The 67,454-nt window shown below is 42.1% G+C and overlaps 2 protein-coding genes and 1 long non-coding RNA gene across 9 annotated transcripts; 2 read left to right on the top strand and 1 right to left on the bottom strand.

The window, feature by feature from the left end:
* Positions 1-16,996: 16,996 nt before the first annotated feature.
* Positions 16,997-21,786, bottom strand: LOC131579654 (uncharacterized). Its single transcript, XR_009277748.1, has 3 exons — positions 21,484-21,786; positions 18,933-19,231; positions 16,997-18,746 (listed from the first exon to the last, which is right to left on the bottom strand). It is a non-coding gene; the product is annotated as an uncharacterized LOC131579654 (long non-coding RNA).
* Positions 21,787-21,884: 98 nt separating this feature from the next.
* MARCHF7 (membrane associated ring-CH-type finger 7) lies at positions 21,885-47,197 on the top strand. Of its 7 annotated transcripts, none has more exons than XM_058839355.1 (10): positions 21,885-22,024; positions 27,545-27,695; positions 31,806-31,964; positions 34,047-34,218; positions 35,779-35,946; positions 37,521-38,634; positions 38,896-39,065; positions 40,269-40,378; positions 41,752-41,865; positions 45,531-47,197. In XM_058839355.1, the coding sequence occupies exons 2-10, from the start codon at positions 27,555-27,557 to the stop codon at positions 45,777-45,779; spliced, it is 2,397 nt and encodes a 798-aa protein (XP_058695338.1). In that variant the 5' UTR covers positions 21,885-22,024; positions 27,545-27,554; the 3' UTR covers positions 45,780-47,197. The 7 variants fall into 7 exon arrangements, 5 of the variants coding, with proteins under 5 accessions (XP_058695338.1, XP_058695339.1, XP_058695336.1 ...); XM_058839356.1 differs by having other exon boundaries at positions 21,903-22,582; XM_058839353.1 differs by having other exon boundaries at positions 21,903-22,582; positions 27,530-27,695.
* Positions 47,198-47,347: 150 nt separating this feature from the next.
* LOC131579567 (inverted formin-2-like) lies at positions 47,348-56,645 on the top strand. Its single transcript, XM_058839719.1, has 4 exons — positions 47,348-47,378; positions 48,281-49,116; positions 54,963-55,038; positions 55,716-56,645. The coding sequence occupies exons 1-4, from the start codon at positions 47,348-47,350 to the stop codon at positions 55,760-55,762; spliced, it is 990 nt and encodes a 329-aa protein (XP_058695702.1). The 3' UTR covers positions 55,763-56,645.
* The last annotated feature ends 10,809 nt before the right edge of the window (positions 56,646-67,454 follow it).

Here is a 67,454-nt window from a genome sequence, read left to right as displayed (position 1 = left end):
AGTTTAACCTGAAATACTTCAGTGCACGTAGAAGGCAGAGACGAATTCTCATGCTGATGCTCGCAATTCTGATGCTCATGATGGCAAGAGGGAAGATCAAGTCTCCAAAAACTTGAAGAGGTAACTAAATAGTATCATTATAGTTCTTCAGTAAAGAGATCTAGATGATGTCAAGGAAACTGCTAGCAAAGAACTCCCGGAGTTATATTTTAAACCTACCATTAAGCAAGTCCTCAATAGTCTGTCTTTTCCTTCATGGGCATTTATTAAGAAGAGGTGTTTACTAAGGGTTCAATGAACTTGTGAACCCATTCTTACCAAGCATTAATTTTTTGTCATAGAAAGTACAAAAGCATATGCTTCTGCTGTTGGACCTTTAGCTATGCATTATTCTTTACTAATACTTTCCCATTCACTCTGTGAAGGAGTTCAGCTAAAAATAAGGGGGTTTTATCTTCCCCACTGTCAAATATATCAGTTCCATTCTCTGAGCCACCCTAACTTCCACCAATTTGTCACAAGCCAAACAAATTGACAAAAGTAATCTGAGTTTTGATTTCTTTGCCCTCCTTCTGCTGGCATAGTACTATTTTTATTGACTGATACTAGATCCTTTCATAAAAGGGTGAGTTCTGTAAGCACACTAGAGGTATTTGGTGTTAGCTATTAAGTTACTTCTTAGGGTTGTCTGAGACTTAATTTAATCACCTCTCTTGTGGTCACCAGCATCTATAGATTTCTTGGCTGGTTTCTATGTGCACTGAAATATATGGAACCAAAATAAGTTGGCGGGGGTGGGGGGAGCCTCTTACACAATTTGAGCAAGTTGAGAAATAAGACTTTTTGTTCTCAAGTCCAAGTTGTGTTCCACCTAGGACTGAGTTGGAAGCCCAGCACAGCTGGTGCACTAAGCAGCTTAGGTCTTGAAAGTTTGGCTTGATGCAGTCAGACCTGGAAATTAAATGTTCCACACCTGCCCATATGTTCTTAATGTGCATGGACATGAATAGGTGTTTATGAGATCCCCTTTAATCTGATCTGTTTGAACTGCCATCACATTCTGTAGTTTCAGTTATATGGAATCGTGGAGTGGTCTGAGTGAAAGATCATTTCATTCCGATGAATATTAAGATGTGTGCAGCCACTCAAAATTCCAGATATCCCTCTTTTGTGAATGTTTGAAAATCCACACCAGAGGACAGTACTGGTGTTGCTTATATGCACAAGAGCTTCATCAAAAAAAGACAACTACTATATTGATGCATATGTCTAATAACACTCTAGGGCAGTAGAGATTTGGATAGCCAGGAAAGAGGCATCTGGCTTCCTAAATTCTGTGTGGCAGCTATCTAACAAGAAAGAAAGAACAGACTTTTGGAGGGGAGCAAGGAAAATTGACAACTTTGATTTGTATTCTATCCGTTTAAATTTTTCAGAAAACAGAATGGACAAAAATCTAAGATTCATCTTTCTGGAAGCAACTACAAAGCTGACGGCTAATTAAATGTTAGTCATCCATGAAGCTGAGCAGGCCTAAGGACTGAAAATTAACATATTATAGAAATAATCCTGTACTAACTTATGGGCCTTACAATTTACTATTATAACAAAAAAATATTCTCAAAAACTGCACAGACAAGCTCTCTGAGGTAAGAATAAACAGGACTAAAACTCATGTGTGACATTGGTTTGGCCTCTTGTTCTCATGAGTTTATTATTCTAGTGTAGTTTGGTGGGGTATTAGGACAGTAGACAAAGGAGACAGTTGTCTATTCAATTCCTGAGCCACTTCCTGCAGAAGTTGGACCACAGAATGAATGAAATACTGAGTTGTTGGTCTTTTAAGTTAAGGAAAATGAAAAGCACACAGGAAAGCAGGCTTTCTGTCTCAACCTCTGACATGAATTGTTTTTTATTAAACTGAGTGTTCAGTAATTAATCTTTATTGCCTAAATATGCAGTTTGACCACCTATTTTCTAAAATTATAGGGTATTTTCCAACTTCCATTCATAGAAATTTAGAGCTGTTTTCTAGCAAAGATCTTCACCACAGGTGCTTAACCTGAGCATCCGAAATAGTCAAGCAAAGTTGGCAAATACATATTTTAATGTGCCACATATGAAAATTGATAAAATCATTCCTAATACATATAACCTAGCATGTCAAATCAGGACTACTTATTGAAAGACCCCCGAGCTGTTCACCACTCTTCACAGAAGTAATTGTGAATGCCGTTTATTTCTATCTTTAGCACACCTTTTATAGGGTTCTACAGGGTCTGCAGGCAGAGCAAGCAACTATTGGCTAACACACACAGTTTACATTTTTTCTCTTACACACAGGGATATTGTTTTGCTTTACTCTCTCTTCTGCATGAAGGTTTCAAGGACTTTAGCCCTTAATATCACGACTTATTTCAAAGGCTGGTTTGTGCATACAGGCCTTTACTAATATATAAAATATAGCAACACTACTTATTCCAGAATCAACTGTCACATAAACATGGTCTCATATATGGCCTAATGACCATATTATAAAGAATTGTTTTAAATTAATGTCTGCTTTAATTAATCTGTTTAATTAATCTGTTCCAGATTAATTCTCACATGTAAAAAAATCATTACTTAGAGCCTGCTTCTTGTCTCTGAATTGATAAATTCCTCATGTGCCTTAACAGTGTGTATGTTACTACCGTAAAAGAAGAAGCTTGATGTCCTTCTTCATTTTGCACACACAAGCAACTATGATAATCTGGCTTTGTATTTTGACTTCAGTTGCTTTCCAACAGAACACTTGATTAACAGTCAATGCAATAACAAACACATGAAGATTTATTTAAAATATCTCCTTGCAATCTGATCTGTATTGACATTGCTACAATTACAGAGCAGCAGTTTGAGACCCATGACTAGATAGGTGTTTGTTTCGTTAAAGACTCCTGTTCTCAGAGTGCTGGCATTTTTGACAGAATGATTTTACTTATGCATCTCAATCCAAAGGTAATTTTCATTACTGTTGCTTTGTAAGCTTGGCAAATTAAATAAAAAATATTTTCTCTCAGTCCTCTTTCTGTGAAAAGGTAGTGAATCTATTTTATTTTGTCACTGATTGCTACATGACGGTCATGGGTGGGTAGACAGAAATCCACAACTCATGTCCTCTTGCTCATCAGATGAAACAACCTCGTTTATTGTTTGGAACTTACTTATATATCAGATTCAAAACTCCCAGGCTTTGATAGCTCATTGGCTGGGATCTCTCCGCCCAGATCTCTGGCCAGTGGTGTGCTTTTGAATGGGGACAGCTGAGGGTCCCCTGTAACTTATCTGGGGACTTGTTCTGGCATGAACTAGGCTAGCCAAATTGCATTTGTGTTTATGGTCATTTTTACCTTGTCCAGTCCAGGCCAGCCGTACTGTGACAACATTGTGACAACTTATTTCAGGAGTATTTTTGTGTCTGTAAATTAAACATTTGGTCTTTCATAAGCTTAGTTCTTATTTAATAAAATCCAACTTGTTGAAGGAAATTGAATTTAAAAAATAGATATTTTAGTCTAAAAACTATGTAATAACCCATGCATTGAGTCTATGTCCTATCTCCTATTAAACTTCTGTTAACTACAGCAAAAGCTGTAATGTGGCCTTCTGGATTGGTGCAAGAGCCTAGGCTTTGCTAGTTCCACTAGCCAAAGAGCTATTTTAATTTGTGTTTATTGATATCATTAAAAGAAATCTGAATATTTATGCTTGCACAAAATACAAGTTTTCAGTGAAAAGAACAATCAGGAAGGCATTATTTCCATGGGGCTTTGTCCTTTGACTCCTCTTTTATCACAGTGGTCCTGTTTATCCCATGATCCCTTTGCTATCCTTTCCAGGACTGGAAACAACATGTTACGCTAATGTAAGTAAATCCATGAGAGCTGGCTGGTCAGGAGGTTTGTTACAACCAGAATATACAGCGTACACATCCTGCATTCTTTTCTTCACTCAAGGTATTGATTCTTATTACTGTCCTTCATGCCTGGAAAGATACAGCCACCAAACAAGACCTCCAACAAGTTTACTTGCTGTTTGCTTTTACGGTTCACTCAGGATCTCCAGATTGCATCTCTGTTGCAACAAGCAACTTATCTTTCAGTCTGTTCAGGCTCAAGATCTAGTAGTCTCCACTCGGACACACCCTGGCTTCATCACTCAAATGACTACTATTATTTTGGCATTTACCTTTGCACAGTCACTGATTTTCAGGAAACTTGCAGGAACACAGATTTCTATCCATCTTCCAAAACTGGTTGAAATTGTTCAAGACAGTAAACAGTGTGACTGGCAGGGCATTTGTATGAGCCTCATTTCCTTGGGAATGCACAATTGAATTATGTCTCTCAACCATGCTGGTGCAAGTAATGTCACCTCTGCAGGGGTCAGTGCCTCCAGATACAGGGTAAGCAGAGATAAACAGTTGCCCCCTTTCAGAACATGCCTCCATCAAAGTCTGTCTGTCCATCAGAGATGGGCACACCCACTGCTAGGATTTTACAAGAAGTCTGTAACAAAACACTGGAATTTATGTGTGCTAACTGTTAAAATTAGACATGTAAGTGTGAAAGAAATAGTAATTGATGAATGGCTTACATAACGATTCTTGTGTTTTTCAAGTAAAAAAAAAAAAAGGTGACAACCAGGAATAGAAGAGGTTGCAAGCAAACCTTACTGGAAAGGCAGCAGGAGGCAGATGTGTGCACAGACAAAGGAACAAGGCATGCAAAACCACACATTTTAGAGAGCTATGAGTTTCTGATATCTGCAAAAGATGGTTCCCAATATAAACATGTTGTGGGGGAAAAAATTACTTAGGGCTATGAAAAGGAATATCTTACCAGAATTGGTTTCAAGTAATTTTAAAAAGATTTACTCTGATCTTCACTTGAAGTTCATTTCCTTGGCAGGAGCAGAAGCTCGTCAAGGTGTACTTTATCGCAGTGCACTCAAACTAACAGACATGCTTACTACTTTAAACTAAGCAGATTGACTTTATACAAGACTCAGGTGTAAAACTCTTTTAGCAATTGTCTAGACAAAGGAAACAATTGCCATGCTCCGTAAGTAGTTTCTGAAAGGTTTAATTTTAAGTAGGTAATTGGTAAGAAGGCTGCCAACTCCTGGCGTTTGCATGTTTCCCAGCAGCATGGTACTAACTGCTTTGCTGTCCTTAATGGATGCGTGCAGACAACTGCACGCTCCTCCAAAAATGTGTACATACTACTATTTTTTGTTGCAGATCATTTGACAAGATGCTGAGATAGATATCATTTTTTTATGCAATATTTTTAGTACAAATGGAGGTAATTTCCTCAAAATAATGAGACTCTTCTCCATTTTTTTGCATTATTCCTGTGCTTTCCTCCATTACCTTTGTTTACATGTGATAAAGACACAAATTTCTCATGTTTATTCTTTTTTACTTGGACAATTCTGATGGTTTCTCCAGAGTCTTGATTTGTTTGCTCTAACAGGATACTCCTTTTCCTCACTGTAAAGTACCAGTGGAAAGAAGCATTTATTTGGCAAAAGTAGGCAAAAAGTATACTAAACAGTTGGTCTAGGATGTAGTTAAACAAGCTACCCTAAAGCTACAAAAGAACTTATAGTTTTGATAGATAAGATACTAAATTATTTACCTAATGCCATGAATGTGCCTTAAATTATGAGAAATGATGAGTATTTTTTAGTATATTTGGTTTTTATTTCATGAACTGACAATAGCACAGAAGCTATACGTATTTCACCTTCCAAACAAAACACATTCGAAATTTAATTGTGCGAAGTGTAATCACAGGAATCTAAATGTATTAGTGTAAGAAATTTTAATTCTGCAGACTAAATGGAAGCAAGCTGAGCTATGTTATTAAAATGTAAGATATACACTTTCTTTCTGTGAGACCTTTATTTTGCTCTTCAGAGCTAGAGTCAAAATACAGGATTTTAACTTCACAGATAAGCAGTAATTCATAATTCAGTCCACTTTTCCTCAAATGTAAATATTTTTCTTACTGAATCTACATTATTTAAATTCAAGACAATATTACTTGTTCAGCAAAATGCTAAATTCTTACTATAGTCTGAGATTACAAGAAAGATGATCTTGAAGAAGAAGCAGGAGACAGTTAAAAAATTCTTAATTGATTGAGACTCAGAAGGCATAAAGTGACATCAGCCTTTATGACTGTAACTGAATAGAAAGTCTCTAATATTTTATGAAAATAATCTTTAACATTGATAATGACATATAAACAAGGTGAATCTGGTGGTTTTCAATCTGGTGAAATTACATTCATTTACATGGATATGAGCCTTATTAGCAAGGGATACAAAGAAAAGTAGTAAAATTGCTAGAAGATGCAGATGCCATGCATATTTTCAAAAATCAGAGGTTAACTTCTCCCCAGTATATACACTCAGCTGTTTCAGTGATGCAATAAGTGACCTTGTCCTTCTCATATAACTACCAAAAAGTATGCACAAATTACACAATAAAGCGGCATAATGGCTTGCAACAAAATAATTTCTCAAAGGGTATTTAAAAACAGTTTGAGAGTTTTAGGATTGGGGTAATAAAGTTTGTCTTGCAGTGTGGTCTTGCCTGTCTTTGCATATCACTGGGAATCAGTTACTCAATGCTATAGATGCATATTATATTGTTGGCTTTTCGCAAATATTAAAATGAATGTTATATGTATAAGGTTAGAAAACTTTGTTATATTAATATAGTTCCTTCTATTTCTGTTATTGATGAAACTTAGAAATAGTAGTATAATATACATATATGTTGAGCTATGACACAGTATTAAAACAAAATCTACTTTTGTTTTTATAACCCAAAGACTGAAAAAGATAGTTAGAGACCCCCTCCTCAATTCTTAGATTATCTTGTCCAGATGAGGACAGCAGTAACCAGAGCTCCAGGGGAGGAATTTATTGCATTTCTGTTATCAGGGAATGTAAAACTTGGTGGAGCCAAGAAAATTGATTTAAATTGATTTATTGAGAAGAGGGCGAGTCAAAAACTAAACAAAGAAACATCCAAAACTTAAGAAGAATGTTTGAATCATGTATGAGAATTTATGAATACGTAGTAGAATTCTTAAGGGACAATCCTTTGTTAGTAAGGTGTGCTCTCTTGGGTGAATGCAGAGACACCCGGCCATATCTGTATACTTTACTTTATTTTTATCTCCTAATTGTCTTTCTATTAAACTTTTAAATTCTATAAAAAATATGTGAACCTCATTTTTCGCACTCAATAATAATTCAGTTATGGAATTGCTTCAATGTTTAGCTTTCCAGAGCAAAATCTACTCCTGTGAACAGCTTTCCTCACAAGAGAATGGAGAAATAGTGTCATGGGATACATCAAAATTAGTTGTTACTGCAGCCCAAGGTGTTCGATTCTGATTTCACCTACTGTGTCAAGTGGTGCTAATAGACTGTTACAACAAGGGGAAAAGAAATCGTGCTGCATCTATGAGGAAAATGGGTACTGAGATAGAAAAAGGGGGAAAAAACCCACAAGATGTTATGGGATTACACAATGGAGGAATTGAGCCTGGAATATGTTTCAGAAACCTATTTCTACCTACACATGGGTATTTTAAAGTAAATAAAATATTGTGAAAGCCTTTTTTCTGTTTTGTTGGTGTACTATTGATTTTTTTAGTTTTTGTACATGACATCTTGGCAGTGTGTAGTTTCAGTGGTTAACTGATAAATGACACCACCACAGGATTGTTTCCAGCCCCACCTGCTGGTCTGAAACTCACCATTTCATCGAGTTGTGGAGTTGGCTCTGTATTTGGTTCTGCTAAATTCTTCTTCTTTTTAGGCTTGAAAATTCAGGTAAAGGTTAAATGCATTTTATTTAACCAGGCTTTTCAGGATTTCTATTAAAGCAGTAGATATTTTTAAGCTATTTAGCAATTTTCATTCTGAAGAGTCGAAATATTTTATAACTGCGAATCACCTCCAAGCATAACCCGAGTCTTGTACCGTATCACAGAATCACAGAATATTCTGAGTTGGAAGCGACCCGCAAGGATCATCGAACCGGTACACACTTGCGTCTCAACAATCCTTACATTGGTCTCCTGTGCCTAAGGATTAGAATTCAGCCTTTAAATACAAGATGGCCTTTTGCTGAGACCACTGTCCATCCAATGGAGAAATACGTCATTGTCTCCTCTGCTGTTTCCTCACTACTTTGCCTGATACTGGGGTTTAAGACCATCTTTGATTTTCCTTCTATATCAGAGCAGCAGTTATCTCAAATGTTATATCCAATGGGTCATTATGAGTGCTTCGTGCTACAGATAGTATGAAAGAAAGTATTATGAAGACAGTGGCTAAAATAAAATGGATCACATAGAAAGCATCAATAAGGCAAGAGAGATATATTCAACAAAAAACTGTATGTCTTAGGGAGAAAATATAATAGATCATCCAAAGAAAAGTGTGATTTCAAACAATTTTACTATCTGGATTTTGGATGAGGCCTTCATTTATGCTCATTAACATTCCAAATAGATCCTTAATTTTTAAATATCTTGGATGTGAAAATCTATATGTAAAAGGTACCTTTTCATCCAGAAGAATAATTTGTTTCTGTGAAAACAAAATAATTTTCCATGCATTAATATGTCTGATTATTAGTAGCAAAGGCAATGATGCTTTAAAAGAAATAATCCTATTTCCTGGGTTCATGAATATTGAATTATTTTTAACCTTTATCTAGGTAACAGCTTGCAATACAGGATCCACCCTCCTTATTTTCTCATATCTACAGTCTAGCCAATAGTGTAATGTAAGGAGGTTTCATAAAAGACAGAGTTTTCCTAGAAGGAGGCTGAAATTGATTTTTACCTCTCCTAGGCAAGGATCAATTGACCAGAAAGAGATGTGTTGTAGTGCATCTAAAAATCTTGGTACCTCCCAAGGGTAAAACTCACCTCTGGTTTGTGTAATGTTAGTTCCTACCTGAAAACCTTCTTTCCCTTCCCCCTTCCCATTGGCTGTGACCTCCCTGCATCCCCTAATCACCCCTGCCCCCTGGTATAAGAGATAAGACCCAGGGCATTTCGCTCTCTCTTGCCCCGGATGGACGACATAAACCCGGGATTATTCCAGCAAGTTTGAGCCTCCTGTGTCGAGATACTTTGAGTCCGTGTTGTATCCACTCCAGGACCCCTCCGCCGCCTGTGCCCTGAGACGAGCAGGCTCTCACCACGGGGGGTGGGACAGAGGGGTCCCCTCGGGGAGAAGGATTGCAACAGAGATGAGGTTCTTGTATTACATAGCAAATTCCTCTTACAGATCCAGTTATTTAAGAATGATCTGGCAGCCCTGTGTTTAGCCTAAATGATCTGTTTCCTGAGCTTCTGACAATTTGCATTCGTTTTCTTCGTTTACTTCTTGTATAGGAGCATCAATGACTTATGCTTGAAATTCCCAGGCCGGGGGTGCTGGTTGGCAGCAGCTCAGCAGGAGCCAGATGTTCACAAAGGGAGATGGTCCCTCTGTGCTCAGCATCTGTGTGGCCTCACCATGAGACTCATGTGCAGCACTGGGCCCCAGCACTGGAGAATGACAGGAAGGTCCTCAGGTGCCACTGGAGAAGACAGCCGAGCTGGTGAGGGGCTGAAAGGCACATCCAGGGAGGAGCAGCTGAGGGCTCTGGGCCTGTCTGGTTAGGAGAGAAGGCAGCTGAGGGGAGACCTCTGGGCTTTTTACCAGTCCCTGAGCAGTGGACATGGAGAGGCAAGTGCTGCGTTCTTCTCCCTAAGATCCAGGGACAGGAAGTATGGGAATAGTTCAAAGCTGTGCCAGAGGAGGTTCAGACTAGACATGAGGGAACATTTCTTTACCAGGAGGGTGGTCATATGCTGGAACAGGTCTCCTGGAGAGGGAGTTGATGTCCCAGGTATTGAAGAAACATTCAGGCAGTGACCTTAATAAAAAAACTTCAACTTTTGGTCAGTCCTTGAGAAGTCAGGCAGCTGTACTAGATGATTCTGGTAGGTTTTTTCCAACCAAAATAGTTGATTTTAATTGAAAACTTTTAGCTGAGTGCAATATCCTTGTTTTAAAATGTCTATCCATTCTTTTTGTATTTCATGAGTAAATTATGTGGTTATTAATTAGAACTAAGATTTGGTGCATTTATACAAAAACATTAGGACTATGTACATTTAAATAAAAAAAACTAAATTGCTTTCTAGTGTTGCACGGGTCTCACTGGGTGCAAGAAATGCAGCATACATTATACAAGCAACCTGACTGTAGACTTCTTAGTGTCGCTGTAGGACATGGAATGCCTCACACAGACACAGCTCTCATATGACAGGGAAAAACCTGGTTTTATTCTTACAACTTCAATATTTATAGATTTTCGGCAATGACCAGGGATCGGATAGTTAGGTTACCACCTTTCCAATCACACTGGTCGTGCGAGACATCCATCAAAAGATGTGTATTAGAAAGAATGTATGCTTACCTATGTTTACAGTCACTGTCTTGGGAAAGTTCTTAGAAATCATGCCAACAAGATTGAAAAGCTGAGTTTTCAGGGTGACACTTAGTATTTACAAAGTAAAAAAATTACTGTAGTTAGTTCAGAAGAGTGGCATATCTCAAGGTAATCAATGAGTAAAAACAAAGCTACATTTCCAAACCAGTGAAAACAGATATCCCCAAATTGTTTCCGGAGAAAACTGCACGTTTTCAATAAATTATAAAACATACATTTTAATATGTGTCACTGGTGCCCAAGCCCAAATTCCTATTGCAGACTTGGGAGCACAGTGGTGGTGCAGCCAGTATCTTCATGTCAATTTTATTTTTTGCTTCTTTTAACACCTTGTTTTACAATGATTTGTGAGTATGCTAACCATTATGGTTTGTGAGAAGATCCATAAGCCCTGCAGTATCTCAGGGCTGTTGCTTGATAATCAGTCTAGAGAGCTAAGAAAGAATGTCACAGGCTGTCTTACAGAGGATGTCAGTAATGTTTCTAAGTATAAATTTACATCCTCAAAGCTTATTTACTTGAGTAAAGTCTGCAGAACCACTTCTAAGAGATCAGTAATCACACTACTAGCAGATACTATATGCAATATTAGTTTTCACTGGAATCTGAAGAGATGTCAGTGTCTGCACAGGTGTCCTGGTTTAACATGGACAGTGTTAGTTTTCTTCATAGTAGCTGGTCCAGCGAGTGCTGTGTTTTGGTTTAAGTATGAGAATAATATTGATGTTGTGATGCTTTTGGTTGTTGCTCAGCAGTGCCCATCCTAAGTCAAGGACTTTTCCATTTCCTGTGCTCTGCCATCAGGGAGGTACACAAGAAGCTGGGGAGGAGCATGTCCAGGACAGTGGATCTGAACTGGCGAAGGGATACTCCAGATCACAGAGCGTGACATGCCATGTTAATATGTATGAACTACAGGTTCTGTAAATGCTTATAACTAAAAATTAAATTTACAGATTCTAAGTGTGAACTCCTATGAAAGTACTCCAGTGGCAAAGGGGCAACTTCCTAGAAAAAAAGTTACATTATATCCTTGCCCCATTAGCCAGCAGATGCAAGACAAATGCTTATTCTCAGTTCTTGATTGCGACAGTTGTCTGTGTCTGAATTTCAAATCCATCTGTAAGCCAGTCTTTGTTAGGCGCAGTAAATTCCTCTCTGTTGCCAAGAAAACCTTATTTTGCAGTGATTTGTCTACTTTCTTGCATTGCACATTCCTCCTGTACATAAAAGAAGTTGGAAATACTGCAAACAATTGTCCCCAGAGATCATGATCTCTGACCTTTATCTGCATTTAACAACTGCTTAGATTCCACATTTTGTTCAGCATAGGACTCACACAAAAGTCTTCTAACTAGGCTCTACCAGCTTCTATTCAGAGCTTCTCCCATTGAAAAAGTCTTTTCTTCTGCATTTCATTGTTTTAGAAGTAAAATGTTACTAGTTGTATTTTTAGAATTTTTTATCCTTTACATCTTTAATGAGAAGTGAGCATGCTAATAGTCTGCCATGCATTTTCTTTCTATGACTTTCTGCCAATCATCACTCAAAACAAGGTTTTTATGTTAATAATAATTTGAATAGTGGTTTGAAAAATGCAGTTATTTCACTAACATTTTAGTTCTCCATCTACTCAACAAACATACACAAAGAAAGCAGATACTTCTAGCTGTGATAATTTCTTGTTTTGACAGCTTGTGGCCAAATCTCCTTTGGCTGCTTTTGGAAGCAATAGATTTGTTAGTAGTCTCAAGCTCTAAGAATGAAAAGGTTAAGAAGTCCTACTTAACTATACTAAGAATCTGATTTAAAATGTAAGATTTAAGTTTTCTTATTCTACCTTATGAATGTGATGTTATATGTTTGTTATTTAGGCTGTACAGTTTGGATAAAACAAATTTATTATTTACTGAAGTCAAAAATTGCACAAAGCATCTAAATGAAAGCCTTTTCTATTGTATTTGATATTTAAAATGAAGAGAAGGAGAAAGTAAAACCAAACCAGAAATAAATGACTTGAAGCTGTGGAAGACAAAGCCATTCTTCTTTCCTTAAAACCCAAACTGACCTGAAGTTATAAAGTTAAAAAATATGTGAAATAGGAGAAGCCTGCATTTAATTATTCCTGAATCTTAGATCCTGATTTCTGTGATGAAGAGCAGAGCCTTCTGAATCACTGGGATATGACCTGTAAATGAAACACAAAAAAAGCAATAGGCCCTGTATTCTGTAAGGACTGTGTATTTCTCCTAAGTCTTTGATCAAAAAAACCCAAGCAAATGGTATCTGCAGGGTGGGAACATGCTATCTCACTTGCAACACTCACAACTCACAATCCCATTCTGGGTAACCAGTCACCCCAGGACACCCTCCCATCCTTTTCTCCTGTGCACAACTTCTCAGGCACTGGGTCAAGGCTTTTAGAACCTTTCTGGATCACACATCCATCCTGGCATGCTGGAGAGGAAAAGAAGTGATCTTTGAGACTGTAGATAAAAAGAAAGAAGTGAAAGTTATTAACAGTGGTCACTTCCTTTATGCATCTTGAAAAGATAGCTTCACTAGCTGGTACACAAAGTAACACAAAAATTCACCCTTTTCCAGATCAAGGTAATATGATCAAAAACTAATCCCTTTTTATGTAAAGCACTGTATATGACACAACCAATGGGTTTGGGCACAATATTGGAAAGGAAACAATATAATTAATTTGTTTCAGACTTCCCAAATTTCACACAAGCTTGCCTCAAATGAAAAAGCCATATGTCACCAACCAGACATTCAGATTTCAGGTTCAGTCCTTTCAGGCAGGAACATTTATGTGCATAACAGTAATGGAGCCACCTTCCCAGTAGAGCTATTAAACTCACACTTGTGAGAAAGGGAAAAGTTAGCAGTTGATGGAGATTTAGTTGGACACATTTCCTACTTATGGAATATTCAAGGAAAAAACAAACAAGTCTGCTTATACGAGATCAGAAAATGAGCATCCAAGACAGTGTTTTGTTTCCAACAGGGTCGGTGTGGTGGGTTGCCAGACAGCCACTGTCCCACTCCACCTCTTCAAGGGCTTAGGGGGAGAAAATAAGGTGAGAAATTATGTGGCTTGAGATGAAGGCAGACAGATCATTTATTAATTATCATCAGGGGCAAAACAGAACTGACTGGGGGAAGATTAATTTAAGGTATTGCCGATTTAAAATTGAGCAAGATGGTGAGAAACAAAATGAAAATCAATCTCCCACCCCTTCCCCTATTTCCTAGGCTCAACTTTACTGTTTTGTTTTGACTCTTCTACCTCCTCTCCCATGAGCAGCGCAGTAGGGATGGGGAATGGGGATTGCACTACACAGCAATAAAGCATTCCTGTTATCAACACTGCTTTCATCACAAATCCAAAACATAGGACTGTACAAGCTACTATGAAGAAAATTATGTCAGTGAACACCACCACACCTTCCTCTTCATGCTGTTTTTTCTTTCTCCAGCATGGGATCCCTCCCACAGCATACAGTCCTTCACAAACTGCTCGAGTATAGGTCATTCCCATGGGCTACAGTTATTTAAGAACTGCTCAGCACGGGCCCTTTCCATGGGGAGCAGTGCTTCAGGAAAAGACTGTTACACTGTGGGTCCCCCTCAGGCCACAGATGCTGTTAGAAATCCAGCTCCTGTCACCTCTCCCTGGACCACAGGGAGTTTCTGCCAGCAGACCGTCCTGGTGTGGAGTCCTCCATAGGCCACAGAGCCTCAACACACATCACCATGGTCTTCCTCATGGGCTGCAGGGGAACCTCTGCTCTGGTGTGTGGAGCACCTCCTCTCCCTCCTTCACTGACCCTGGTTGTCTGCAGGATTATTATACATTTTTCTCACTCGACCCAGTTGCTCCATAGTGTTTTGACACTTTCTTACATGTTATCACAGAGGCACCACCAACATTGCTGATGGGCTCAGCTTTGGGCAGTAGTGGGTCTGTCTTGGAGATGGCTGGAACTGACTCTATTGGACAAGGGGGAAACTCCAATGATTTTTCACAGAAGCCACTCCTGTAGCCGTCCCACTACAAAATCCTTGCATGTAAAACCAATACAAGCTAATAGAAGATGTCTAGTGAGAATATGGGAATAACACAAGGTACAATGAAGGCAGCTACTCTGGCTTGCTTTACAATCCAGGATACAGAGGAGACACTGTTCAACCCTCCTGCTGGGAAGCAGCATGAATTTCATTCCAGACTGAATCCTTAGGCATCTGTATTTCCCCATGGCCTGTAGTGATAAAAACCCCAAGTACAGTGTTACAAGTGCTTAGAAAGAGAATACAGTGCAAAAGTGAAGTCACCACTAAACCACTACTAGTCTGTGGTGTGCCTGCACCCTGAATAATGAGTTCAGTTACAGCTACTTCTGACAGAAATTATCTTGTAGAACCAGAAAACTAAAATAAAGAATGTTCAAAATGACAGAACTCATGGACTGAAAACGGACTAGAATCCTATAACTTAAAACTCAGTCAAAATTATAGGTATCTATAAAGTCAGAACTTGAAAAGGAAACAGTTATTTGTTCTTTTATTTCAGAAATTAGGAAGTATCAAATTAAATTATCAGATAGTGAGCTCTAAGCAAACAAGAAGATAATCCCTTTTTTGCACATTACAGAGCTAAATTCTGGAATTACTGCTATTGCTGTGTGTCTGTGAGGATAAAATAATCAGTCATCATAAAGATGTGTGTCACTACCTGTTTTGATCTATAGCTCTGAAATGCAAGTCTGGTATTTGCTGCCCCTTCCCACAAGCTCTGCGTATGTCCAGACTCACAGTTTGTGTAACACGGGCAGCACCTATCATAGCATCAGTAAAAGAATTAAGGTGACAAAAATGCTCCTGTTGTTTAATATCCCATGAAGTCAGTTTTCACTTCTTGATCTGTTTCCGGCATTGGCCTCTTGTTATTTCCAGTCCTCTCTGTATGAGACAAAGGTGATGATATGCTGTCTCAGCCACACGTGAGCCTCCTCGATAAAAACCTCCAAGAATACCTCATGCCAAATGTACTAGATGAGTGACCTTACCTACTTTCTTCTTCCTTCCCATCTCTGCCAACTGATGGTTCCCTGTCCTTGGTCAAAACAAAATCCTTTTTTTCCCCCTTCAATTTCTCTATCTTAAGCTGGTTTTAAATGGGTACAGTTGAGCAGATATAGGGCCTTTTTTGTGTAAATCACTTCTCAGGTAAATTCTAGCTAGGCTTTTGTTATATTTATGTACACACCCGTTAGTTTTAAATGAATGATTTTTTTTTTTTTTTAATGCACCACTGTATCTACCACATCTGCACTGTAAAGAAAAAGAAAAATATCAAGCAGATGGGGAGTCGAGCAGCTTTTCCACAGACGAAATACAGTTGTAGTACATAGAACAGCAGAAACAAGGTCTATATTCCTAATCCTACACAGGATTTATTAAGTCAAATCTACTTGATATTTATTTTTTCATTTGTGTAAGGCACAAGAGGAAGAGATTTACTCTGGTCCTATTAAGTACCCAGCAAAACACAGATGTCTATTTTCATTTTTTCCTACTGGAACCTTAAGAAACGGATATTAATCTGTTCAATCATAAAGAAAGAGCAATAAAGAGGTATAATTTCACCAACAGTTGCAAATGCTGTCTGGTTTTAATTATGTTTTAATCACAGTCATTTGTTCCTACCCATAAAAGTGTTTTACATAATAAAAATTAAGGTAAATATATAAATAAATAAATTTGAGACAACTTTTGAGACAACTCCACTGCCAATTACAGGAAAAGCAGAATGAACTCGTATGTACTGTAACTAATAATTCCTGATGTTTTGCTCCTCCCACTTCCTTCTCTGCTTTAACACAGAATTAGTCACCATGTGACAATAACAATAATTATGTTGTATCTGGATTCCAGTTCATTCTCATCAACACGGAAGTAAAACATTGCATTCCCCACCCTGCTTACATACTATCCTCAGTAGCAGAGCTCAGATGGACTTGAGTAAAATCTTACACTGCTATTATTCTTGTTCAAAAGCTCTTTTAATCCCGTATGTTAATGTATATATATATATATATGTGCATGTTGGTTTTGTGCAACTATTAGATTCTTATAATATGTACACAGAAAGATAGTTAAAGGCTATCCAAGTTTTTAGCAGCTAGAATTTCTTGCTAAAGGACCATAAGCAAGGATATTTTAATCTCCAGTGGAGCAATTGCCACTGCTCTAGCCTGGGTTGAAGACATCAGCCTGGACAGGAATATGAAAGAAAATACTGATGTCTAAACGCTCTCTTTTCTCTAAAATGTGTTGTGACTTTTTACTATCAGTTTTTTCTATTGCAAAAATGAGAAACAATTGACATATGTTGTTTAAAGTTACTTCCTATTTATTAAGATACTTGTTCACAAGGTATACAAATATTTAGATTTTTCTTTTTAAATATAAAAGCTATTGGAAAGGGAAAAGGTAGTTGTTTCAGATGTCTTCTGAGGTTCTGAGTATTGTTTTAACTTTATGTGTCTCTATTTAGAAGACTGGTTATTCCACAGAAATGAATGAAAGAGCATATCAGTATTCTGAGAAAACAAACCATCAGAAGGATTTTGATCAGTGTTATTTAAAATAAGCAGTAAGAGCTCTCTGGTGAATGAAACAGTACTAGAAGTGCAATTTTGTGCCTCATAGACCTTTAGTCTTCTTCCTAACTTGGAACATGGGAAGAAGAAAAGAAGTAAAGAAAGATTTTAAAACATTGACACTTTCTATAGTATTAGAATTCCAGGAATAGTAACTATAGGAAAAATTATAGGAGAAAAAAAAGAATGCTTATAAAACATAATTGAATGATTTTTAACAATTCTAATAATTTCTGTAATTTTAAGCACACATTCTTTTTGTTTACAAAATATAAGTTTAGCCAAAAGCTGAAATTTCAAAAGAAGATACAGATACACTTAGTCCATCTACCTGAGGTATAGTAACACTTACAAAATTAATCTGTTAATGTGGTTTAATTGCCTTTTACTTTACACTGTTTGAAAGCAAGAACAGATGTGAGTCAGAAGGCACATAGAAGCGTCTTGATTAAAATAAACTGGTAACAGGATAAAGTAAATATATTTATGCTTAAAGAAATAATTCTCAGGAACACTGGACAAGAATTTTAGATGGATATTAAAAAAGAACCATAGATTTATAAGGTAAAACAACAAGAGGGAAACCTTTTTAAGAGGGGTGTGCACCACAGTGTTTTATCTTGTACAACTGGGATCCATATGGGCCAAAATTATTTTTCTTTGATTTTAATAAAGTTAAAAAGTCTTTCAATTTCAAAGTTTCCCATATCAAAATTAGGTTTTATGTTAATTTCCCATATCAAAACATTTAAAAGCTGTTATTTTAACCTTGCCTGAAAAAAATTCCTATGCTCAAAGTGCCTGCATTGTAAAGCCGATAGATAGATAGATAGATAGATAAATATTTTATTTCTATAAAAGTTATGCCATGTTTCTCACTGTCAGTTAGGGCTTCATCTGTTCTAAGTTCTCTTGTCTCTGCAACGCTTATTTTTTCTTTTTTCTTTTGTACCACTGCTCTTTATCTTAAAGTTTGGATAGAGACCACGAACCTTTTACAGACACCGCACTTACCAGATTTGTTTAAGCTATGAACTGTGATTTGGATTTCTTTTCTCAGGACAACTTCCTAGTTTACTGTCCCGTTTCAGAAATCTTTCTTGTGTAACGTTTGCCACAGGCAGTTGAACATGAACTCTGCTTTTCTTCACATCTCAGTTTTCCTTCCTCTGTAAAACCTATATGGTGCAGACCTACTATTTAGCAAGTCAACCAGGAGCAACCCCACAACCCTGCCTGGCAGGCTAGAAAACAGGGAACCTCTACTACATTTAGCATCATGCTCAGCAGCTCTAGTGCACACAGAATCACAGAATCTCCTTAGCTGGGAGAGACACATCAGGATCATGGAGTCCAACTCCTGGCCCCACAGAGACATCCTAGCAATCCCATCCTCTGCCTGGGAGCGCTGTCTGAACACTCCTGGAGTTCTGGCAGCTGCAACCATTCCCTGGGGAGCCTGCCCAGTGCCCAATGCCCAACACAACAGCCTGCAAAAAGAAGAAAAGGGTTAAATTCTTTGAAGACAGCCTCAGGAATGTGTACAGAGTCAACCACAGGGACTACCTTCTTAGTACATGCTCTAGCTGACACAGTAAAAATAACAAGTCCATGTATAACCTAAAGTAACACTTCAGTGCAGAGAAAGGCACTTTAAAAGGATGATTTGAGATTACCTTGGTTTTTGTCTTGTCTGCAAGTTCTTCAACCTCTTCCTTTTCTGCTATCTCACACCCATGGCAGGTGGTGTATTTCAAAAACTGTATTTCATAGTAAATGTTGAATAAATGGACTTTTTGTCTCAAGGATGCATATTCCTTCTTCTAGGACACAATGGTTGTTATCCATGAAGGTCTTTCTGCATCTGTCACCTTCAGAAATGGTTACTGTAATATTTGGGATCATCTGTGTGATAACATGCCATATCAAAAACCATTTTCTAGGTCTGAGACCTTTTTGCTGCCTTTTTTGCTGCCTGAAAGAAGAGGGTTAAGATTCTTAGGATACTGCTGGAAATACTTCAAGATTCAGTCTAAATTGTGTTCTTAAAAAAGTGCTCTCTAATAAGATTCTTCCAGTTCAGTCAGAAATTTAATAAAAAGTCTTTGGAAACTGTCTATTTCCAAATGGTTATTAAAAGTGAATTTTACTGAGGAACCATTTAGTAATATAGGGGTAAGTAAAAATTATTCAACTAGAAAACACCAGTTTCTGATAATCTTAAAATTTCAGACTATGACCTATTGAAGTTAAGGACAGACACTACAAAAAATTCAGCCATTTATGGAAAAACAGCTTTTGTGAATCCCTTTTTGTGAAGAGGTGAAAGAATGGAGTGCTAAGGATAGTTACTCTGTTAATAATTATGCAGTTTAAATCTGCCTTTTTCCATATCATTGATATGGTTAAAGAACATGATGAAGCAGATGTACTCTAAACCTACTGCTTTGCCATTTATAAGCACACTGTTACACAGCATTTGTGACTTCAGCCACTAACACCCAATATTATTTTCCTTGAGACAAAGCCCAAATCATATCCATGTTCATTAGATGGTGCCATTTTAGCAATAATTCAGAATGTAGAATTTCTTTGTGCAACGTGGTAGTATTGACCACAGTGCCTTGGCCTTTCCTGATTTTGTATATTTGTAATTAAACTAGCTGTTACAGGTTTGATCCATCTTTGATCCATTATGCAGATTAAAACAAAAAAAAAAAAGCAAGCTCATGAACTTAGGTGAAAGTCCAATTTCTTTTTTCTGTGAGCTAGCAAATTGCTCATAGAGCTCACAGATTGTTAATAAACGGTTATTGCATCAAGCCTCCAGTAATACAATTAGTGCATTGCATTGGACAGGGGCAATGTAGTGAATGGCATAACATCTTAGCATTGCCAGTAAATCCTCTTCTGATGACAGCAAGACTGAAGACCTCTGAAGTTTTGTATTGGATGGGGCTTTCCCCACTTACCTTCTAACTTGCTTTTAAAAAGACAAGCATAATGCCCTTGGTTAGTGATGGCCACGATCTATCCTGGCTGCAGGGTAGGCTGTACGCGTCAGCCTGCACATTCACACAGGCATTTCACTAGATCTGTGAATAACACTCGATTTGTGCATTACTGAAACACGGAATTATTCCTTTAAGGATTGAATTTATTTTAGATCTAACTCTTTTTGTAAGTGTATTTGTTTGCTAGCCAGGAAAAAGAGCAGCTGCTACTGCTGGAATCATTCATGAACCCATTCTAGCTGTCCTCTTCCCCCAGAGACAGTTATGCCAAATAAATGGTATTGTCTGGGGCAGCAGGCCTGCTTCTGGGTGCTATAGACAAGATTTTCCCAAGTCCAATAAGGATTGCTCTTGGCATGATAGTGGAAGGCAACATGCCCATCAGCAAAAGAAATCCAGCAGCCTTTCTCTCCCTATCAGTTTTTGTGTAATTTTCCTCTCTGTTTACAGCACTTCCCAGCTCTCCATCTTTGTCTCAAATTAACTAGTACTTTGCCCACTGTTTCTCTGTGGGAGGAAGTGAATAAAATGCAATGCAATCCAAACGTATTTAAAAGCATGAATGGAAATAGAATAAAGGATATTGCTAAACATAGCAATAGGACTGTCTACAATTTAGGTGCCACCTGTTTCGTTTCTAAGCAGCCTGGCTGGTCTTACACATGTCCCAGTTCTGTCAGACCTATTAGGCACGGACACATTGAATTTTTATGTGTTGTAGCTCCATGTCAGGGTGGCTGGTTGTGTTTTCTTCCCTTTTTAAATTTTCTTTTTTTTTTCCTTCCTTTTTCCTCCTTTAAAGAATAGCCAGCCTGCTACTGTTGCACACCCCTTTATCTGACTTGCAAAGCGTGATCTGTGGCACTCAGTGTGATACTGGGATTCAGGAAAGCCCTGCTGCAGACTGATGGCAGATGGACGTTGGATCAGTAAAATACTGAGGCTTATGACTGCTGTGGTACAAGTCCAGACCCCTCAGTAATAATTTAACCTGTCATCTTCAGGGCCTGTCTCACAAACACAGTGTGAAGCCTCTGCCGTGTTCTGTGGTGGCCAGGGACACTGAAAATCATCATTTGTTTACGATTGCTAATCTAAAAGCCTTGATTATGTGAAGACTTGTCGTTTTAAGAATTTGGGAAGATTATCTCCTGATTCCCTACATCATGCAACATCTTCCCCTCAAGAAAAAATGCCTGCCAATGTCTGTTACCTTTAAGAGGACAAAACTGAGGCCTCAATGCAATTAAAATGAATGGCAATTCTGTTGCTTGGCCATTGAGGCGGCTGCGTCCAACATCCCCATTCCGCCGTGCCCTTCAGGCCTGCTGTACCTGGTCACGAGAGACGGGGGAAATAATTTACAGGGTTCAGGCAATAAAGAAAATGTGACACAGAAAACTCAAAGAAAACCGTATTGCAGTTTTCAGACTGAACGTGGAAGACGGTTCGGACGCCCCCGACGATGCTGCTCCACGCACAAAAAGGAATCCTGCCTCTCCCAGCAGGCCTTTTAAGCTCCCGTCCGCCGCCCGCCCGCCGCCCTCAGGGCTTCGCCCCCGCCAGCCCGCCGCCCTCAGGGCTCCGCCCCCGCCGCGCCCCTTCCGCGGGCTGGCCTGCCCGGCCGCAGCTCTCGCGAGAGCGGGGAGTGGGCGAGCCTGGCAGCCGGGCGGTCTGGCGCTGCCGCCATTGTGTTGTGGGAGCGGCGCGAGCGGGCGATCCGGTCCGGCCCGCGCGGCGGCCCGGCCGTGACGGTGAGTACGGTCCGTCCGCGGCGGCCGGTGCGGCTCGGGCCGCGCCTGCTGCGGGGCCCCGCCCGCCCCAGCGGCCTCACGCCAGGGCCGGGGGAACCATTTTGTGCCGTGCTGGGACCGACCCACCCGCCCTTCTCTCCGCCATCGCCCCCAACGGCCGCTCGGCTCTGCGCCCGCTCTCCTAGCGAGGCCGTGTGACACCTGGTGCCCCCTGTTCCTGTCCGCCCTCCTCGCGGCCTCTGCCAGCCGGTTGGGCCGGATGCTGACTGGGCAGCGGGATCGGGTGCGGCCGCGGGCGCCGGCCGGGCCCGAGCTGTGCGGGCCGCTCCCCGGGGCCTGGCGGGGGAGGTGCGGTGCCCTCGGCGGCTCTGCGGAGCGCCTGCTGGCTGCGGGAACAGCCCAGCATTAGGGCACCAGCCACGGCAGCGTGGGCAACCATTTGTAAATATTCTTGCTCCTCATGGGGCTTCTGAGAGGCTTCTGAGTTATTTGTCAGTTTCACTACACTGAAGGTTGAGAAAATACCCGTAAAGAAGAACTGCGCAATCTGAAAGACTCGTGAGTACTGTCTTGTTTATCATAAAAACGTGACTGTGAGTAAGCCCCGAGGAAGACACACGAGCACAGGTTGCTCGGGAGAAAATCTTATGAATAGTTTTATGTTAAACCACACAAAAACATGTAGACATGAGAGCTCGAGTCTTAGATAGAAGTGTCAGTGCGTAGTTCCAAGCTAGAAGAATGAATTTAGGAGCAGGCAGTGAAGCTTATGCTTCCCTCTGATGGAGGGTACAAGATTGCGTAAAACTGGTAGTAATCATGGAAGCTGAAGGAATCGAGGCAATCGATTTAGTCTTTTGAGATTGCATTGCTTTCTCTCAAAGACCTCTTCGATCTTTTATTGCTTTGTTATCTCCATCCATGGCTGTATAAGGGCTAGTTCATCTTTTATAATGCTGTTGGAGGGATGACAGATCAAGAAAGGCAGGACATTTGATCTGTGTGCTGAAAATAGGCTGTGCAGCTCCACCTCCTTTTTGAAGTTGGTCATCTGTTTCTCAGGTATGACTTTAAGTTTTATTTCAGTAAGACTTAAGTTTCATTTCATTTAGAACTTGGTTTTTGACCAAGTTTTGAGACGTATTTGCATATGTCCCTTATTTCAGGAGTCTCTAGAGTTGTTTCTAGATTTTTTTATGAGGTTTTTGTTGCTAAGTAGTGTAACATGACATAAGCTGATGAAATATGTTGCTTTGATGAGAAGAGTGCTGCTCATCTTGTTGTACACGTTCTCATTTCTCTGTTGTTGAGTATGAGCACGAATGGTCTTGAAATAATGAAGAAGCCAGAAGTATGTTTTCACTGGTTAATCTCTTGAGGATTCTCAATGAAGGACACATCAGGTGTGATATTCGAGTAAGGTGTTCCTTTACTTTTTGGCAACAACGGGCTTTTTAATCAGTTCAGACTACAACCCAGTTTCTGTTACTATGACGATTATTATAATTTCCTTAGAGAAGGAATTTAAGTATTTTTTGGTCTCACTACCTTCTGTGTAAATTGAGGTGTCTACTTTGTCATTATAGAACTCACTACAGCATGTTAATTACCACTTGGGGTTTGTTGAGTTCCTGTGTGTGCAAACAAAATGCTTGAGGTTTTGAGTGTTTTTCTTCGGGAAGACCCTTAAGATGATGGTACTGTGAAAGGGAATCATTCTCATTCTGAAATATTGTGTACAAGCACAATATTCCCCTTGCAGACAAATATTGTTGTGGCTTTAATATGTGGTTGTTTTTTAGCATGAGACCATTGTGTGGCTCTGTCCTGTGGTCTGTGATAGCTTAGCATGTTCACCTTATTTATAACCACCTCATTGTATTACCATGACCAGCATAAGCCTTGTATATGTTTTGTTTTCAAGCCACCTATGAAGACAGTTGCATCTCAGGCTTTCAAGGTACAGTGCTTAAATGGTATTCAGAGAACTCTGGGGGAAAAAACTCCAAAACCCAAAAGACATCTTATTAGTGTTGATCACCAGAGGTGAAATGCCTAGATCTAGTTTTGTCTATCTAGTAAATGGACATCATAGCTCCATTGACTTCAGCTTCATCTCTGTCCATCTGAGTAAAACTATGAGGAAAGGCTGAAATAATTTGGGTTGTTTGGCCTGGAGAGGAGAAGCCTCTGGGGAAACCTCATTGCAGCCTTTCAGTACTTAAAAAGGGTTCATAAGAAAGATGGGGACAGATATTTAGTACAGCCTGTTGTGATAGAACAAGGACTAAATTTAAGGAAGGCATTTTTTATGATGAGCATAGTGAACCATGGGCCCAGAGGGGTGATGGATGCTCTGTGCCTGGAAACATGCAGGGTTCAGGTGGGATGGGACTCTGAGCCATCTGCTGTTATTGAAGATGTCCCTGCTCGTTGCAGGGTGATTGGACTAGATGACCTTTAAAGATCCTTTCCAGTTCAAGCTATTCTATGATGTCTGCTAGTAGGATTGCAAGTAAATTTTATAATGGAAGAAATTGAAGAGCTCTGGAGCAGCAGATTTTAAAAAATGATTAATCTTAATGATATGCTTTGTTTCACTGCATCTTTATTGTAAGGTAAAGGTAAAATCCAATTTCCTTGATCAGAATTTCTTTGCCTGGCTTTTTATTTAGCATCTTCTCACTTCTGCATCAGACACAGCAGATGTCAAATGCCTGTTCTTACATGACTGATTGCTCTATATAGCAGATCCTTTGCTGAAGCAAAGACTGCAGAAAAAATGTAAGGTTGTATGCAGGAAATTAATCACAGTGTATATACGTAAACTGACACATTAAATTTTGCCTTTTCTATTGTGCTGCCTTAACTTGGTTTGAACACCTTTTTTTGAGTATAGATTCTGGAAGATTTCTTCATTTGTAGGAAAAAAATACTCTATAGATAGTATTATCCTGACATACTTGGATTGAAATCACAACCTGTGCTAATTTACAAGATTAGGCTGATGGGTAACGTTATCTGTCCTCTTGGGGCTACCACTGAAAGAGAAAATTAGTCTTGTGCCTATTTATGTGTATCTGTAGGAGCAATTTGCTAATTTTGGACTCCATCTTCTACAGGTAGTTGGCTCTGGTGTCCACTCTTCCACCCTGTCCTGTTCTGTGTGAATGCTCTTATTTTTTTCTGTTCTGTGGATGATGCATAACCAATTTTATTAGTATTAGATGATTTATAATTTAGTCTTTGAAGTTGTCTTGTACTTCTGTCTCCTTTGGTGATTCATTTGGACATTAATTCCTACTAGTAGGAACTTTCACCCCTTCTTGAACCCTCTGCATTTTCTATGTGTGTCCATGTCTGACTTTTATCTATGCTGTTTAATTCATCTGGTTCCGCACCTGTCTGAAACAAAGTGATTCAGAAACAGAATGGTCCATAATAGAGGAGATAACACCGGCATTCTTTGTCAAGTACTTAATAGTAAAGAATTGGATCCATTATTCTGTGTGCTTGTTCCTTGTATTTTATATCAGGGTAAAACATAGACAAGCAGTGCTTTGAGTGTCAGATCTCATCAAGGCATAAGGCTGTCCTGTCCAGCCTACACTCTAGTCTATATTATTGTGATATTATTTTAACTTCACAGTTTACAACTTTGATACTTACTTTTTAACACTTACTGCAGCCTCATACAAGTACTAAACTTGTAGAGCACATTATGGCAGGTTATTCTGAAGGTCAAATTAACTGTCATTACAGTTTAGAAATAAATATGATTGTTACATTTTATTGAACTAATGATCCACTTGAAGTGGTGTCGTTTAGATAATTAGGCTTGTCCTCAATTTCTTTTAAACTTCTACAGTTAATTCTTCTTTTGAACTCTGGACTGCTGCTTAGATAATTCTTATGGATACAGATGTGTTTACAACGTGAGAGTTGCATAAATTGCTGAATATTTACCTAAGGTATTAAATGTGATCGGGGAGATTTAATTAATTAATTCAGTATATTAATGCAAAGTTGGATAAGTGAGCATTTCAGATTCCTAAGCAGATCTTGTTTACCTGGTGATGGCTCTTGCAAACACAAATGGGTTACTAGTGTTGGAAGTGTGGTCTAGAAGCAGGTGTCCTCTGTAATACAAACCAGTAGCTCTTCCGTGCACAAATGTAAACAATCACTTAAGCTTGCTATACTTGAAAGTCCTACTTGCATGATTAAGTATTTTGTCTACTTTGTGTTTTGGCTGCTGTTGTAAAGCTAGCTAACAACTGAACATGCATGAGAAAAGTGGTTAAGGAAACTAACCTCAGCTGTTCCAACTGTTAGAGAAGTCAGTGAACTTCTCTACAAACTAACTGTCTTTTACCAAGTATAATATGTAATTCAGCATGACTTGAGCAAAGATGAAAAGTTGTGAGTATGTGGACTCGCCTTGAAACTGCAGCCAGATGTGAAGTGTTTCAGGGTTGATGTAGCAGAGTTTTTCTGAGTGTGGTACTGATGAGCATGATTGAATTGTGGAAAAAATGTGCTTTGTTGCTGGATAGAGTTTTTTTATCCATATAGTTTACGCCTATTCTCGGAAGGCTGGGCCAGAATTAGAAATGGTTAAATAGACTGTAACACTTTGGCAAATCACTCTGTATCAGTGGGAGTCTCAGCCATCCATTTGAGTTATGTGTCATGCTACTCTTAATGTACCACACCATTGAGGATACTGCAGTTTCCTTAAATTTTTTTAAGAGGTACGGTTTGTGGTCTATTTCTGTGTGTACTATCCTGAGAAGGAAGAATCTAGCTGTCTGGAGTTCTAGGTAAACATTAAGTCAGGTACCATTTCAAGGACAGGGATGTATATAGGAGCACTTCTCATGTGGAAAAGGCACCAGCATTTCTTTTGAAATGCCTAGGAATCGCAGAAGGTTGATAAACACTCAGCAAGTGAGAAGTAAATTTATGAATACAGTTGTGAGATACCCTGGGTTCCTTTGCATATGTTAGCTTCCATAGGAGTTGTCTTTGGAGAAGTTGAAGGCAGATAGGCTGCAGATGTGTTTTTTCACAGGAGGGTGAAGTTTCACAATTTCAACCTTGAGGAATAAGTCTGAATATAATTTCTGCAAGTGTTGGGATGCAGTTCATTAGCAAAAACACGGTATATGAATTTAAGAAATCTGAGTAATCTGTTCCTGACTCATTTTGCATTGGTATGAGTACTGTGTGGTTCTTAAGGGAATACCTCTTACATTTATAATTGCAAGAATATATCGTAACAAAATCATAAAAGGGACTGTAGTTTTCTAATGAGGGATGGGAGGAGATGAAAAGAGGTTAGAAAAACTAGGATAAGAACTTGTTTCCCCATTTTGCTGATGCACCGTCAGACCAAAGCACTGCGTAAATATTTGTCTGTGTGAATCATATTTATGTTACACCCAGAATGACCTGTGCCTGCTCTGCATGAGTTCCTTGAATCTGTGAGAAAAAAATGATCAGTATGTCCTTGTACAGGATACAAAGAATGGAGTCAAAACCTTCAAGAATTCCTCGCAGGATATCTGTTCAGGCTTCCAACTCTCCTCTAGGATCCAGAACTGGAAACAGTTTATCTGGTGCATATAGTACAAGAGAATCTTCATGGAGATTAGAATCTGGATACCAGGTAATGTATTTTTTATTCTTTTTATAAAATATAAGTAATTTTAAATGTGTATTTTTACCAAGAAAAGCCCCAAAACTCAGACAAAATTTTTAAAATGCAAGAATTTACTAACCAAGCCATTGACAGTAATCAGTGAACTGGTAGTTCTAGATTTTCTGGTTTTACCTGTTCTTGTTTGTAGCTGCACCTTTAGAAATCAGCTGTTTAATGAATGAGAGGGCATCCTGATAATATGGATCTATTTTTTTATGAGTCACTGCCATCTTAAACCTGGATAAATGGGGTTTTCTGTTGAGGGAGAGGTGAGGGTTTTGTTTGAACTTCGACGTGTGTAGGGAAGACACTTGATGTGTTGGTGATGCAAAAAGTACAGGACTATGTTGTCAGTTAACAAGGCTGTACCATTCTGCAGCATCTCTTGTGTCTATATTTTGAAAAGGTAAGAAGAGGAACTTTAGACTCTGTCGTGGTTTGACACTGGTCAAATTCCAAGCGAACAGTCACTCACTCGTTCTCCCCTGCTGCAGCTGGGCAGAGGAGGGAAAAACTTAATGAAGGCTTCATGACTTCAGATATGGACTAGGAGAAAACACTCCAAGGGCAAAACAGGCTTAAATTAAAGGTACAAAGTGGATTTACTACTAGCAAAATCAGAGGAGGATAAAGAGAAGTAAAATAAGCCCTGAAAAACACCTTTTCTTTTCCCAACCCCTCCCTTCTTCCCACTGACAGTGCAGGGAGACAGAGCATGGGGGCTTCGGTCAATTTGTCGCCCGAGCTTTTCTTCCGCTTGGCTCAGAATCCTTCTCCTCTGAGGCCGTGGGGTCCCTCCCACGGGAGACAGTTCCCCATGAACTTCTGCAGTGTGGGTCCACTCTCACGAGCAGCAGTCCTCCCAAAACTGCTGCGGTGTGGGTTACTCTTCCACAGGGTGAGGTCCTCCAAGGACAGGCTGCTCCAGCCTGGGAGCAGGGGCCCTCTCTCTCCACTGGGTCTCCCACTGGATTACAGCCTCCTCCAGGAATTCACCTGCTCCAGCGTGAGCACCTCCTCCACAGGCTGCAGGTGGATCTCTGCATCCCTCATGGACCCACGGGCTGCAGTGGCACAGCTGCTTTATCAGTGGTCTTCCCCAGGGCCTGCAGAAGAGTCTCGGCTCTGGCTTCTGGAGCACCTCGTCCCCTTCCTTTTCCCCTGACCTTGGTGTCAGTGTGTTGTTTTCCCTCACATGTTCTCACCTCCTACTCTGTTGTGCCTTGAATTAAATCTGCATCTCTACTTTTGTTTTGATTTCTTCTGAAATCTGTTATCACAGAGGTGTGTTAGCATCATCTGTAATTGGCCTAGCATTTGCCAGCAGCATATCCATCTTCAGAGCCATCAGGAACTGGCTTTGCCAAACAAGGTGGACACTGCCAGCAGCTAATCACAGAAGCCACCTCTGTGGCCCCCAGCTGCCAAAAACCAGGCTGTGCAAAACCAACACAGACTCACATTAGCCTGTCATGTCTGTACATTAGGACAGCTGGGCTTTGTGTGCACTACATGGGACTAAAAAAAAGGCCTTTTGCTATTTCACAAACAGCATTTTACACTAACCAAACTATGTTTGTGGGGAAGGAGAGCTATGCTCAAGAGGAAGTACTCACACTGTGCAGGTACTTGCAGTTTGGGAGAGTATTATGGGAAGCAGATATTAAGCTACTGTAGAAATAATTTTTGACACTTGGAAGCAACAGATAGCAGTTTGGCTCAGTTATCTTAGTGCTTTTTTTCTGCTCCTGTCAGCAATTCTCTCCTCAGTCTTCGGCCCAGAAATGTGACCCCATTTTGGTCTTTGAAATGGCAGAAACTTAACTCTGGGATTAAATGTTCATCTTTAAAAAAAAAAAAAAAAAAGGTTAAGAGTTTGGTCCCTGCTGACAAGCTGTCTGGGGTGTTGTATTATATAACACCTTTTTGAGAAACAGTTCTATAAGTAATAAAACAATATTTTTAGCACAATTAAGTGTATGTGTGTTACATTTTTGTTACCTCTAGCATGCATGTGCTTGTTATTATATAGGCTATAGAGAATGTACAAGGGGAAGCAGTTGTCAGTCATTTTTATGTTTTGGAGTCCTACATGTGTTTCACTGTCTGGCTGCTCAGCAAAAGCAAATCAGATAGTCTTACTCTTTTGTGGAGATTTATGGACACAGTCCACACACAGTGCGTGGATACTGAAAGCCATTGATCAGAAGAGAAGTCTTCAGCTGACCTGGTGCTGTGAAATTTGATCTGTTACTGCTGTAAAAGGATTTTGACACAGTGTACCTTTCATTATTTCATTTATTACATGAACTGCAATGTGCTCACTGCACTGTGTGTTCTTTTGACTATTTCCTGTTAAGCAAAGAGATTCTGCACTAAGGAATGATCTCATAACACTTGCCAGTTAAAACAGAAGGGAAAATATTTGTATAGAAGATTGTGTTTTACCCCTTTTGTCCACTCCTAGTTTGTAGAAGGTAGTCTGAGAGCACATTATACAAGACTTTTGCTTAGTGATAAAACCGTAGGGAAGCTCTCCCTCTTGACTAACCTTTGGTGCTTACAGAGCTGGTAGGAACAAACTGCATTATTCCTTGCAGGTTAAGATTACAGAGACAGGAGCAAGAAGGTTTAAGTCCAGTCAGATAGGAATGCAAAGGACTACAGATGTTTTCACTTTGTTAATCCATTCAGAAACCAACCTTAAAGTATTTAAGATTTAGTTCAGTTACAAATCATTAAAAATTTGTCATTTAGAAGAAAAACTTTGACTATCAGTAATTCTTTAGGTATAAACAGGACTTGGATTTTTAATACAGAATTTCTAGAAAGAGAACACTTGATTGTAGGTTAACTCAAAAACTTTTGGGACAGATCAGTCAAATTTGTATTTGGTTTTGATTAGAGCTAACAAATAAGAAAGGTTTCTGCTGGGTGGGTTTGTTGTCTTTTTTTTTCATACAGGTATGGAATTCTCATACGTCATGCACTTTTGAGGTCGATCTGGGTATTAGATCTGCTTATCTGAGGAGGCATAACAAAGAGGATAATAGTAAACTAATCAGATGCGTGGGGATATAGTGTTGTTGCTAGGTAACTTTAAAATACAAAAATCAGTGTCATGATATGAGAAAAAAATTCCCATCCTTTATAATACAACACAGTAAACATTTTATGACAAATTAATTATGAGTTTTAGGGGTTTTTTCAGTGGAGGCATAGGGTCAAGAGTAGTTTATAAAATTGTTTTGAATGTTTTCCTGATCACATTTTTCAGCTACTGAAAATAGAGACCATAACCAGAAAACCTTATGTAGGGCTTTATTGTTATGTCCTGACAAGGGATATTAAGTAGTCTTAAGCTGAACTGAAGGAAAAAAACAAGCTGAGATGATTGTATTGTATTGGTTGGTTTTGAATGCTTCATTGTTGCTTTTAAGAAATGGTGACAGCAACTACTGTGTTTGTTTGTAGTATTTATAGTTTATAGAAAGAGAATGGACAAATAGTCACTTAAAAATGCTGCTTAGTGTTAATAAAATGGTTGCATTTCTGTTATTTCTGTTCATTTTGCTAATCTCCATGATTATTCTATGGAGCAAATTAAATTGCAGTCTCTTTCCTCAATTGTAATCTATTAATTGAAATTCAGCTTGCTTTAGTGGCCAAAGAGGTGTTTTTGTTGTCACGGATACCCTTTCTACACCTGTAGGGGCTTTTGCATAACACTTAAACACTTAAAAATGAGGCCCTTAATTCTGCCCTGTTGCTGCAGTGTTGAAGGATAATGTCTCAAAAGCCTTACACTTCAACTTTTTATTGTCCTAGGTCAAAACAGAGGAGAGATGAAGGAGCTGCTATAAAGTACTTATAAAACAAACAAACAACCAACAAAAATCTCCTTTTGCCAGTGGTTCTCTCTAAGCCTGTTTCATTTGTTGGCTATCCCTCAAGGTTTCTTATTAAATGTTTCCAGATTTGTTACTGCTTCCACTTCGCTGTATTTTCAATATTCAGATCAGATACTGAGTTATTTCTGAGTTACAAGATGCATATGATAATCACGTTGTTCTTCAGGAGTCCGGTGTATTGAATGGTTCCAGTAGAGACTGGAGTATTGGAGAAAGGGACACCCGTGAAACTCCTTGGAAGCTTACAGCGTCATCTCCAACTCGCTACTCAGGGACAATTGATCACCCTCATTCTGGAAGATTTTTGGGAAGCAGAAGCAGATTGGTGAGAACTGTTAATGTGTGATACTTGGGAAAAAATATTGAAACCCCAGGGTTTTACTTCAGTCTTCCCAATCTGAAAAGCTGCCAGCAGGGCCTCTCTATAATGTTTCTAGATAAGTAAATCTTACTAATTCAAGATGGAGCAAAAGCTAGAAGATAACAGTGTTAGAAAACATTCAGAGGATGAAAATAGTGTTGTCTATTAGTTTTACTAAGAGTTAAGAAATACATTTGAAGGCAGTAAAAAGGAGGGAGTGATTAGAATCTCGGTACATGTTACAGTCCTGTGGGTGGCAAAGTTGGTATTATTTATACTTGTTCCCTCAGGTATTTCCGGGGGGGTGTTTTTTGGATGCTACTAGCTTTGTGAGTTAAGACAAAGTTCATGGATTTGGAGACCTGCTTTAGGAAATTTAATTGGGAGATGTAGTTTATAATCTGATTGTTCTTATTTAAATGCTGCTTAGATCATACTGTGAAAGAATAGTTACTTGAGATTCAAGACTCAGGCCCAAAGAGTTTGTCTTAACTATGTTCTAGAATTTGCTTTTGTAGCTCCCAAGAGTAAAGTCATTTGCTTGTGACATGCTTAAGCATTGTACAGTGACAGTAAAACACTCTGAAGCCCAGTAGAACTATTAAGATAGGAAAAGCAGAAAACTTTGAACAAGTTAGATGGGACGATAGCGAAATAAAAATTCTGTGCACTTTCAAAGTGAAAAGGTTTTGGGTTCCTAGCAGTGCTCGCATCGTTAAAGAGGTGTTGGTTTTCTTAGGTGACTTGAAGGTGAAGACACTGAGATATTGGGGGGTGAGGAGGGAAGAACAAGTGTGCACGTGTTGGTCTTCAGGGCAAGTCATGGTAGATGGCTACATATAGTTTAAATGCAAATGGAATCTGTGGTTCTAAGTGGTCTACCTATCTAGTTAAATTAGTGCTGTAGTTTTCCAGGTGAAAACCCCTTTTTTTCCCCATTAAGGTTAATTATTGTCTTAAAATAAACTCTAATGCAAGTAAGTCTTGCAGAAGACACTCTGAAAATTCCACATATCGAGTAGTAAATGATTAAAAGATAAGTTAAATAGAAGATAAATAAGGGAAAGTAACCTGGCTTTGTACTTGGTTTCTGATACTAGTTTGTCTCCCCTATCTGTTTTTTTATGATGTGATAAGGGAAATACTTAAGAGACTTCTTAGTTTGAAAGAGTAAGAAGTTGTAGCTTAAACTTAGTAAAAACCATAACTAAGTAGAAATAAAACACAGATATAACATACTCTAATTTTGTTGATCTTTAAAAGATCTTGGTTGTTGATAGTTTCTGGGAAGACAAAAAGCTCAATTCAATTCAGCTCTTTGACTGAGCTCAACTTTTTCTTTTTTATATGAAAAAATAAACTCGATGTATTTCAAATAGAAAATGCACGCCTTGACTGTAAGTAACCATATGAGCAGCTTTGTAGGCTATTTCGATTTTTTTTTTCCTAAGTCCTATAGTGCTAGCTTTTGAAAACTATTTTATTGCAGTGTTGTAAACTGGAAAAATTGGTTTGTACCTGTTCTTTACTCTGAATTCCTTCAGTTGCACTTGAACTTATTGTAATCAAAATATTCTTGTTTTAAACAGTTTTCCTGAAGCTTGCTCCTTAGCTAATTATATTTTAGCTTGATAAAAAATAAGTTGGATTAATTAAACTGTTAAATAAAATAATGTAACTCTTCAGCTTTGGCCATTTCTAGACAGCAAAGGATCTATAAAGCTATATTTGATTGTGCTTATAGCATCTTACAAGCCAGGCATATGGGTTGTTTTCCCCTTTTTACAGCAATTTTTGGTTGAAAGCCAAATCTATCTGTAAAGGAAATATAATGTTGAATGTTATAGAAAGTGACTTCTGTTGGTAGGACTGTATTGGGTAAACATGGAAATACTAATTGAGCACAAGTATAATTCTTATGTTATTTTTTAAAAAAAGGTTTTCTATCTAAAGTTATTCTTAACCATTTTTGTGAGTTTTACATTGCATGCACTTTTGTGCAGTGTAACTGTTATACTATGTAATTTATTTTTAATGTTATTTCAGGCTACATCTTCTTCCTCTCATTTCACATCTGGGTGTTATGGTGAGTCTGAGAGAACTCAGGGAGCATATTCAAGACTGCATAGCCAGCAGCAAGATAATGATTCAAAGAGACCTAAACTATCTTGTACATCTACCTCTTCTGTGAGAAGTAATGGCTTGGCTGCCTTTTCAGGTGAGTTACATCCAAATTGTCTGAGTAGTAAGATCAGGTTTTATCAAGTTTTAAAATACTTCTTTCAAATATTATGCTTTTATCTTTCTTAAGTAATAAAAATTTATTCCTGTCTGAAGAGTATGTTCACAATGATAGCAGTATCCAAAGTTCCGAGTATGCTGTTAACATGGTTTTTTGAAAATCCAGTTGTACTCATATCATTTCAGAATTATTACCTGTACCTATTCCATATGTGGTCAAGCCAAACTTCATGGCTCAAACAAACCTTAATTGGTTAAGATTTCATGAGTGCTGCTGCTCTTACTTCATGAGTCGAATGGTTTTGATACACCAATGTGTGCCAGGGACAGCAGAAAGGAAATCTTTACCATACTTAGCAATATGTTCTAGCACAGTGTCATGCCTGGTTAGGGCACTATTGTTAGGGGTCGGGGAGGAAAGTGTTCCTTTTTTAGCAGGGCCTGAATTAATTCTCTAGGTCCTGGCTAAAGAAACATTCTACACTAAGAGCTCTTTCAGGAAAACCTGAGATTTTCCTTAAAAGCTGTAAGTTTGTGAAACTTGGGTAGACAGAATTTATGCAGTATGCCAACAGAAGTCTAAAGCTCAGGAAGTAATGGTCAGAACCTTACACTGAAAATATTACTAAACTATTTTGATACAGATCATAAGATTAATTCAGATTACCCTTGTGAGTATGGATTAATGGGTTTTTCAAATAAAAATTAATCAATTCCTGCTCAAACCTCAGTATTATTGATACTTTTTTACTCTGTTAATAAAATGGCAACCATTAACATTTCTCATTATGGTGTAGGACTGTTTATCTTTCCATTTCTACATTGGTTAGTCCTTGCACTGCTGACCAATGAGTACTTAAATTTGATTTTCTAAGTTAGCAATGAAGCGATATCAAGGTGAATTTTTCAGAGCCGTTGAAGGCAACTCCTTTGGAACAAGAGTTTTGTCCACAGCTGAAGTATATACAGTTTGCTATGCAGTTGTTGGAGTTAACAAAAAACTAGATCTCTTTTTACACTGAAGTGTTTCACTCTGTAATATAAACAAGGACGGTGTTAGTCATCTTAAAGTTGTGTCTAAACTGCATTTAAGCTTCATCAGCTGTTTTTATGAGAAATGAAAATTTAACTTAAGTAGTGTCAAGTAGAATGGCAGCATTTAGGAAGTCTCAAGCTGCTGTTTTGCTACAGTGTGAAACCTTTTTAAAAACTAGCTACCATTAGGAAGCAAGATGCTACTTCTCTTCCTCTTCTGTCCTGTAAGAGTGTTAATGGGTCTGACTCTTCACAAAAGTATTACTACGTTTTGTTTGATTTAGCTTTCAGAACTAATTTGCTGCAAGATGAAGTGAGTGCAGCATCAGCAGAATGCACTTAGCCATATGTTGGCAGCTGGTTCCTTGGTCAGCCTAGTGGTAATGTTAAACTTGCCCTTGATGTGAACAGCAAAAATGTCTGCATAAGTGCCAGTTTTAATGCATTTTTAGATTACTTTAGATTATTACAAAATTATTGGTTTTTTTGGTTTTTTTTCTAGATTCCTCATGGAGATGCAGTAGGATTCCTAGATCTTCATCGGTAATGCTTGGCTCCCTTGGAACTGATCTGATGAGAGAGCGAACACAGTCAGAAAGAAGAACAGATCTGTCTGTTAATAATCTGGTGGATCCCAGCTACAGAAACAGTGACTTTTCACCTTCAACATGTATGTTTTGTGTAACTGAAAGCTCATAAACCTACAGTTTGTATGGCTCTTAGTTTCTTAACATGTTCATAGGATTACAGAATGATTTGGTTTGAAGGGGACCTCCTGTTCCACCCCCTGCCATGGGCAGGGACACCTTCCACTATCCCAGGTTGTTCCAGGCCCCATTCAACATGGCCTTGAACACTTCCAGGGATGGAGCCTCCAAAACTTCACTGGGCACGTTCTTTTAATATTTTATTCAAAACACTAACACAAAATATATTTAAAAGTATCCTTTCAGATAAAGTTGGTTGGCCACTTTCCATGCATTGACCAAACTGTCAAAGGGTCTGTGAATGATCTAGCTTGTAGATGCATTCAGTCATGTGAAAGTGGTGGTGGTGGTGGCCACTCTAACTCTGTGATTACTCAGTAAAGCTCTTCTCTTGTTTGTCTTAAAATCTCTTTGTATTTAGGTATGGGAAGAGAAATAATGTTGATTTGACCCAGGAAAGTTTTTTTCTTAAAGGTGCTGCATACACACAATTAACTGCATACACACACTTAACATGAGGTGAGAGGGTTGTCTCATGGCAACTGCTAGGACTAGTAAGGACTTCTGCACTGTAATTTTCACTTTCTGTTCAGAGTGCTGTGACCTTCTAGAGCTGTCTCAAGGGAAGCTCACCATTAGTCCTGATCTGCAGTGTTTTGCAGATGCATTAATGGTATTTTGTAATGCAGAAGTTTAAAAAAACCCCCACATTTCTAAGTATAGAAGATAAGCAGAAAAGATAGAAACTACTTTCAGAATTTGCCCTCTAGTCTTGCCTTGACAGAATAATATATTTTAATGGCATCATACTCCTAGCACTTTTTAGTAAGTGGACAGTTCAACTACTCTGCCTGGTAGAGCCTGATGGGAGAAGTGGATTGGTGAGCAACCTTGCTTTGTACTGTCTATGCTGCATTTCTAGCAGTAGTGCTGCTATTAAGTGCTATAAAATTAACTCCCAACTGTGTTCCCTGATGTGTAATCATAAGTATATGGTAGATGACTGGCATCTGTGCAGATGTTTTGTTAGCTGGAATCTGACATGTAAGTGAAGCTCATCTTCAGCAGTAAATGGTGATTGCAATGCAGAACCCATTAAAAGCAAGTCACCAAAACTACAAAGATCAAAGTTTTAAAATTGAGAATATATAGAGAGCTTCTGTTTTCTACCTTCATCTATCCATGCTTGTTCCTCCTTCCCCCTTTTCCCACCCACAACCCCCCACTGCAGCCCGTTGAGGAAGGAGACTAGCCACCTCAGCTGCTTCATGTGAACTACAGTTCATCTATAGTGGAATTCTTCTCAGTGTGTTGAGATACTCAGACAGCATTTACGAAAGATATGCTTGTAAGAATGATAGAATGGTTTGGGTTGGAAGGGACCTTTAAAGTCCCCTAGTCCAGTCCCCCTGCAGTGAGCAGGGACATCTTCAACTAGGACAAGTTGCCTAGAGCCCTGTTGAACATGACCTTGAATGGTGCCTGATGTGTTTGAGCACATCTTGTCATAGTATTTTCCTCTACTTTTCTGCAACAGATCTTCAAGACAGGCCTGCCTCTTCATATGCAGAGGGAGCAAGACCAAAAGAGAACTCATTGAGCACTTTGAGGCTGAATGCACCCATGAACCGCCAGTTGCCTTCTGATCATCAGCCATCTTTTTTCAACAGAGACTCTAACATGAGCTCTTCAAGATCCAGCTATTCTTCAAGACAAAGGAGAAATGAATTGGAATCTCCCCAGAGGAGTGTGCAGCCAGCATTTTCTCTTACTGCCATTAGAGATGAAACCCCTTCCTCAAGTGGTTCCGGAAGGGTTTTATCTACTCAGAGATCACTGAATGAGTCTGCAGCTGACAGTGAAGGGAGGCGCACAACCAGACAGCTGCTGTCTCGTTTAGCATCTAGTATGTCATCTACATTTTTCTCTCGAAGGTCTAGCCAAGACCCATTGCCTACAAGATCATTAGGCTCTGAAGAGTCAACGGTCGTCCCAAGAGTTCAAGCTACTAGTCTGTCAGGTAGTAATGGAGCTGCAACTCCGGAAGTTCCAGGACTTCAGTCATCCGAAGCTTCTCAGGGGTTTAGTTTTCTTGGACGAAGATGGGGTTTATCAGGAGTTTCACAGAATCGCAACTCTGATTCTGATGGGGAAAGTTACAGATCAGACACTGAAAGTAGGAGCACAGGATCATGGCTGTCATCCTCTTTGAGGAATAGATGTACACCTCTCTTTTCCAGAAGAAGAAGAGAAGGAAGAGATGAATCCGCAAGGATCTCTACCTCTGATACGACTGCTAGATCACAACATGTCTTTAGAAGGAGAGAGTCAGGTGAGGACACCTCTCTTGAAGCATCACATAACCCTCCACGGGCTTCTGTTAGCAGACCAACACCTGCAGTATCTGTTATTTCTACAGCTACTTCCTCCCCACCAGATTCAGCCCCCAGTGGAAGAAGTTCGGGAATTCTGCCTGGTTCTCTCTTTCGCTTTGCAGTGCCTCCAACATTAGGAAGTAGTCTGTCTGATAATCTTATGATAACCGTAGATATTATTCCCTCTGGCTGGAATCAGTCTGATGGACAAGAAAGTGGCGAGTCTAAAATACCACCTTCGAGAGACCCAGAAAGACTCCAGAAAATTAAAGAAAGGTAAGGTTGCATGTTCTTTTGCAATAGTAAAATGTACATGTTTTAACCTGAGAGGGCTTTCTGCAGTCATGACTTTAAAAGAAAACTTCCCTTTAGATGAGGTGGCATCTGAGTCCCCTGTCACCTATATTCTCACTTTTGTCTTTAAAGAAACTTGGTTTAATTCTCATAGGATTGAGAATAGTTTGATAAGTGGAATTTTCATTATAAAAAGTCCTACATGAAATGTCACAGCATTTGTTGGTATTCCATCCTATTCAGCCTGCTTTTAGAAGATTCTGAAGATGAAGAGGGTGACTTATGCAGAATCTGTCAGATGTCCTCTGCGAGTTCTGACAACCTTTTAATAGAGCCATGCAAATGCACTGGAAGTCTGAAATATGTTCACCAGGAGTGCATGAAAAAATGGCTGCAGTCAAAGATAAATTCAGGTAAAGCAAACTCTAGACCAAGATAGACTTCCAGTTACACAGGGAGGCTTATCAGAAGGATCACACTTACTGAGGTATTTAGTTGAAAAGTGGGGACAAACAGTAAGTAGTGTGGCATTTCCAGGCTTTTTGTGTCTGTGCAGTTTCTCATGTGAGTAGTTCCAAAAACTGTATTTCTTATTTAGAGAACTACATTTTTTGGGGTTGTCTACTAAGATGTTAGATAAAAGATAACATTGCAGAAGTGTAGTTTTAGAATTGCTCTGCCACTTTTCAGTCATGCCACTTTGTGTGGCATTTGTTCCCCAGTCTTCCCTATGGAAATGGTTGTGCTTTTTTCAAGACTTCTACAGCCAAAGTTACTGTTAGCAGTGATAGAAATTTGAAAATGCAAAATTGATTTCAAATTGTAACTTAAGTATGTTAAATTTTTTTTGAGATACTAACTCCTGTTCAAGGCACTTTAAAATTGCTTGTTCAAAAATTACTTCAAAGTGCATATAAAATTCTTTACTAAACACTTCAAATCCTGCATGCTGTAGAAATATTTTTGTAACAGACTGATTGACCGGTTTGTATCATCTACAGTATTCTTAAAAATAGGTGGCTCGATCAAAGACATGAAATACTTTGTACCAAAGGAAGGTGCTAGTATCTGACTTTTTTTACTTGGCACCAGAGGATACACATCATAGTAGGGATGTTTTAGATGCCTCAGCCAGTAGAAGAAATTAATTTGAATTATTTCACTATATATAAAGATATAAGTTCACTAGCAACTTGTTTTGTTCATCTTGTTGCTTATAGAGGGGTCTGTTTTAAAACTGGTACTTAAGACAAAATGCTTCTTAACAATAACTTTATTCTTGTATATTCTTACTTTTGTGTGTATTTGGATTACGTGATACAATTCAGAAAGCCCAGGAAGCGATTTTGTGCCACATTTGCAGGAAGAGGCATCTTATGTCCAGAGTGAGGCAAAATAGGTGCAGCTGGATAGAGAATAAACATTCTACAGTGTTTAAATTCTGACAGTAGCAGATGTCACTACATTCCTATTAGAGGCTTTCTTTTCTTCTAACCTTGCTCTGCAAAATAAAGCCATTAATTACGTAGAGTTTTTAATGTTTATATGAGTGTGTCTTATGTTATAGATTGTTGAAACTTGACACTGAGTTTTTGCCTTGCCCGCCTCCCCACCAGGTTCTTCTTTGGAAGCAGTGACAACTTGTGAATTGTGCAAGGAGAAGTTGCATCTTAATCTGGAAGACTTTGACATTCATGAACTCTATAGGGCACATGCAAATGAACAAGTTAGTATATTTTACCTTATTTGGTAAGTGTTATTTTAGTGCTGGGAGGGCAGTCTTTGGAGAAGCCAAATGCATCTCCAGTTCAGAAGGACTGTTTGCATATAAAGTAATATTCATGTGGAACAGATTTTTCTCCTCAATATTCTATCACTGCCTTCCTGCTACGCTTCCTAGAGCTGAGCTTTCAGTAAGTGTAATGTATCTCTTTGCATATCTGTCATCTTTTAGCTTTGTAATCCAGTGTCTCTGCCAGTGCATACTGGTGCAGTATGAATTCTAGCATGATTAGATTGAATTTCACAATAAGTCAGGAGTTGTCATCACTTTTAGCAGTTTTTGAACACAGCTTAGCAGTTGTTTTAAATACACAATTACAAACTTCTTTTGTTTCATTAGAGTGGTAGAAACTAGCCTCTGTTCTAGCAGTTTCTAACTGCTTCAAATAATTTCCTAACTTAAAAATAGTCAAAGGCCCATTGGTATTACTCTTGTTATTTCAGATAGAATATCTTAGAACTACTGGAATGCGTAGTATTTAAAAATGAGTAAATAAGACAAAGCTGGTGTTTTTAGTAAACTTTATTCAGAGTGTTTTCCCCTATTCTCTGGGCTGTATTCTGACGATATACAAACACTAATGATACTAGCCTTCCTCAGATGTTTAAAGAAAATACCAAGTGACATCAATTCTGGGGAAAACCACCAGCTTCTCATTTTTTTATTTAAAGTAAGTTCTTGCCCTAGTACTCTTAATTCCTATCAATTGGGGCAGTCTCCGTAGAGTCTTTCTCAGGAGTGCCATCATCTCGTTTTAGTATTAGTGCTTATTGGTTGCCGTCACTGCACTTTAATAGAAATAAGAACTTTGAATATTCTTCCTAAAGAATTGACTAAATTATCTGTTCAGCAGAAGCATTTTTAAAGTTTTCCTCTTATCTTAGTAAGCAGAGGAATTTTCTCAAATATTTATAACATCGTAACATTCTTAAAATATATTCCTTTATTTTGGCTTTCTGTAAAGCCTTAGGACTACAGAGCAGAAACCAGCACTATAGGTTTTATTTCCCCAAGTGATACAATACTCTGATTTGCACATTCTTTCCGCTGCACTAATCATGCTGACTGAGATTTAATTTGTAGAGCTGTATTCTAATCTTCAAGGATAGCATGTTAGATTTGGGTTGGACCAGAAGTATAAATAGCTTTTCAGCAACTTAAATTTTGTAGTATTACATTTTCCCAATTCTTTTGGAACAACAAGAGATAGATAGACAAATCTGTAATGATTCCATTAAAATCTAATTGTTGTTCTGTTCAAATCATATGCAGACGTATTACTGACATTCTGAATGTTTCTTTTGATCTCCTTTAAGGCAGACTATGAATTTATCAGCTCCGGTCTCTACCTTGTAGTGTTGTTACACTTATGCGAGCAGCGCTTTTCTGATATGTTAGGAACTGCAAACGAGGCCAGCACGCGTGTCAGGGTAAGTATGCAGTGATTTTCTGGCAGGAATTGCTCATACAGTGAACTTGGAAGCAGAAAGGTAGCTTGAGTGACCTAGGTGTTAGATACCCAAGAAACACACTTTTTAAACGAATTTAGGTCTAAAATGGGCTGTGGTTGTCAGTGCACCACGTTTGGAAATTGAAGGTACTACATACTTGCAAGTACTCTGCTACGGAATGCTTTTTGTCAAGGTTGTTGGTAATTCATTAGTTAGCATACATGTTGTCATGATTATTGTGAATTTATGCAAAACTGGAAGGTTAACCTTTCTCTGTGCCAAACATGCAGCTAAGAATGCTGGACTACCTGATTTGTTTAATTTTTCTCATTATGCAAGTCTATATTGCAAAGGTCTAGAATTTGCAATGCTTGTCTGCTGGAGTACACTGAAATGTGTACTTGAATATTACCGTTCTGCAAGAGCCTGTAGCTGTGATTTGATTGAATGATTTCTCTGGCATTAGTCCAAGCTCTTATTAGTTGCATTTGACTCGTCACTTGAAAGGCCTGGCCTAGGAACACCTCTAACCAGTAAGAGATCAGCATACAGAGTTATTTCTGCACTATGATTCACTCTTAAATCCAGTATTCTACATGTTTATTTGATACTTGATAATTAATCAGTGCTCTTAGTCAACTGAGCTCCTGAAAAGCCGGTTATTTTTAGGTTTTTTACATACGTACAAAGAAGGGACATTATTAAGCTTATCTAATGCATATGGGAATGGTTGACTGCTAGCAGGTATTAGATTAGATCTTTGGAAGAGGCAGGACTGTGCTCTATATAATCTCTTAATGTATTTGGAACAGTGCTTCTCTTTTCTGTACAGATCCAACATAGGGCTTGTATACGGTGGTCCAGTTTCTGTGCTACAAGTGTAGAGGTATAAAAGACAAATGCTCTAATCATAGCCAGCACCCAGCACAGGTTAGCTTGAGTGTATTGCAGAAGATATTTTTACTGGTTTCCCATCAGAGGAGGCATTACATCATTTCATGTGTGATGCTGCATTTTGAACCAGTGAGAGCATCAGTGCTCATATTTGCTATCAAGCATGTGAGTAAGCCAGGGAAACTAATTTTATCTGCTGTATCTCAGTACTTGGACTTTTAACGGAAGCAGTGATGCAGATTGGCAGTGACAAAAGAAAGCCACTTGGCTGAGATGTTTTATTGATAGGAATTTTGGCTTTGGGTTTTGATACCAAGTGCTTCTAACATCAAACCACCACCATTGCCTAGCAGTAATCCTGGTCTTAAGATTTTAATTGTAAACAAAAACTTGAAGTGTGTTTATGCATTTTTCATTAACCACATTCATTCAAAGGGTTCTGTTTTGTCATACTAGTCATGAATGAAATGAAATGGATTTAACTAATTCAGGTCCTTACCATGACTATGTTTTTCCACATTACAGTTTTTAGGAATGTTTTTCATTAAACTGACACTTGTTTATGTTTGCTAGTTTCAAAATCGACGTGTCTTACAGACTGTAGAACATGAAGATGATGTTACAAGCTGCTACCACAAACATTTTACAGCTGAAGTAACTGTGCAATGGCAATTTCATGTCAAATGTGTGGGGATTTATATTAAGTTTTGCATTGTTTTTTGTAAGTTGTGCAAATGGGTTAGGATAACCAAGATCTGTCATGAAGCTTTGGGATGTAAAAAGTGAAGAAAACTTTGCTAACTTGTTGCAAATTTCTGCAGATAACTTTGCAACTTTTAAACTACTTTCTCTCTGCCTTGTTTCTAGTTTATTAACCTTGCAAGAACTCTTCAGGCACATATGGAAGATATTGAAAGTAGGTGCTTCCCCTCCTTCCCTCCCCTCCCATTAGATCAACGCAAAGCTAATGAGTACAATCCTCCTTGCCAAGATTCATAAACTGAACATAATAACTGAAAACCTTACTCAGCAGTGCTTTTTCCATCATCGGTAGAATTATCCTGAGGGGGAACCGATTTTAATTCTCCGTGATTAATTTCCCAACAGCAGAGTCATTTAGACCACAGAAGTGTTATCTGCAATCGATAACAAAATTTCTTAGTAGTTACAGTTTGGTTATTGTTCAGGTAATTTGTAATTACAGGATAAATGGTGACCTTTAGGTTGTTGCCTTTCACAAGAGTCTTAGTAGGAAGGAAACATTTAGAACTGAATTTTACTGCATTTAAATTAGACATTTGTATTGCCATTTTTCTTCTCCTTCTTGCCCTCTTCTCCCCTTTGTTTTTTCCATTCACACGCACTTTTTGGTTGTGTGGGTTCCTTGATCAGACCTGTCAGACCTTGTGAATGAAGTCTAAAGGTTGCCAATTTTGGCAAAGGATTAGCCTACTTTTCATCTAAGGGCTTTTTTTAGTGTGTTTAAGTTCAAAGCTATATGCTAATACATCTAAGTTTCTGGTAAATATACCCTGGGTCTATTTCCGGGCATGTTGAGTAGGCAGTAGAAGGGTAGTTGGTCTACCCTTTTTTTTCCTAGTGTGCATGTGAGTGTCTGTCAACTGTATATGGGTTTTCAGTACACAGGATGCATTTGGAATACTATAAGGATTGGGAGTGTGTGTTTGTGAAAGAGGAAGTTCAAAGTGATTATTTCTGCATTCAGAGTGGTCAAAGGTAGACTTGAATTCTGAATTCATTCCTAAGTTACGTGCATCCTTACTGGAGGAAAAATTGAGTGTCATTTAACTCCTTAATTAAATTTATATTTGATTCAGCCTTTAACTTGCAGGTGAGGAATACTGAGTTCTAGATTTCTTTTTGATGCACTTCAGTTACATTTCTCTTCTAAGAACAGAAGAAGCAAGGAGTCAGACTTTTCTTCCTTCTGTGTTCAGGGATGGAACAAATTACTCCAGTATAAATACTTCCTTGCCTGCAGACCTTGCTTAAGAGGACACACTAAATTCCTGTTACAGACAAGCTAATATTTTACAAACCTAATGTAGATGTGTGTACTGACTTTTCTGTCATAGTTGACAAGTGTGTGTTTGTCTTTGAATTCACCTTGCAATGACAAAATCCTGTGCATATGTCGGCTTTGTGTTCATCTTGCATATGCTGAAAAGACAGGAGAGGAGAGAGGAGCTGCTTCCAAATAGGCCCAGGTTGATTACATTAAACAATATTTGTATATACACATAGATATATATATATATATATCTAAAAAAAAAAATTATTTAAGAGTGTTTAGACTGCTGAATCATTCTAGGTATTTTAGTATCCAAATTGTTAATCTAGTGAGTAATTTCATTTCCTTATGTTGGGTGCTGCTGTAATGGATTGAGTATATCCTCCTCTGACTACTGCTGGAAGTAGCCACTCTAAGAACTACATAAAAGTTGAATCTCTGGCGTAATTAAGTTTTCTTCCTCTTATTTTGAGGAAGAAGAGTAGGAGGACACTTCATATTGCATGTTCTGTTGAGTTTTGATTTCAAAATGCTGTATTTTTGAGATACATGAGATGCATTTAAGAATTAAGCTATGTGATTACTCAAGGTTTGGGTGGGTATTACAGTGTGCTGTTTAATATTATAAAATCACCTTTATTTCCTCTACTCACCCTAAAGTGCTTTAATTTCATACATTTTTGTCAAGGCTTCTGATTACACTACATTGTTCCAACAGCTTCTGAAGATGATTCTGAAGACTGATGCTGGTAGAACTTTCATACTGCAAGAAACAAACAGAATTGCTGCAGAAATGCTGAACTGGCAAGAACATCAACATGCATTTGTTTTATTCCTCTCCTTAGTAAAATGTGCATTGAATATTACTGTAGTTTTTGAAGCATTGTTGAATTCAAAATCAACTGCTGCACAGTGGAGCTCAGTGGACTTGAGGACTACTCAGCATGTGGGAGGATTAGATACATAGAAAGCAACTTCCCTTTTTAAATTATGAGGATGTCATGCTTTGTTTTTGAAGACATCAGATTCTGAATATTTAAGGAAGCTCTATCCCCCTTTGTGTTTCCTTCTTACTGTAGTCAGACCTCTGGTTTTGTCTTACCGAGTTTTGCTCCTGTACTGGCACAAAGGGATTATAGTGGGTCTCAGGGGGAGGGTGGGGATGCCCGTGTACTTAAATAGGTTTTGTTTGGGTGTTCTTAAATGCCTCTTTTGCCGCATCATGTAACTGATTGCTTCCATTGTTAATGAATGAACAGGAGGATAAGCAAGATACTGAAGAGACTGTTAGGGTTTGGGCTTATTTGAAGATTATTATTTAACTCAAAAAGCAATAAGAACTTGCAGTGGTCTTTTAATACTCGGTGATGGCTTTTTTATGTACCAGTTTGGAAATCTGAGATTATATTTGATATCATGTGGCTGTTCCATTATGGAATATTGCAGGTGTAAACTCTTGCATTTCAGCATTCCTGGCAGATATGCAACTTGACAAAGACCTAAGGTTATTTAATTTAATCAGACTTTTTTTAGATCCCACCTTCACTGTTCAAAGCACCAGTTATCAATGTGTTTTCTAGTGTTGTCACTTCTTTATAAATAAAGACAAAAGGGGTATGCATCTCTACTGGTATTGTCCATTTTATTTAAACGTGGATCTCTACCAGGACCTACACTTGAAAACAGAAAGCTGTAGACTGTGGTATATCTTTACTAATGTTTATAAATTCTTACCCAGATATTTAGGATTGTTCTGACCATTTTGGATTAAAATGCTTTCTACAAATGGTGGTACAATAAATTCTTCTACATGTATTGGAATTACATTTCCTACAGAGATGTGTTAGTTTTGTAATTACCACAGTAACAATGTATCTGCAAATAGTACAGTATGTTGAAATGCCATGAGTTTAGTTTATTGTTATAGTATGTAAAACTAACTTGTACAGATGAAAGGATGTGCCTTACCAGCTGAAATGAACTCATGATTTTTAGAGTTTACTTTGCTAGCATTACATGAGGTGGCCTGTCATCTGTAAGACTTGAAAGAAAATGGAATGCTAAGGAAATGGCATATTTCTATGCCCATTGTGGTAGCTTCAGGCATTCGATGCCAACACTTACAAGTATTATTCAGTAATTAGTTGAAATACACCTCTGGGACATTCATCTGAAAAATGAAGGTCCAGGCAGATGTGAAGATGTTTCTAACTCATTTCTGAAGAAGGTGAATTGAAGTTTATTACAGTGTTCAATCCTTGCTGAGTTAGATGGTACAGCTTAATAAAATGTCATTCAGTGAAGCAGTATTTCGTATGCACTCAATACATTTAGAGTTACAAGCATGGATTCTGATACCCTAATAAATTGATGACTTGAAGGATATTTTAAAAATTCTTTCTTTAGTCTTTGTAACAAACACCATTCCATGAAGGTAAGCAATGTAAGGAGCTCCATATACAAGTGTGGTTGAAATGATCCATATGTTTGGTGTCCTACAGCCTTGTCGAGCTTCAGTGCAAATGAAAGAGTGACATGGGGGAATACATGGTGGAATTTGTGGAGAGTAGAGGGTCTGCATGCGCCAGTTAGGAAGAATGCTGCCACCAGACCCAGCTGCCTTCTCAGAGGAGAGCTGCCTTGCAGCCCTGATGCCCCACAGCTTTAGAAGGGTAGAGCCTGGCAGTGGCCAGGTTAGTTGTCTTCTACACGTAGCTGTGGTGTGAGATGTCAGTCCACAGGAGCACCTATCTGTGCAAGCTTCTGGGGGTCCGTGCAAGCGGATTTTTAGCACACTGCGTGCATGTCCATGCAGGTGTCTGTGCAAACACGCATTTTGTCTTGTCTGTGCATGCATGCACCCTGTTTGTTCCCTGGGTTTCAAGACAAAAGGAATAACTGTCTTACTGTCTTTTTGCTGGTTCTGGCAGTTCACAGGCATACCTGATCCTCAGTGGTGGGGGCCCAGAGCTCCCTAAGGAGGGCAGTGATGACAGATCCACGTGAGAATGGGAGCAAGCTGCAGAACTGAGTGCCCTCTCCCATCCTGGGGGCACTTAAGAGCTGTGAGGTTGACAGGGCGCAAGGGTGTTCAGTGCCATCCTGAGACTTTAGGGCTGTGGCTCCTGCAGAGGTCCTTGGTGCTCTGCTGGGTGTGCTCCAAGTGTCCATCCTGGGCTCCTGTGTGGGGGGTGAGAAGGAGAGTATGTTTTTCCATGTCACAGTTCTGACTTCGGTGTGTGAAGTAGTTTTGTTCTGTGCCACCCTCTCCTGCCAGGTTGCACTGCACTGACTTGCCTTGTTTCAAACGTCCGGCTTGAGCACTGCTGCGCTCCTTCCATGCCCAAGCACGGGCTGGGCTCTTCCGATCATTAACACTGCAAATAAGAAGGCTGCAAATGTGCAACACAGAGGATCCCACGCGTCCACATGAACTCTACATGCTGTGCACGTGCAATTAAAAAGCAGTAATAAAACTCCTCAAGCATAAAAGCACACAGCAAAAACGCGTGCACATAGGTGGCAGGACTCAAAGGGACGAGCAAGGAGTCGGAGAGCGGCGCACGCGCAGTGCAGTCAGGAGCTGCTGCGCCCGGGGTGCTCGCCGCCTCCCCCTGCTGGCTGACCGGAGCTACCGCAGCGCCCGGGGCGGCGCTGCACGTGCGCAGTGCCCCGATGATGCTGACCCGGAAGGCCGCGCTGTGCAGGGAGCGGCCGCAGCGACGCACGCGCAATGCCTCGGGAATGCGCGCGCCGCGGCTTCTTCCGCTCCGTGTCGCCGCCTCTTGCTCCGACATCCCGTTCCGCAGCCGCCGCCTCCCGCCTTCCCTGGGTGCCTCCTGCTCCGACATCCCGTTCCGCAGCCGCCGCCTCCCGCCTTCCCTGGGTGCCTCCTGCTCCGGCATCCCGTTCCGCAGCCGCCTCCTCCCGCCTTCCCTGCTTCCCTGGGTGCCTCCTGCTCCGGCATCCCGTTCCGCAGCCGCCGCCTCCCGCCTTCCCTGGGTGCCTCCTGCTCCGGCATCCCGTTCCGCAGCCGCCGCCTCCCGCCTTCCCTGGGTGCCTCCTGCTCCGGCATCCCGTTCCGCAGCCGCCGCCTCCCGCCTTCCCTGGGTGCCTCCTGCTCCGGCATCCCGTTCCGCAGCCGCCGCCTCCCGCCTTCCCTGGGTGCCTCCTGCTCCGGCATCCCGTTCCGCAGCCGCCGCCTCCCGCCTTCCCTGGGTGCCTCCGCCTCTTGCCTGTCCTGCCCGTGTGAGGCCGCGGTGCCCAGAGTGCAAATCACGGAGCTGTGGCGCTACTGCCACCAGGCATTCGTGGTCTCCTATTGCTCCTGGGGCCTGAATTGTCTCCACTTGATGCCTTGAGAGGCTGACCTAGAACAGAGGCTAGACAGAGTTAAAGGACATCACAGTCAGCAAGGACTGTTCCCAAATGTTGTCCCCTGGCTCCGGAACGTTACATAAAGTTGTGTTCCCCAAAGCCCCGGCGCTGCTTCTTGGTGCTGTATGCACCTCTTGCCTTTGCCTGCTGTGAGCAGCTTTGTGTTGCAGCTCAGCTACTGAAGTCCTCTTCAGTGGTTTCTCTACCAGAAATCCCTTTAGTGAGCAATCAAATGGGAGGTGTGAAATCCGGGATCCTTTGACTTCCACAGTGGGCTTAATTGGTTTTTTCTCCTCACCTTCAGGAAAGGAAAAACCATTTAAATGGGCCAGAAGCTTTGGCGTTTGAGCAGCCAAAGCCAAGAGGCTCTGGCCCCAGGCATCTGCACTGGAGGGCCCCTGGTCATGCCCACACTATGGGGTGAGTCAGAGGGATGCAGGGTTCCTCTTGAGAGGAATGATGGTTTTGTCTGTACAAATAAGCTGTAGGTCTGCTGGTAAATAAAACTAGCACTGAGAGATAAAAGAATCAATGGAAAAGATTCCACTGATTGATGAATGGAAAAACAAAGATATTTGCCTTTACAAACAAACCGTAGGTTTGCTGATAAATGAAATTGGATATTGAATGATGAAAGAGACAGTGGGGAAACACCATAAATTCCTAAGAATTAAAAATTAAGAGGGAGGGTTATACATTAGAGGGGAATCTTAGGTATCAGGCATTCTGGGAAGTCTGTGCCTTTCAAGTACCTCAGCCAGTGGAGAAAGAGAGAGGGACCTGCAGCCGGGAGATTGGGATAAAAAGGAGGCTGTGCCCTCCAAAAATTTGAGAAACCCCAGGGGAATGCCCTGTGGCCTCTCCCTTTATTGAAATATAGTAAAAGGACTCCTCTGTCTCCATTTTGAACAAAAACCTGGTGTTCGTGGATTAGTTTTCTTGACACTGGTCAGATGAGGAAGAGGAGCAGTGGGTCAAGAGACACTCCAACTAAATACTGACAGAGAAAGTATCACTTCTGTGCAGTGATAAACGTTGTGTGTTTATAATAGCTGGATCACTTGAGGCAGTGAATATTTCCTGCAGGTTATTTTTTCACACCAGTATCTACTTAATTTCGCTCTGGTTGTACTTACTTTGCTTGCATTGATCCAGAGCAGGACATACACAGTAAAATAAGGAAAAGAAACATCACAAACACAACAAGGCCGACCCAAAAGGCAATGACGATGGAGTCTGTGGACACAACATGGTAATTCTGTCACATGCATTTTTCATGGAAAAAAACCACAGCAAGATGATTTATCATCTCTAGTAAAGGTGTGTCATTTGATTAATTCAGTTTCTCCTTTTAGAGAGAGGAATATAAATGCCAATTTGTTAAAGGTCTTGGGAGCCTCCTAACAGTGTATGGCAACAGGGATGAGGGAGGGATTGGGAAAAGCCTTCAGAGAGTGTTCTGGTGACTGGAACTGTGGAGATACTTGACTATGGTTCCTTTTAAATAACTATGGTGCTGGAGACTTGAGTGGTTACTGCCTAATCCTGCAGGATCTTTATGGAGAGGCCCTCAGGAAGGGAATTCCAGCCTTGAAAGCATTCCATACCAAGAGAAATAGCAAGGGAAGTTTATTGCCAAGTGCCCGTGACCCTCCCAGCACATCAGTGCAGTGGCAGAGCATGTGCCCATTGTCCTATTCAGCTGCAGTGGCCCTGCAACCACCATAAAATAGTGCAAGATGTTTCCTGCTCTGCCAGGAGCAAATGGTTTATTTAAGGAACAAGAGGGTTCCCAGTGCTAGTGTTTTCACAGCTGGTTTAGTGGAAGGGTGAGGCGACTGGGAGAGCAAAGGGAGCTGCTCTTTCACGAAGGCTACAGTTCTGTGCCAATTATTGCCTGAGCCTTGGGCTCACTGAGGGAGGGGGTGAATCTGCTCCCGCCCCCACAGCACATCTGGCCACTCTTTCAAAAATAATCCTTCCTGGGATCACTGTGGTGGTGGTGGTGGCGGCCTTGGGAAGTTTGGGTGCTCTGCCCTGGATTCACAGCCAGTGACTCACTTTAGAGGAGGTGGAAAAAGAAGGGTCGCTGACTCCAGAGACAAATATTGACCAAGAGAAATCTTTCCTCTGAAAGTACAGAAAACATTGTGTTCTTTGAAACAGGTCCAGTATGTCTGATTGTTTCTTTGTGAGAAAGTTCAGTATGAGTTGTCATCAAAGCCACAAGGAGGGAATTAAGAGAATTATCCCAGCTCCTTTTCAACCCAAAACTAGAGCTGGCCCAGCTGTACCCTTATCAGAAACCTGAATTTTGGCTGGGCTACTGAGAAATATCAGTGGGGAGGGGCAGCTTATTTTATTCTTCCTTTGCCCAGGGACATCATTTTGAAAAGCCCAAACTTTTGAAGTGTTCCACACCATTGGGACAGAAATTAAGAGTTTGGGTTTATAGAATTTCCTATCAGAACTATTTTGGCTTCATCTTTTAAAAACAGTTTTAATACATTTCCTGGGATTCATTGAAGCCAAATAAATTGGTTCCAGGGCTCAGGTAGAGCTTGAAACAAAATTTCCTGGGTTTAAAATCTGCAATTAGTATTTTTATTTTTATTTTTTTAAACCAGAAACATATTTTTATATTTTACCAGTCTATAAAAAGCTTTCCTATTGCTAAATTTTACCATCACCTTTTGTGCATGTTTTTAAATTGCCTATTTTTTATTTATGTTTTTAAATGGCCTATTAGTTCATGGGCCAATTTAGATTTTTCATTACTTTCATACAAAATGGAGAGAGGTGCACAACATTACAAATAGAAAGCAAGACCATGGCTTTTCATCTGGGTTTAGATTCATTTTCATGCAACAAATTCAGTCTCACAAAGTTTCAGGCACCAGCCACCTAACAGAAAAAAGAAGTGCAGAGACTCAGGTCTCTGTTTCACATTAAAAAAATAAAAAACAAACCCTAGCAGGCAAAACTGAGTTAGGGAGCTGCAATCCCATCCCAGGGTTATGGCGACTGTTTTAATTCCCTTGGGCTGTCCCAGCAATGGCCCTGAGCACACCAAGCCAATAATCCCAGCAGCGGCTTCTTGAGGTGTAAGAATGTAAATATTATGCAAAGACAGGAAAACCTGCAAAGTACATTCATTGTTTGACTGGTGCTTTTAGTCAAAACAAGAAAAAAAACCTAACTAGATGTGGAATTATTTCCCTTGGTGTTTTCATTAGAACTTGTAACCCGCTGTTCTCCCATTGGTATTTGGAGAAGGAAGAATAATAGTACCACGAGGATGCAGTCTCTATTCCTCCTGGGCTGCTGACATGGAAAAATGTCTGTTTTCATCTCCTTTGAATATAAAAGCGTCTCAAAGGTGGCAGACTTCTCTACTTCTTTAGGGGGAGAGAACAAGTGGGACAAAAAAGTCAACACAAGCTCAGTTTACCCTTCTTTTTAATGGAAATACGCTGATGAGATCATTCATAAGCACATATGGGGTAATTTCCTCCGCAAAAATGTCAGCAAATTTAAATTAAATTTAACAGAGGGTGAGCATCTTGTCTCAGAAGCACAGTTTCTACAAATTTCAAGAAAACAGGCAGCTGAAGAAAAATAAATACCCTATCAATTGCCAGGAAGTGCTACAACATAAATGTCACCTCTGTTATGCACCAGGTGATCAAATGGTAGGACAATGTTATTAAGGAGAAAACAAGGGAAAGGTTTATTCCTGAATTTTGGCGTTTCCTACACCAGCCACGTGCTGGGGACTTACATCTAGCTTAGCTAAGCAGTTTGTGGTTTCCCTGGTGGGATTTGGGGGTAATAATCTGCCCTAACTTTAAAATTAAGAGAATCGGAGGAGCAGCTCATAACTCACCTGGTCCCAGCAGCACCAAATGTCGCTCTACAGCATCAGAGGGCAAGAGGTTCCCAGGAAAGGTGCTGAGGACAAGGCCAGTGAAGGGCTGGAGTGCTCGTGTGCCCCCGAGAGCCCCTGGAACTCTTCTTTGGGGTGGTCTGTGCAAGCAGCTTATAGCCTAAGGGAGAGGGATTTCTCACAAGGACGTGTCGTGACAGACAAGGGGAATGGCCTTAGGACGAAGGAAGATGGGTTTAGGTGAAATATCAGGAAGAAATCCTTCCCTGTGAGGGTGCAGAGGTCCTGGCACAGGTTGCCCAGAGAAGCTGTGGCTGCCCCTGGATCCCTGGCAGTGTCCAAGGCCGGGTTGAACAGGGTTTGGAGGACCCTGGGACAGTGGGAGGTGTTCCTGCTTATGGCAGGGGGTGGAATGGGATGAGCTTTAAGGTCCCTTCCCCAATTTAGTGATTCTGATGGTCTTGCCGAGGTCAGTCAGCCTGAGGAGCTGTTGCAAACTCAGGCTGAAAGATGAGTGCTCATAATTTACAGTGTATAAAGCAAGAATGAATGCTTAAAAAAATTGTAATGCATGATCACCTTTAGAAAATGAATGGAGAGAGATGCTTCCTTTTATTTTCTTCTGAAGAAATGTTATTTCTCACAGCATGGTAGAAACCTTATTCTGCTCAGGCTGCTCAAGGACACTTGGTAGTATCTACAGGTGCACCTCAAGAAATCTCGACTACAAGAGAGATTGGTTTATTTATTATTATTTATTATATTTTATTATATATTTTATTATATATTATTATAAATAAATATATTATTCATTATATTTATTGGTCAGCCTGGCAGCTCCACTTCACTCGCCAGGTATCACACTCAGGCTGCTCCTGTTATATCTCTGGCAAGTCTAGAGGTAGTTTTTTTCTGCTGCTTTGTCCCAGAGTGGTTTTCTGTATTGCTGCTGTTGTTATCATAGTGCTCAATTGTGAGGAAAGTCACCTGTGTAGGGCAAATCCTAGGAAAAAAAAAAAAGCCAAGCAAAACAACCAGGCCTGCCTTTTGTATGAGAAATTGCATTCCAGCCAAGAAAATATCATAAAAAAAATAAAAGGTCCAGGGTGCAGGAGGATTCCTTCTCATGTGATTGGAGGAGCAGAGAAACCAACTTCCAAATAAGCCTGGCTGGAGCCTGTTAGGAGTCAGCATTACCAGCAGGAAGTGTGGCCAGAGGGGCTTGGGCAGAACTCAGGGTGGCTCTGACCTGTACTGGCCACATCTGCTCTGTCCTTGCTAAGGTGGGCAAAGGCAAATCTGACAACTGAGTCTGTGCTTGAGACTCTCACTCAGCTGTCTTAAAATCTGCCTAGAAAATGAAAACATGCTTGGATTTAGTTGGTTTATAGCACTTGAAAGTGGTCTTAAAGTATTCTTCAATAACTATATCCTGAATTAAGGCTCCACGCCAGAGTTCTTTTATACAAGCATCGTTCTAATAGACAGTGGTTGTTCATCTGGACTAGTTTTAATGTCTCTTTTTTTAATATCTTATGTTTAGGTTTTTTTCTAAGTTCCCATTCATTTTTCTGTATTGCTGTGAATGTTCACCCTCATACTCTGGACAGTGATTTTGAGTTTTTTTTCTTCATTCCACAGCTATGATACTTTGCTTAGTAGAATTCTCTAAAGCACTAACCTGGCTGCAGCCTATAGCACTTTATTGGAGAGTAATGCTGCTTCTCCCAGCCAGCGCTGCAGTGTTCTCGGTGTCTGTGCAATTTTTCACTGTACTCTGTAACCTCAGAATCCATGGCTGTCTCTCAGGGTTCTGGAGGAATTCTGTGTTTGGATTTTTGTGGGAAGTGCATGAATCTAAACTGTGGCATCTTGGCTATATTCTAGGAAGCTCAGAGAAGCAAGCTGATCCTCACGAGGAACCGCTTACTCTTGAAAGCTGAGCTTCAAGGTGCTGCAAGAGGTGAGATTTAATGTTATATCATTCTTTGTTTAAATTGCCTCTGTGAAACCTTAGTATGCTTCAATAGTTTCTGCAGAACAGCTTATCTCACCCAGAGCAATTCAGTGCATTGTAACATGTCCTGGACTGCTTCATGTCACTGGTGTCTTGTGTTACACGAGATTTTCAGTAACTTTTCCTGCAGTTTTCATGGTAATTAGCAATTTCTGTTTATCAAGCACAGCATTAGGTTCCTATTTATGTCTCAGTAATTTGATATATTGTTTCTAGCTAGTTCTGCTTTTTGTGCAAATGGACTTAATGCTTTTGCTGTAACTTTGTCTTGAAATACTACATCATAAATCAGGTTGATGTTTTGCTGTCCTAAAATCTTGTGACTGCAGGTAGGAAGAATTGGGAGCAAATAGGGTAAGGAAGTTGACTGTGGAAGCTGAAGGTTGCTCAGCAAAAGCTGAGTGTGTGGCTTTGACGCTTACCAAGTCTGGCAAAAGTTACTGTGTGGACAGTGAATGTTAGAGCTGGGTAAGCTTTCACAGGATGAAAGTAGCAGGGAAAGAATCATATGAAAAGAATTGGTGATGTGAGATCAGATTTGAGCCCTTTCTGACAACCACACATGCTCTTTTTGTTGTCAAATTCTGTGTGTAACCAAGTGCCTTTCCCTGGTTCTTTTGCAGGTAGATATGATACTGAATGCTCTGGAGACAAGACTGACCACGATTGAGTCCCGTGTGGCTACTCTGCACAGGCAGGTCTGAGAGGAAATACATCTTGAACTGTGGGAGAAAGACGAACGTGAAACTTGGCCCTGTAATCCTCTGAGATCTGTGGGAACATTTCAAAGGCTGTGAGAGAGCTGAAAGCCGTGGGTGGCCTGTCCTGGGGGGAGCAGTGCTGACCGAGGCTGTGTCCCAGCCAAGGAGATCCTCTTCTGTCCCTGAAGATGATACACCAGGGGTTTTCTTCTTAATAAAGTCTTCTGACCAGTCCTGTAGACTTGTGGCTTAATAGAAAGGTTTATTTAAATTTTTGTCTCTGAAACCAAAGCATTTATCTCCTGCCTTCCCTGCTATTCAGTATCTACTAAACTGGGTATGCATTTTCCTAAGCAAATCAAAAACCTCCCTGTGATTCTGTAATTTCCAAAAGAGCAGCACGAAGTCACTTTTCTTTTTCTTGTCTCCATAGCTTTAGCTTGATTTGTGCTCAAAGACAGGAATGACTCAATAACTGTATGTGGTGAATTGTTAGTTTGGTGGGGGTTTGTTGCAAGTTCAGGGCTAAAATATGTAAGAAAAGGCTTTTTTTGCACCGGTGTTGAAGGTCAGTTGTTTTACAGCTCCAAAGGGAGGAAACTAAACCAGGCTGATGGCGACACTCCTTTAAGCAAGACTTGCTATGTATTTGAGCAATTAATTCAGCAGTTTTGTTGTGTTAATGCTGGTATTTCAGTTGTGTTTGGTTTTCTGGGCATGTGACTAATTGTCAGTGTTTCTCATACAGTATGAGTGTTCCACCTAGTGTTTTTCAATAAAAGCAAGCAATTGTAGTATAAAGCAAGAATAATCTCCAAACATGGTTCAGGTTTTGGTTTTGGTTTTTTTTTCCTTTGTTACCCAACACTACTTGGCTTTACTACTGTGAGCTTTAAAAAGTTTTCTCCAAAAACTCTAAATTAATTTCCTCATTCTACCCCATTGGTAGGCACTGCTTCTCTTGGAAAAGCTTCTGCCCTCCACCTTCACTGCCCTGTTTTGAAGTAGTGCTCCAGTTCAGCTTGTTGTGATGGGTCTTACATCCTTTTCTGTACAGGTAACTGAAACATTTTGTTATTGACAGACCTGCCAGAGGAGCTTCCATTACTGCAGTGTCATTTGTGGGGCAGTTTCTGCTCTAACAAGTTTTGAATGCTGCTTAAGAGCAATAGACCTCATTCTGGATATCTGAAGGTGAGAGAAGAGATGGTTGCATCCCGGGAGCCTGATTTTGGAATGTTTTATGGAATTGGCTGAGTAGCTTTTACTTCTGGGGTTTCTGTAGTCTGTCCATGGCAGGTCCAGCCTGTGCTTCAATTTGGAGCCCTCAGCCCACAGAGAAATGAACCTTTGGGGAAGATCTTACAGCTCTGCTTAATGATTTTTGAATGATGCTGTTTTTCTGGAAGTAGGCTGTCCGTTCCGACCCATTTTCTTCTCTCTCCCTGAAGACTGTACCTGCTGAAAGGCTGAGGTGAGACCAAGATATCTGACTGTGTCTTCCTGAGGCTGAAGCCTCAGTGTTTACAGTCAATGATGAAATAGTGGAAGATGCTAAAGACTGCAAACTTTGGGATTTTTGCCTTGAATCCCCAGATTCTCTCTGCAGCTGTGCCCTGTATATCTCTTAAAAGAGTTTCTGGGTTTAGAAAGGTTTTTACATTCTGCAATATTTACCTATAACTCAATTAAAAAGAATCCTACTATATCAATATGGAGTTAATGACTTTGTTGGAGTTGGTTAATTAAAGCAAATCATTGATAAAGGGTTTGAGCATCCCTTGGTTGGAGCTGGCAGCTCTTATTTAATTTCTCCTCATTCCTTTAATTTCTTTCAATTGTTTCCTCGGCAATCACTGCAGTTGGGATAGCCAATAAGGACAACAGCATTTCTGCCCAGCTCTACTGGCAAATCCAAGCCCAGTTCCTTGGAGAGATTGAGGGGATGGTGAGCTGAGCCTTAGGCTGGGTTTTCACTGTGGGAGTTTGGTGAAGAAGAGGTCCCACCAAAAGTGATTGAGGCCAGTTCTGCTGGCTTTGGGTGCTTGTACCCCCCCAAAAAATAATCCTGCTTAAAGGGGACTTGAAGAAACAGTGGGTCTGTGCTGGGGCCCCCAAAGCCTGGTCGGGGATGCTGGGAAGTGTCAGCTCCAGAGGAACAACACAGAGGGGCTGTGCTGGGACCCCTCACATTCCATCCATCCCTGCTAGACTTTTGGGACACTACTGAGAGGCTCCACTGCCTGATGCAGAGAGTTTTCCCTTTCTTTTCTGTCGTGCTTAGCACCTGGCAGGTCATTATAACCCCGCAGGTTGAAAACCTCATCGGAGCAGCTGCAGTCACAGACGATCACACAGAAGCCAGTCTGGGAGAGGAAATGAGCTGTTCCATAGATTTATTTTTCCCAATGCGTTTTGAATTTATACCAGAATCTCTCCTCTCCCCTCAGATCCCGTATCCTTGAGTTCTGAGTTTTCTCATAAAAAATTTTCTGCCTACTCTGGAACAATGATGAAATCAAATGTAAAGAAAAAATGGAAATGTAAAAAGTGATGGACGTTAGTGCACACGGATACAGAGTTTCTGCTTTTGAGCTCCGCAGATGTTTTTTTCTTTCCTCTTTCCCGTCTGGTGTGAGCTTCCTTTGATTCAGTTCTGTTATGCTGAGCTCTGCGGCAGTGCTGCCGCCTTGTGGGCACAGAGCGGTACTGCCGCTGTGCCCCGACCGGGGCCCTGCCCCGCTCCGCTGGGTGACGGGGGGGAGGCGGCAGCGGGAGCTACGGGAGTTCCGCGGCTGCCGAGCCTGGGGAGGGAGTGAGCGCGGCGGTGTCTGTAAATAGCAGGGAGGGGGGAAAGAGAGTTAAGGGTGTAAAGTGACACGGCCGGGCTCGAGCGGGGACACGGCGCTAAAAGGAGCGGCTGCCGTGCAGGCCGGCGGCTGAAGGCGAGCACCGCTGGCTCCGCCCACCCGAGCGCCTCGCGCTCCCATGGGCCGCAGCCTCAAAGCTTCCGCCAATCCTGGCCCGCCTTGCTCCGCTCTGGCCAATCACAGCCGCCCTTTGAATCCGGGCGCGGTCCCGCCAAGCTCAGCTCTCTCTGACGCGGCCCGGCCCCTCAGCCAGCCCGGCCCCTCTCCCCCGTTGTGCTGAGGCGCCGCTCCGGCCGCTGTCGCTTTGGGGTCCGGCGGAGCCGTGCTGCCACAGCCCCGGCAGGTGCTGTTGGGTCCCGAGAAGGGTGGGCGGGGGCTCCCCGTTCAGGTCCCGGCCATTGGTTCTCCCAGGGAAACGGGGAGAAGGCGGGGAGCGGGCGGGATCGCGGGAGCGGGGCCTGAGGGGACAGCGGGGGGTCGTGGAGGCGAGGGCGGCGGGAACAGGCGGGCTGGGATCGGCGGGCCCGGCGCTGCCTCGGGCTGTGATCGGCTGTGCTGGCCGGCCCTGGGGCACAAACAGCGTGTGCTGGAGGGGTGCGGGCGTTAGTTCGGCGGTGAGGTGCGAGCGGCGGCGGGAGCTGCGGCTGCCGATCCGGGGAGCGCCAGGACGCGACCCCGCGGCTGCCGATCCGGGGATCGCCGGTGAGCTCGGGCGCGACGCCCGCGTCTGCCGGGGCCAGCATCTGGGGGCCGGCGGTGTCCTGGGGCGGTGGGGCCTTTCGTGGCCAGTTCTTTCCGCCACGCCCTGGGCTGTTCGGGCGGCCGAAGGCGGGTGCGGGGTCTGGAGTGGCACAGTGGGACGAGCTGCTGCTACTGCAAGACGGATAGGAGCTGTTTTGTAGTTTCTGGATTGAAGATAATGTTTAAAATATCGGGAACAAAGCTGGTTTTCTTGCGATTTTATTATTGCATTTTGCTTTTATTTAAAATAATGATTTTCTTTATTACATTATTTTGTTTTGCTCATTTTATTAAAATAATAAAATTATTATTATTAATGATCATTACTTTTAATAAGATACATTTTTCTGTTTAGATTTATTAATCTAATAATTAAAAATTATTAATAAATAATTATTAAATATTATTTATTAATTACTTTAGGGGCTTTTTTGCTGCATAGCTGATGTAAATTCAGTAAAGATTGTGAGGCTGGGGCTGAAACACCAGTTGTGGGGCCAGTGGAGACATAAAGCCCCAGGGTGTGGAATAAAGACCTTGGCACTGGAGTCAGGCCTAAACCAATGTGGGGCAATGGAAATACTGAGGCTGGAGCTGGATAAATGGCGTGGGGGAAGGGGATGGAGCTGCAGCTCAGGGCCTGCAGGAGATGCCTGGGGGCTTAGCAGCCCCTGCCCGCTGGTACCAAGCAGAGGCTGAGGGTCTGGGGGCTGGGAGGGCTCCAGGGCCCGAGAACCAGCCCAAGGGCACCTTTTGGGATGGGGGAGCAGGGGCCCAATGGCTATTCCCAGCCCCTGGTGCTGCCTGGGGGAGGTGAGGGGGCCTTTGGGCAAGTGCTGGGCTGAGACCCAGGGGCAGGGGGAAGGTACCTGTTGGGCTTGAGGCCTCAAGTGGCCCCAAAGTTGGGCTCCCATTGGGGTGGGTAGGACAACTCCTAGAGACATTGATGTGATGGTGATAACTGATTTGTGGCCTTATCAACAGCCCCGGGCTGCAGTGAGAAGCAGGAGCAGCTTTTAGCCACCGGCAGTGGGAAGCTGAGGAGCTGGAACTGAGGAAGCATAGCTGGAGCAGACAGAAACATGGTAGGGTTTAGGGTGAAACTGTTGTGGGGCTGGGATAAGGAATACGGAGCCGGGATGCGAACTGCGTGGCTGGAGCTGAAATCAATGTAAGGGCTGGGATAGGGCCTTGCAGAGCTGTTCCTGCAGTAAGGATGGTCAGGTTGGGGCTGGAATGTGGGTTCAAGAGCTAAACTCAAACCACAGAGAGCTAGAGCTAAAACAGAGATCCTGCCTGGAGAGCCAGAAAGCAGCATGATGTGGCACTGCTGGGAAGATGTGGAGGCAGAAGCGCAGCACAAGAGCCGGCAGTCAAATAAAGCTTGTGGGACTGAAGCTGAAATCACTGGGGCCGGGGTGGGGACTGCAGTGCTGCAGCTGCAAACGCTGTTCTGAGGGGATAGTGACTGTAGATGTGGGAAGCAACCATAGAATGGTACACAATGGGATGGGCTGCAAATACAGTAAAGATTGCTTTGGGGTTGGGATGGGGTTGGAGTGGCATTGCTTGGCCTGGAGGTGAAACCTCAGAGCTGGAACCAAAACAAAGACCCTTTTGTCTCAACCTGGAGCAGCTTCACCTAGCGGAGCAGGGGAAAAGGAAGCAGATGTGGAGCTGGAAGAAGAGAGCTGGCCGTGAAATAAAGCTTGTGGGTCAGTCAAGAGCTGAAATCACTGGGACAGGGATATTGACTGTGGGGTGGGCTTAGAGGCCCTAGGGCTGGACCTGAAATGTTGCAGAGCTGGAGCCAAGAGGAAGATCCTGCTCCTTGAACCTGGAGAGTTTTCAGCCAGCAGACTTGGACAAACACACATCTGGAGCTGTGAAGAAGAGAGTTTGCAGTGAAATAAAGCTTGTGGGTTAAGAGCTGAAATCACTGGGCCAGGGAAGGGGTCACTAGGACTGGAGCTATAATCACTGTGGGGCTGGGATAGAGACTGATAGTGGGATTGACACTGCTGGGTGAGGTAACTATGGTAGCATTCATACGCTGAAATCACTGTAGGTCAGTGATATTGATGTTGGGGCAGGGTCAAAGGGCTGAGGTCAAGGGCAAAAGCTCAGGAGTCAATGGTTAAAGTGAAAAGTCAGGGATTCAAACTTCAAGGGTCACATGTGAATGGTCAGGGTTCAAAGATCAAGAGTAAAGGGTCCAAGGTCCAATGTTACGGGTTAATTTTCCAAGGTTGTGTGGTCCAAGGTCAATTATCAGGGGATCAAACTTCAGAGAGCAGAAGTCAAGAGTCAAAGGTCAAAATTCAGAGGTTAAGAGTAAAAGGTCAGTGGGAAGTTGCCAGGGAGTTGCAGGGAAGAGGAGTATTTCTAAACTTTATCCATATTTCCCTGTAATTCTGGGAGTTTGGATTTCCTTTGTGCTCGTCAGGATAAGCCATAAACGAGCCCCTGAACTCTGCATCGATGTGTCAAACCCTTCCACAGAAAGGCAAGTCAGCAGTGATTCTAGAGGAAAAATTAGAGGTGATGGCTTGTGATCCATGGGGAATTACATTGGGAATTATGAAACTCAAACACATGGAATTGTGGAGGTGGAATTCCATTTTCAGCCTTGGGCACCTGGAGGAGGAGAGGTGTCCTCATCCATAGCAAGGAAAGCCTGGTGCCCCTGTGTGTCAGGTGCAGACAATGAGCTGTCCAGGGAATGAGCAACAAGTTCCTTCTGCCCCTGCCCTCACCCGTAGGATGGCAACAGCACAAACTGAACTGTGAGGATGATGAGGGCTCAGAGCAGCCCCAGGTGTGAGCAGTGAGGTTGATGAGGGGACAGAGCAGCCCCAGGTGTGAGCAGTGAGGTTGATGAGGGGACAGAGCAGCCCCAGGTGTGAGCAGTGAGGTTGATGAGGGGACAGAGCAGCCCCAGGTGTGAGCAGTGAGGTTGATGAGGGGACAGAGCAGCCCCAGGTGTGAGCAGTGAGGTTGATGAGGAGCGGGTGGGTCCTGCCCGGGGCTGTTTTAGGGGGAGGGTTTCCCTCAGTTCACTTGGGCACGGAGCAGCTGGAAGAGAGTCATTTATGGTGGGCTCCACGGGGGTATCTCATGGAACGATACCGGGAGCATCTCATAGGGTCTGGGAGAACAGCTGGATGCACTTGGACATGGAGCATTGCTTAAAGGAGGTGCCCAGGGACAAACCTTTGTGTCGCGAAGCAGCATCGGAGCAAGTAAGCCAGTGCGGGTTTGCAGGGGGGACTTTTCTCCTTTTCCTTTTTGATTTCCTCTTGCCGGGGAGCGACAGAGCCGTGTGGAGGCGAGGTGAGCTCTGCCGGGCCGGCAGGCGGGAGCCGCGGCGCGGAGCTGTGTCCGTCCGGCCGCTCCGCCCGCTCCGGGCGCGGGGCTCGGGCACCGCCGGGGTCCCTTCGGGCCGGTCCCGGTGCCGCTGGGCGGGCCGGGCTGTCCCGGGGCCGGGGCCGCCCCCGCCCGCCGGAGGAGCCGCTTTCCTGCCGGGAGCCGCGCTCCGTCCGGGGGCCGGGAGCGCGGGGCCGCCCCCGGGTGCCGAGTGCCGCCGCTGCCGGGGCTCGCGTGGCTCCCCCGGTCCCCCCGCACCTGGAGCGGCGCCAGCCCGGGAGCGAGTCCCGGCGAGGGCCGCAGGGGGACACTTGTGGCTCGTCAGCTTCAGAGTGCGCTGGCAAAAGCCGCTAGGAGGAGGGGAGGGGGAAAAGCCCGACCTTCCGGCCTTTTTGTCTCGGGGCTTTGTCGGTATTGCTCTTTAGCCGAGCCGCGCCTTTAAATAACGATGTGGCGCCTTCTAGAAACTGTGTCCAATACCTTTTGCACCTTCACGTGAGGGCTTCGAGCTCAGGTTTTTCCATTGCCGAGTTAACTGCAAGTTCAAGCTGGCAGCGTCCCGTGCATCTGGTGTGCATGAATCTGTTTGTGATGTTCATTTCCTCTGGATGCAGAGTTGGGCTTGTTGGGCAGACCGTATTTCTCACACCTCGAGGCTTGTTAACCCTTGTACACGATTTTCTGGAGACGCGGGCTGGGGGAGAACTTTGTCTTGCTGCTGTACTAGGGAATGGAATGCAGGGGGTCCCCGCAATATCCCCGTGGAAGCTGGAATGTCCGAGGAAATGGATGCGACAATTCTCGGGGCTGAACCTGGCTTCCTGCGCTCTGCAGCGTAGGACGTGAGAGAGCAGGGCCGAGGGACAGCGGGGTAGGAGCGGCGAGGTGCTTCGTGCTCTGGGTTTGGTGTTGCTGATGTTTCCAGAGCCAGAGCAGGTTGATTTGGTTCTGGTGCACTGGAACGGGATCCAAACCTTGGAAAGGTTTGAGACAAACTGGGAGGAAATGTTTTAAAATGAATGTGTTTCTTAATAGAAAGCAGGTTTCAGTCCGTTTTAAAATTGATTTTAAAGGAGGTTTTTTTTTTGTTGTGGAGGAAAGACCAGTAGATTTTACAAGGGTTTTTATATTTGTTTTGAAAAATTATTTTAGTATTGTTAGTTGAAGTGTTAGGATGAGTTGTGTTTTAGTGTTGAATCTTTTTGAGGGGGTTCAGATTTTTTCTAGGTTAAGATTTTTTTCCCTTGTTTGGTGGAGGTACTGTGATTTTATTGATGATATTGGTGGGAACTTGATGCTGTTTGGTTTTGGCTATTTTATTTTTACGAATTGGATTTTTGCAGTTGGACTGGAAGAATTCACTTTATTTCAAAACATACTACTTTAATGATGTAAAGGTTTCCATATTAACTCCTCAGTGTCTTAGATTTTTTTTCTCATTTAGGTTTTCCAGAATTTATGGATAATTTAGCGATCAAGCAGGGATGGCACCCAGTTCTTGAAAAGATGGCTATGGAAAAACCTGTGTCTAACAACACGTACCTGACGGAGGGCAACAATTTTGCTGTTATTACAGGGCCAAATACGAGTGGCAAAACAACATTGGCATGCATCTGCCGGAGGAGAGGAGTTTCTGGTGGGCTCCCAGTGGCATCTGATGGAGTGATGGTGAGAGCATCTCATAGGGTCTGGGGGAGCACCTGGATGCACTTGGACCCAGAGCACCGCTTAAAGGAGATGGTGAGGGACAAAGCTTTTTGCCAGGAAACAGCACCTGAACAGCTGAGCCGGTGTGGATTTGCAGGGGTGATCTTTCTCCTTTTCCCTTTTGATTTCACTTTGGCAGTCCCTCCCCGGTGCCCTCAATCTGTCTCAAGAATTCCAAGAAAAAAAAAGGCTGTGCAAACAGTGAAAAGAAGGGGTATAGGTAAGGTGGAGTTCAGGTGTACCCCGCCCCAAACCCTAAACAGCAGCCCTAACAGTACCACCATTTCCCTGAGGCAGCTGCAGGCAGGAACCCTAAAGCAGCAGAGTGCCAGAACCCTCGAGAGCTGCAGGCAGTTCCCTGGTGCTAGGGCCAGCCAGGAGATAGTGGGGGGACGATCCATAGGGTTGGGGAAACAGGGGGTTTCCCGCCCCGCCCCACCCTGGGCTCTCGGTCCCTCCGCAGCCGGGGATTGCTCCCACCCCTCCTCGAGGCGGCGGTTGGCAGGGCTTCGTGCCTAGCCTCCGCAAAGAGTTCGGCTCTGTCAGCCTCTGCCCTGTCTCAGGGCCAAACTTAGGTAGGGTAGGGAGCAACTGTGGATTGCCTGGTCCGGGCTAAGGGACATCTCTTGGGGCCTATGGATAAGGAGCATCCCCGGTTGCAAGCATAGGGTTCTAACTAAGTTTGTAGGGTTCAGCGTGGGAGCTTGGCAGTGACACAGAGAGGCTGAGGGAGGGCTTCAGAGGTCGAGGGCTGGAGACAAACAGTGAAAATAAAAGGGGTACAGGTTGGGATATAAGGTAGAGTACAGGACTATTCAAACCCTAAACAGCAGCCCTAACAACACTCCCGTTTCCCTGAGACAGCTGCAGGCAGGAACCCTAAAGCAGCAGAGTGCCAGAACCCCTGGTACTGCAGACAGTACCCCTGGTGCTAGGGTCAGCCAGGAGATAGTGGGGGGACGATCCGTAGGGTTGGGGAAACAGGGGGTTTCCCGCCCCGCCCCACCCTGGGCTCTCGGTCCCTCCGCAGCCGGGGATTGCTCCCACCCCTCCTCGAGGCGGCGGTTGGCAGGGCTTCGTGCCTAGCCTCCGCAAAGAGTTCGGCTCTGTCAGCCTCTGCCCTGTCTCAGGGCCAAACTTAGGTAGGGTAGGGAGCAACTGTGGATTGCCTGGTCCGGGCTAATGGACATCTCTTGGGGCCTATGGATAAGGAGCATCCCCGGTTGCAAGCGTAGGGTTCTAACTAAGTTTGTAGGGTTCAGCGCGGGAGCTTGGCAGTGACACAGAGAGGTTGAGGGAGGGCTTCAGAGGTCGAGGGCTGGAGACAAACAGTGAAAATAAAAAGGGTACAGGTTTTGATATAAGGTAGAGTACAGGACTATTCAAACCCTAAACAGCAGCCCTAACAACACTCCCGTTTCCCTGAGACAGCTGCAGGCAGGAACCCTAAAGCAGCAGAGTGCCAGAACCCCTGGTACTGCAGACAGTACCCCTGGTGCTAGGGTCAGCCAGGAGATAGTGGGGGGACGATCCGTAGGGTTGGGGAAACAGGGGGTTTCCCGCCCCGCCCCACCCTGGGCTCTCGGTCCCTCCGCAGCCGGGGATTGCTCCCACCCCTCCTCGAGGCGGCGGTTGGCAGGGCTTCGTGCCTAGCCTCCGCAAAGAGTTCGGCTCTGTCAGCCTCTGCCCTGTCTCAGGGCCAAACTTAGGTAGGGTAGGGAGCAACTGTGGATTGCCTGGTCCGGGCTAAGGGACATCTCTTGGGGCCTATGGATAAGGAGCATCCCCGGTTGCAAGCATAGGGTTCTAACTAAGTTTGTAGGGTTCAGCGTGGGAGCTTGGCAGTGACACAGAGAGGCTGAGGGAGGGCTTCAGAGGTCGAGGGCTGGAGACAAACAGTGAAAATAAAAGGGGTACAGGTTGGGATATAAGGTAGAGTACAGGACTATTCAAACCCTAAACAGCAGCCCTAACAACACTCCCGTTTCCCTGAGACAGCTGCAGGCAGGAACCCTAAAGCAGCAGAGTGCCAGAACCCCCGAGAGCTGCAGGCAGTACCCCTGGTGCTAGGGCCAGCCAGGAAGAGATAGTGGGTGCTAGGGCCTACTGCTGTCATATAAGCTGGGGTTTCCATCCTTGGGGTACCCTGGGCTCCCTGTCCCTCACTGACTGGAGAGTCTTCCTCCCCTCCTTGAGGTGGTGGTAATTTGGCTCTGTCAGCCAATACTGCTGTGAAGCAAGCCTCTGCCTCCCTGTGAGGTGAAGTGTGCAGCCCATGAACCTGGGCGTTCTCTAGAGAAGGTAAGTGCTGGGTTTTCACAGATGTGCCGCTAAGATCCTGCATTGATATTTGGTCTTCTAGATTGTAGCTGACCAGGAGACGACATCCTGGCGATGGCAGGAACTTCCCGGATAGCGCAATGGCCTTCCAGGGCGTCCTCGTGTGGATCCTCCCCGCTGGGCATCCGAGAGCTGAGTCGAAGGCTACAAATTGCAGAGGGGCTGAAAGCGGGGTGCGCGGTCGGGACTCGTGACCTGGGATTTTTGAGTCAGCTTTGGGGATGGGGAGGTCCAGGCTGTGGCCCCTTAGGCCACACGGTGGGAGAGCCTCACTTTTGTTCACAGTGCTGAGGTGCGCAGGACAGAGCAGTCCCGGGGCGTGTCGTGTCACTTGTCCATTGTGCCTTCTGTGTCTTTTGTGACTCTCGTGTTGTACGTGCCTCGCCTTATCTCTTCTGGGGGCTTACCAGAAACCCCGGCGTCACTCCTCGCATCTCTGTTCTCTTGGCTCCTCAGCCCGACGCCATCGAAGCTTTGCCTCAGGAGCTCTCGGAGGCCTTGGAATCGCGTCTCTCTTGAAAAGCATCCGATCGGATGTCTTTTAGAGGTCTTGTTCCGAGCTGTGTCAACAGCCGTGCGCCGCGAGGATCCATTGCTGCGGCTTAGGTCTTGAAGAAACACAAAGATAGGTAGAGGA

Source organism: Poecile atricapillus, chromosome 5 (assembly GCF_030490865.1).
Source record: "Poecile atricapillus isolate bPoeAtr1 chromosome 5, bPoeAtr1.hap1, whole genome shotgun sequence".
Classification (NCBI taxonomy): Eukaryota; Metazoa; Chordata; class Aves; order Passeriformes; family Paridae; genus Poecile; species Poecile atricapillus.
The sequence above is the reverse complement of the archived record's forward strand: the minus strand, read 5'-3'. Positions and strand labels throughout refer to the sequence as shown.

Bases quoted from the DNA above. Each gene is read 5' to 3' on its own strand.
- MARCHF7 (XM_058839353.1), top strand. From the start codon at position 27,531: ATGTCCTTGTACAGGATACAAAGAATGGAGTCAAAACCTTCAAGAATT. The intron at 35,947-37,520 runs GTATGTTTTGTG...TTTCTGCAACAG, and splicing joins TGACTTTTCACCTTCAACAT to ATCTTCAAGACAGGCCTGCC. The intron at 38,635-38,895 runs GTAAGGTTGCAT...CATCCTATTCAG, and splicing joins CTCCAGAAAATTAAAGAAAG to CCTGCTTTTAGAAGATTCTG.
- LOC131579567 (XM_058839719.1), top strand. From the start codon at position 47,348: ATGGGGGAATACATGGTGGAATTTGTGGAGA. The intron at 47,379-48,280 runs GTAGAGGGTCTG...ATTAAAAAGCAG, and splicing joins CATGGTGGAATTTGTGGAGA to TAATAAAACTCCTCAAGCAT. The intron at 49,117-54,962 runs GCATTCGTGGTC...GCTATATTCTAG, and splicing joins TGTGGCGCTACTGCCACCAG to GAAGCTCAGAGAAGCAAGCT.